The sequence below is a fragment of the Sciurus vulgaris genome (genome assembly GCF_902686455.1).
Source record: "Sciurus vulgaris genome assembly, chromosome: 5".
Classification (NCBI taxonomy): domain Eukaryota; kingdom Metazoa; phylum Chordata; class Mammalia; order Rodentia; family Sciuridae; genus Sciurus; species Sciurus vulgaris.
In genome coordinates this window covers 117,368,905-117,440,993 of record NC_136465.1, presented here as the reverse complement: position 1 = coordinate 117,440,993, position 72,089 = coordinate 117,368,905, and the positions used below count along the sequence as shown (strand labels likewise).

The 72,089-nt window shown below is 34.5% G+C and overlaps 4 protein-coding genes across 4 annotated transcripts; 1 reads left to right on the top strand and 3 right to left on the bottom strand.

The window, feature by feature from the left end:
* Window positions 1-8,595: 8,595 nt before the first annotated feature.
* LOC306662402 (olfactory receptor 6C6) lies at window positions 8,596-9,540 on the top strand (the record flags this gene model as incomplete). Its single annotated transcript, XM_079142054.1, has 1 exon — window positions 8,596-9,540. One exon carries the CDS (start codon window positions 8,596-8,598, stop codon window positions 9,538-9,540), a length of 945 nt encoding a protein of 314 aa, XP_078998180.1.
* Window positions 9,541-18,451: 8,911 nt separating this feature from the next.
* LOC306662397 (olfactory receptor 6C6-like) lies at window positions 18,452-19,411 on the bottom strand (the record flags this gene model as incomplete). Its single annotated transcript, XM_079142049.1, has 1 exon — window positions 18,452-19,411. One exon carries the CDS (start codon window positions 19,409-19,411, stop codon window positions 18,452-18,454), a length of 960 nt encoding a protein of 319 aa, XP_078998175.1.
* Window positions 19,412-38,071: 18,660 nt separating this feature from the next.
* Window positions 38,072-62,219, bottom strand: LOC306662276 (olfactory receptor 6C74-like). The gene is given in 10 exon segments (XM_079141786.1): window positions 38,072-38,659; window positions 38,662-38,745; window positions 38,748-38,897; window positions 38,900-38,993; window positions 38,995-39,230; window positions 39,233-39,426; window positions 57,263-58,206; window positions 58,901-59,021; window positions 60,361-60,501; window positions 62,148-62,219. Coding segments are annotated over 7 exon segments (1,845 nt in total). The 5' UTR covers window positions 58,198-58,206; window positions 58,901-59,021; window positions 60,361-60,501; window positions 62,148-62,219; the 3' UTR covers window positions 38,072-38,507.
* Window positions 62,220-69,873: 7,654 nt separating this feature from the next.
* Window positions 69,874-70,935, bottom strand: LOC306662395 (olfactory receptor 10C1-like; the record flags this gene model as incomplete). Its single annotated transcript, XM_079142047.1, has 1 exon — window positions 69,874-70,935. Exon 1 carries the CDS (start codon window positions 70,834-70,836, stop codon window positions 69,874-69,876), a length of 963 nt encoding a protein of 320 aa, XP_078998173.1. The 5' UTR covers window positions 70,837-70,935.
* Between the last annotated feature and the right edge of the window lie 1,154 nt (window positions 70,936-72,089).

The following is a 72,089-nucleotide window of genomic DNA, read 5'->3' as shown; positions in this document are numbered from 1 at the left end:
GAGCATGCACCTTCCAGAAGTTCTTAAGTAAAATCTATTCCTTGTCTCTTCCAGGTTCTGAGGACTGCTATTGTCACTTGACTTTTGATCACCTTATTAAATTTCTTACTCTGTCATTACATTTCTATCTTCTGTCCTTTTCAAATATCCCTCCCCCCACTTAAAGGACACGTATGATTACAGTAGGATTATACTCACCTAGTTAATCCAAGATTTTCCCCATAAAGATCCCCCAATACCTTTTCATAGTAAATATTCTCAAGTAATAGGAACAGATGGAATTTAACTCAACATAAAGGTCCATGTTTATAATTGCACAGATGATATCATACTCAGTGGTAAAAAACAAAAAAGTATTTTTCTCTAAGATCAGGAAAAAGGAATCACTGACCAATCTCACCACTTCTATTCAACATAGTACTGTAAATTCTAGTTGGAGTAACCCTATGCCAAGAAAAAGAAATAAAATCAGATATGAGAAAAAAATTGTGTGTGTGTGTGTGTTTTACCAATACTGGGTATTGGACCAAAGGGCATTCTACCACTGAGCTGCATTCCCAGCCCCTTTTATTTTTTATTTTGAATCAGAGTCTCAGTAAATTAACCATGGTTGCAATCCTCTTTCCTCAGTCTGTCAAGTAGATGGGATTACATGTATGTAACACCATTGCCAGCAAAATGATCTGTTTAATGATTCAGTGGTGGACGCCTGTAATCCCAGCAGCTTGGGAGGCTGAGGCCGGAGGCTCCTGAGTTCAAGCCAGTCTTAGAAAAAGCTAGGTGCTAAGCAACTCAGTGAGAACTCTTGTCTCTGAATAAAATACAAACTAGGGCTGGGGATGTGGCTCAGTGGTTGAGTGCCCCTGAGTTTAATCCCCTGTATCTGCACCCCCACAAAAAAAACTTATAGATAGAAAATCCTAAGCACTCTAAAATAAAAACAACAATGAAGAACAATTGTTATAACTGTTGCTAAATGTAAATTTGTAGGATACAAATCAACATGCAAAAAGCAGTTGATTTTCTATATTCTAAAATCTATCAGAGTCCCTCAGACAGCAGCAACTTGATGGAATATGTGGGCCCTGAGTCTCCCTGTCCTACAGTAACACTGAGCAAACACCTACACATAGATGAGTTCTGTTTAAGAAAAAGCCAGAATCCAGTTGAAAAACTCCTACAAACCAGACAACTGAGAAAATTCTTGAAGTTGACAGAGTTCAGAGTTTAGGTGAATTTAATATTTGCAAACTATCTCTCTTGCATGAAATTGTGAAAGCTGGAAGAGTGCAGGCATCTTCCTCATGTTAAATTCTTATCGAAATTTTCTTGTCATTTTTCACAGAAAGAGAACAACTAATTTTAAAATCCATATGGACCCAGAAAAGACTCCAACTGAAGAAACAAAACAAAGCTGGGGATCCAAACTTCCCTGGCTTCAAAATACATTATGAAGCTATTATAATCAAAGCAATATGGTACTGTAGAAACAGACACACAACAAGAAATGGAAGAGGATAAAATTCCCAGATATAAACCTCAAGTCAGTTCATTTTTAACAAAGTTGCCAAGAACACACAACAGAGAACTATTAATCCTTTTAATGAATAGTGTTGGAGAAACTGAATATCCACATAGAGAAGGACAAAGTTGACTTTCATCTCACACAGTAAAATTGGACTCCTAAACAAAAATCTACACAAAATGGATAGAAGACTTAAAGTGTTGAGTTGATAGAAGAGAACAAGGAATGAGCTCCAGGGTGTTGCTCTGGACCATGATTTGTTGGAAACGACTCCTGAATCACAGGCAACAAAAGCAAGAGTGAACAAAGGGGATGACATCAAAATAAAATTGTTCTCTGTGAAGAGACAACCATGGACCAGGAGGAAATATTTGCAGATCATACAGCTGACAAGGGGCCAATATCCAAAAGATACAAGGAACCAAAGCAACTCACGAGCAAGAAAACAAGTGATTAGCTTTAAAAATTAGCCAAGAATCAGAACAGACACAAGTGAGTTTGTGAACACAAGCACAGCATCCCTGATCACCAGGGGAATTCCAACTAAAACACAGTAAGATAGCACCTCACAAAATTTCAAATGCCTGTTAAAAGAAAGATGAAGCATAACAAGTGCTGGCAAGGATGTGGAGAAAAGGGAACCCTGTACACCATTGGTGAGCACGTGCATTATTAGGACAACAATTTGGGAAAACAGTACAGCAGTTCCTCAAAAAACTGAAAGTAGGTTACCTTACAGTGCAATTGTCACACTTCTTCACACTCCTGGTGATGTATTCACAGGAAATGAAATTGGCATGAGAAAGAGAAGGCACACTCTCGTGTTTATTGTGGCACTTCTCACAATAGCTAAGATACAGAATCAACTGAGTGCCCATCAGGGGATCAACAGATAAAGAGAATATAGTATATATACACAAAGGAATGTTGCTTGGCCATAAAAGGATGAAATCTTGTCTTTGGCAGAAAAATGGATGTCGTGGTTGGACATTCTGTTAAGAGATATAAGGCAGACACAGAAGGTAAGTACTACATGTTCTCTCTCAGATGCAGAAACCTAAGACTGTTAACTTGAATGTGGAACAGTGATTAGCTGAGGTGGCCGAGTATGGAGAGTGAGTAAAGGAGTCTGGATTTGATTAGCCAACACTGTATGCACGTGTTGAGATATGATTCTGAACCCTGCAATTAATACATGTTAATCAAAAATAAAGTGCTTTTGATAATTCAGAAAAATAAATCGATTGAGTGAAAATGCCCATATTTCGCAAGTAACAAAGTAAGATGTTTAACTTGGTGACTTATTCAACTCTACCTAAACAAAAACAACTGGAAGAAAAAGTTCCCTGTATATGAATGATTGATTAAGGGTTTGAAGACCACAAAAATTTAACCTTTATTTTGTATGTTTAATTTTTCATTCCAGGATTTCCATAGGAAAATTTCATCAGTTTTTTAATACTAAAGATTATTTTTATTCCCAGAATGAAAAGGTTATAAGTATATATACAACAATTTCCCAAAGAGAAGGGATCATAAATCACAAGCCCTTGGTTTCTCATTCTTTCCTCTAGCACACATAACCAAGAGATAGTTGTATATTTTGCAAATTATTCTGCACTAAGTACATTATTATTTATGCTCGTTAGATTACATGGTAATCATCCTTGACTTGAATCTACCTCCTGGTCAGTATAATCTATACATAATTGACAGGCATTAAGAACTGACATAGGAAATTCTCTCTCTTCTTGAAGGAACATTGTAGAACCACTTAATCATTGGTGCACTCTCAGGCACTGTCCTGGGGAGAATAGCATTTACTTGGTTGTAGGAGAACAGAGTCTAATAATAAGACCTAAGAAGTTTTTACAAAGCCATTTATTTGTGAAGTGTCTATTCATTTCCTTAGCCCATTTGTCAACTGGATTATTTGCCTTCTTGGTGTAGAGTTTTTTGAGTTCTTTATAGATTCTGGAGATTAGTGCTCTATCTGAAGTATGATTGGCAAAGATTTTCTCCCACTCTATAGGCTCTTTCTTCGCATTGCTGATAGTTTCCTTTGCTGAGAGAAAGCTTTTTAGTTTGAATCTATCCCAGTTATTGATTCTTGCTTTTATTTCTTGTGCTATGGGAGTCCTGTTGAGGAAGTCTAGTCCTAAGCTGACATGTTGAAGATCTAGACCTACTTTTTCTTCTATAATCTGCAGGGTCTCTGGTCTGATTCCGAGGTCCTTAATCCATTTTGAGTTTAGTTTCGTGCATGGTGAGAGATATGGGTTTAGTTTCATTCTGTTGCATGTGGATTTCCAATTCTCCCAGCACCATTTGTTGAAGAGGCTATCTTTTCTCCATTGCATATTTTTGGCCCCTTTGTCTAGTATGAGAAAATTGTATTTATTTGGGTTTGTGTCCGTGTCCTCTATTCTGTACCATTGATCTACTTTTCTATTTTGGTACCAATACCATGCCGCTTTTGTTACTTTGCTTTGTAGTAGAGTTGCAGATCTGGTATTGCGATACCCCCTGTTTCACTCTTCCTGTTAAGGATTGCTTTAGCTATTCTGGGTTTCTTATTCTTCTAGATGAATTTCATAATTGCTTGCTCTATTTCTGTAAGGTACGTCATTTGGATTTTCTTTGCATCTTAATTACTCCAGTGTTTAAGCAAAGCAAAACACTTTTTAAAAATTCATTCTAATAAGTTATACATGATGGTAGAATACATTTTGACACATCGTACATAAATGGAGTATAACTTCTCATTCTTCTGGTTGTACATGATATAGAATTTCACTGGTCATGCAATCATATATGCACATAGGGTTTTTAAAGGAAAATATTTACTATTCTAGTAATGTCTTTTCGATACTATTTTTTAAAAAATCAAAATTGTGATGTCATTATTAGTAGACCTAATACTTAAAAATATGTTTATCTTTGAATGGAAACATATAATAATGTCTTCTTAAGGTTGCACATAGGTCATCCAGTAATACATTAAAAGAAACATCAGATTCTCCAAAATTTGATTTTCTCAGTGAAAACATTTATAGCTAAAATGTTCAAAGAGCTCATTAATTATCTGTTATTTTAAAAGCCATAATTTCAAAATTTATTATTTAGATCTCCCCTAACATTGTTTTTATTTGGATATGAGGTGTCCCTCCAAATCTCCTGTGTTAATACTGGAAGTTTCAGAGGTGAAATGATTGGATTGTAAGAGCTGTAACCTAGTCAGTCCATCCTAGTCTGAATGGACTGGTTGGCAACTGTAGGCAGGTAGAGCACCACTGGAAGAGATGAGCACAGGCCCTGGGAGGGTGCATCTTCCCTATGCACCTGCCTCCTGCTTCCTAATCCTGCTGTGATCTGAGCATCTTTCCTACCCTGGGCCCTTCTGCTGTCATGCATTGCCTCACTTTGGACCCAGAGCAATGGAGTTGTCCATCTATATAGTATGCAGCCTCTGAAACCATGAGTCCCAAACAATTCCCTCCTGTAATTTGTTCTTGTATGGTACTTTGATCACAGAAATGAAACATGAACTAAAACAAACATGCATCCTTATCTTTTTTGGGGGGGAGTGGGTGTACCAGGGATTGAACTCAGGAGCACTAGACCATTGAGCAACATCCCCAACCCTATTTTGTATTTTATTTAGAGACAGGGTCTCACTGAGTTGCTTAGTGGCTCACTCTTGCTGAGGTTGACTTTGAGCTCACTATCATCCAGTTTCAGCCTCCCGACCTGCTCAGATTTCAGGCATGCACTACCGCACCCGGCTCATCCTTTCTTTCATAGTGAAACATCAAAAATGAATTAATTTGGACTGGGGCTATAGCTCACTGGCAGGGGCACTTGCCTAGCATGTGTCATGCACTGGATTCAATCCTCGGCACCACCACATAAAAATAAAATAAATAGTAAGTATCGTATCCATCTACAACTAAAAATATTTTATAAAAAATAAACAAATCTGATGACATTTATCATCATGTTATACAATCTAGTGGAAATAAAATTTCTCAAGAAAAATATCTAATGGCTGGTTTAAAATGCAAAAGATAAATATGAATAGCAAATTAAGAAAGAAATCCCTTTATAATAATAATAAAAGGAATAAACTAGGAAGACATTTAAGTAAGGAGTTGATAGCCTTGTGCACTAAAAACTATAAAACATTAATGAAAGAAATTTAGGAATATATAAGTACATTGAAGACATCCTATGTCCATGGATTAGTTAATTTTTTAATGTTAAAATGTCCATAATACCCCAAAATGATTTACAGAGTCATTGTAACCCTATAAAAATTCCAATTACATTTCATTAGTAAAATTACATTTTTATTGCCACTGTGTCTATTTAGTAGTTGAAATGTCATTAGTTTGACTTAGACACTGAATATTTCACTTGAATTAAAAAATACATATCCATCTCCCTGTGGCTAGTAGCTATTTTGGGGGGCAGTAATTGTCCTAAGTTCTCTTCTAAAGAGCTGGTTAAAAAAGAAGCATATTATATACAAATGAATTTGTTGGAAAGATGATTGAGTTTGAATTTAATGACAAGGATCATCTTTTATGGGTATATGGTTTGATTAACTTCAACAAACATATGTAATTATGCAACCACTACCAAAATAAAAATGCAAAATATTTTTGTAATCCAAAATTGTTCTCTCATGGTACTTCTCTAGCCAGTCCCTGTCTTCAGACCAAGAAACCACTCACTGATTATATTTCTGTCTCAATAATTCAGTCTTCTCCAGAGTCATATAACTGGAATTATACAGTATTATTATATGATTATGAAACCAATTTATATCAGCTTTTTCACTCAGCATACAGTTTTTAAGATTTATTCATGTTTCGTATATATGGGTAGTTCATTTAATTGTATCTGTAAATCAGTTTGGAATTTTCCTTATCTCCCCAGACAGTGAATTGTTGATGTTGCTGTTAAATATTTTGTTTACTTTTTCCCAATTATTTATGATACGCCTCAGGGATACTTTCTCTTCGATTTTGACTTAAACTATAGGAGGGCCTTCAATTGCCAATAATTAGTACTTTTGTAACGCTGGTCCCCAGAGATTTTGTTTTTGTTTTATTTCAACAGATTCCCTGGGGTTGGCAGTAAGTAGAAAATGATGTACCTGCAGCATTAATGAGTATACAGTTGGCCATGTGATATCTCTTTCTCAGAAGAGTTATTTATGTTTCAATAGTGATTTTATATTTTATTTCACAGCTTTTATTTCATTTTAAAGAACATGTATCCAATTGAGGTTTTGAAAAATAGCAATCTCAATTGTAAGAAGAAAATTTCAAAAGTTCAGCATATCTGGAATGGATGCTAAGCACTTATTAAAATTTTTGACATCCAAGTCCCAAGCTTCCAAATGCATGTGAATTTGAGGAAAGGTGGAAAGCCTTTTCTTTGCCTCTCTGCACAAAATTATTGGTAATAAATCTCCTCACTGGAAAATAAAATATTATTATACAAACAAGTGAAATTGTCACAGAAGTGAGTGAATTATAGCTCAAAATGAATCATAGCTCAAAAAAGGTAAGTCCACTATAATTGTACCTTAATTTTAAAATCAGAAATCAGGGAAAATGAATAAGAAGTAGCTCCTAACTCTATCTACTAACAAGTAACATAATCTATTTTATTCACATATGTTGATTCTGTTTTATTTTCTTTCTCTGACCCTTTTAATGAATTATTGGCATGGGTGAAGGTGATGTAGAAAAAAAATGCTGAGCAATTCTTCCCTAGAATTTGAGATAGCATGGTTTTAGAATAGGCTGTTAGACCCACGTTTCATAAATTGCTGGACTAACTCCTAGAAAAACTTGAAAAATCAGAACTGGGCAAACATGAGAGTCTTAGACATACCAATGACAGAAATATGCAGTTCTACAATCAACGTTTGTGACCACTTCATAGCTGAAGACTGCAGGAGTTCAGTTTTTATTAAAAAATATTAAAACTATTCACTAATATCTACTTTGGAAAATCATATTATACATGAAAAATGCTAGTGTTTTCTCCAAATTAGATGATAAAAGAAAAGAAATATTAATACATGGAAAGGAAAGCAATATTAGTAAAACAAAGGCAAAAGAATAAAGATAGTGCACAGGAGTTTAGTAACCCATTTTTTGAAAGTCCACAAATAATGCATGCAATGAAGCAGATGGACATGTTTAATCAAACAGAGAACTAATATAATATGGAACTAAATACAATTCCAATATGTAGAAAAGGTACTACTCTCCTGCATATTCAATATTTGTAAATAATGATAGAAGTAAAACAAGGTGCCCAAATTGCATAAATATGTAAAAGGACATATTTCAAAAAAATCATCTAAAAAGAAGACAACTTAGTGTTTATTAAAATATATAATTCATGTGATTTTATCATTCTGTTTTGTTTGTCCTATATGCTGATAAATGAATATTCACTTGATTAAAACAATATAAGAAATTGATAATACTGATAGTATACTGTTAGTGCAGATGACATTTCAAAACCCATTAAAAGTAAAATTTTTAACTATTAAAATCTACTGTACCTTACTCACTGACTAATACAGTAATTGTAATATAACCCTGACTTTGAAACATCACTGGTACTCATTCTAAAAAGACAAACAAACATAGAAGAATTTGTGCAGATATGATAAGAGAAAACTAAATTTCCAATAATTAACATGTAATTTATATTATATATTAACATGTTTAAATTTTGTACAGCTAAGAGGTCATTTGGAAGTAGTAACTGTATATTAACAAAAAATATATTTTATTAAATTCTGGGGAAAATTTGAATGTTAAAGAAAGCAAACTATAAGGAATTTTGAATTAACCTATAGCATATAATTATGTGTCATCTGATATTTTTGGCTAGAAAAAAACATTTCAAATGAATAAATTTGAGAATGTATATCCTTTTCTGCTTTTATTTGTATGTGTGTTTTGTGTGTATTCTAATGCACATATATTTAAATTTTTTCTTCTTTTCCTATACAGATTTGATAAGGTTCACAAAAAGAAATGAACAACCAATCAATGGAAATAGAATTCATTCTCTTAGGTTTGACAGATGATCCACAATTGCAAATTGTGATTTTTCTGTTTCTATTTCTCAACTATTCCTTGAGCCTAATGGGGAACTTAATCATTATCCTTCTCACTCTTCTGGATGCCCGCCTCAAGACTCCCATGTATTTCTTTCTCCGTAATTTCTCCTTTTTGGAAGTCGTATTTACCACTGTGTGTATTCCCAGATTCTTGATAACCATTGTGAATGGAGACAAAACCATTTCTTACAATAACTGTGTAGCTCAATTATTTTTTATCCTTTTACTGGGAGTTACAGAGTTTTACCTCCTGGCTGCCATGTCCTATGACCGCTATGTGGCCATCTGCAAACCTCTACATTACCCCATCATTATGAACGGCAGAGTGTGCTACCAACTGGTGCTCAGCTCCTGGGCAACTGGATTCCTAATTATCTTTCCCCCTTTGGTCCTGGGGCTCAAGCTGGATTTCTGTGCTTCCAGAATCATTGATCACTTTATGTGTGAAACGTCTCCTATCCTACAGATCTCTTGCACAGATACACATGTCCTTGAAATGATGTCATTAGTCTTAGCTGTGCTGACACTTGCGATCACACTGCTATTAGTGATTCTCTCTTACGCTTGCATTGTTAGGACCATTCTGAAATTCCCTTCTGCACAGCAAAGGACCAAAGCTTTCTCCACCTGTACTTCCCACATGATTGTTGTCTCCATGACATATGGTAGCTGTATCTTTATGTATATAAAACCATCTGCAAAAGAAAGAGTGACTGTATCCAAAGGTGTAGCTTTGCTGTACACATCAGTTGCCCCTTTACTAAATCCCTTCATTTATACTCTAAGGAACCAGCAAGTGAAAGAAGTCTTCTGGGATGTATTACAAAAGATTTTGTGCTTTTCAAAAAGCAAAATTTAAGAACATGATATGAATTACAAACTTACCTTAAAAACTGAAAATCAGTTTCATATATTTGTTATGATCATGTTTTCCACCTCATCAATTACCTCCTGAAGGAGATTCTCTAGAAAAGTCTTCTTACTCTATTCCTCCATTTTATGAAGCATCTTGCAATGCTCAAGAAGTATTTTGCTCTACTATGGTAACTTCCTTCAATTTTTCAATCCTAATTTTAACTAACATCTCCTTATAAAATACTGGATTCCCCAAACGTGACTGTGAAATTTGTATAACTTGATGGATATAATTTGTTATTTAATTTGGTGTGTATTTTTTGTATAGCTATCTTGTTACAGACATTGGGTGTAGTATAATCCTTAGTTTTGAGAAGTTTTCATTGCCCGAAGGACACAAACACATCAACCAAATATTGCTGTACAATAAAGATCTGCAAAAAATATTATGGTATAGATAACATGACTTCTGTGGAATTTTAAAGACTAAGAATACTTCCAGAAGAAAGTAATAACTCTGCTGAAGCTAAAAATATGTGTAAGGAAAAAAAATTGAGGTATAAGTATGTGCAAATAGCACATGGTGTTAGACAACTATATGTATTTGGAGACAGTAAGATTAATGGTTAGTATATGATTTGGAGATATTTAGCTTGGTTCATTTAATGTTTTACCACACTCTCTGTAGGACACTCCATAAATCATGCAAACTCATTCCCTTGGTTTCTCCATATGTATTGTAGGAAAAATGAAACCTATTCTTCTCATTTAGTAAATAAATGCTTTCGAAGCAGTTTAACACTCAGTAAAGGATAACACTTAACTTTATGAAGAAGTCAAGAATGTGCTCCTTGATATGTTGATATAGATACAGGCAACAATAATTAAAGAGGTAGAAAGATTAAAACATGAAGGGGCCTATTAGCCAGAATACTGTTTTGGAATTATACCTAATGAATCAGTAATTTTCAAATATCTTTATAGTGATTATTTAGATTTAAATTTTATTTTTTTTGTTTTTGATTATGCATAAAATTTATATATATTTATGGTGTGTGTCTGTGTGACATTCAGTATATGTAGACATACTGTAATACTTAAATCAACATATTTACTATATCCATGACCTCATACATTCATCAGTTCTTTATGGTGTATCAAGTTTTTATTCCCAGGGCTTCTTGTTAAAATATCAAACATAGTCAATACATCCTTTATTTAATAAGCACCTCATGTTATTTTAAGGTCATAGGCTTTTATGACACTTCTAATTAAAGTCATTATAAGAGTATGTAAGATGGATATTTTGATACTCACCTCTTATATTTTAGGGAGTATGCCCATGGAAATGAAATTGAGCTTGGGATGTCTTAGAATTAGGGGACAACTGAAGGACTATTGTTTCGACCTGTTTATAAATTTTGAGGCTCCTGTACACATGTGACAGTGGGGTCTAAAATACAGGTAACAGAGTGAGAAGCAAATAGACTTATTTGATTATTTGCACAAACTAAATGTTGGTCTTTAATTTTTTTTCCTAAAAAAACTTAATTAAACTTTAGTGAAAATAATCAAATGAATATAATTGGATTGAATTTACCATTTCTACTCCCTAAAAATATACATTGAATCATTTTAAGAGAGTTGTTCATAATCATTTAATAAATCTTTCAGGCACACAGAAATTACCTAAATGAGTAATTATCCAAAGAACCAGATCCCTTGACCAAATAAGCACTCAGGTGAACAAGGTGAAAAATGAACCAGGATGAAAAAAGATAAAGATATTTTATGATGTTTTATTATCATCTCAATTATGTGCTCCTGCATTTCTGACTTGACTGATGTTAGGTTATAACTTGGGTTCTAAGTATTCATTTCTTTCTATTTTTCAGACCTTTAACTCATCCAATGAACCCAAAGGACAATGTTGTCACATTATGTTTTCCCTTAACCTTTCACCTCCCTTTCCTTACAGGCTCTCCCAATCCCTATCTGAAGTCAAGGTTTCCTAGGGTCCTTGTTTACCATAATAAACAACCTTGGAAGCAAGACTTTAGAAATATTTGCCTAACTTTACACACACACACACACACACACACACACACGCACGCACGCACACACACGTACATGCATATATTTAAACTTTTTCACCTGTAAGTGAACTTCCCATAAAGCAAAATACAAAAATGAAAAAACAAGAATTTCAAGAATTTCAGCTGATCTTTAGGAATCACGCTACAAGTTTTTAATCACAACTAATTACAAAAGGTCTAGTTTATTCATTTGAAATATTTTATTAACTTATGTATACAATAAACTCATAGAGCTTCCTGTTCAAGTATCCCTAGACTTTGAAGTTTCTCTCCACAGGACAGAATCCTTACTCTGTTTAGAGAGAGTGAGAGGTGAATGAATGTGCAAATGTGCTCACATATCAGGCCCTGGGGCTTAACTCACATTCCCTGTAACTGTATCAAGGAATATTCCCAGCTCACTTGGTTAGGAGAATGATATTCCTGCATCCTTGGTAAACTTACTTCTTGTTGTACATTTTCAATTATATCTACCAGGAGTGCCTTCCAAGTATGAAAGTGGAAATGCCTGTGATCTCAGATCCATCATTACTGTGCCTCAGTCACTTTATTCCACAGTATATGGCAATTCTGACAACATCTGTTTCAGTTTTGAATAATGACAATTTTTTATGCCATCTAAAGAAGTGATTTGCCTCCAAATTCTGATTTTATATAAATACCATATCCACTTTCTAAAAACCCGGTTTACATCTATTTTAAATTGGGTCTTCAGAGTTACAAATGATAGTAGACTCTATCTTGATAAAATTATGTAAGAATGAAATATATTTTATTATAATTAAGACCCTGTTCTTGCATGTGTGCACAATGGTGGGATTCACTTAGTAATTTTAATATGTGTACTTAGAAAAATTATGTCTGGTGTCTTTTCTATTCCTATCCCCCCTCCATTCCTTTCGTTCCCCTTTGTCTAATCTATTGAACTTCTCTGCTTTCCCCCACCTTTATCAACAAAAACATTCAACCTTTTGATTTTGAGGGATTGGATTATTTCACTTAGCATGCTGGTCTCCACATCCATCCATTTACCAACAAAAATCACAGTCATTCTCTATGGCTGAGTAATATCCCATTGTATAAATATACTACAAATTCTTTATCAATTCACTTATTGATGGCCATCTAGGTTGGTTACATAGCTTAGCTATTTTGAATTGTGCCACTATAAACATTGATGTGGCTGTGTCACTGTAGTATACTAATTTTAAATATTTTGAATGTATGCCATGGAGTGGGTCAATGGTGGTTCCGTTCTTAGTTTTTGGAGGAATCTCCATATTGTTTTCCAGAGGAGTTGCACCAATTTGCTGTCTCACCAACATTGTATGACTGATCCCTTTCCCCCACATCCTTGCCAACATCTGTTGTTACTTTTATTCTTGATAATTGCCATTCTTACTACAGTGAGATGAAATCTGTGTAGTTTTCAATGACATTTCTCTAACTGATAGAGATGTTGAACATTTTTTTATATATTGTTGATCATTTACGTTGTTTTCTTTTGAGAAGAGTCTGTTCAGTTCATTTGTGCATTTATTGATTGGGTTATTTGGATTTGTTTCTGTTTTGGGGGATAATACTTTTTGAGTGCTTTGTATATCCTGGGAATTAACTCACTGTGTGGGGTGCAGAGAGCAAATATTTTCTCCTATTCTATAGGCTCTCTCTTCATGCTCTTGATCGTCTCTTTGCTGTTAAGAAGTTTTTTAGTTTAAAGTCATTCCATGTATGGATTTTTTTTATTTTTTGTCCTTTAGGAGTCTTGTTAAAGAAGTCAGTTTCTGTGCCAATATGTTGAAGTGTTGGGCCTACATTTTCTTCTAGTATATGCAGGTCTTCTGGTCTAATTCCTAGGTCCTTGATCCACTTAGAAATGATTTTTGTGCAGGGTGAGAGAAGGGGGTTAACTTTCATTCTATTACATAAGGATTTCCAGTTTCCCAGCATCATTTATTGAGGCTTTTTTTTCTTCAGTGTGTGTTTTTATGCTTTTGTCTGGTATGAGGTAACTTCCTCATTTAAATTCTAACATCATTTGATTTTCAGTATAAAAATATTCTTTCATGTATTCATCTTTTCTCTGAGGTAACTCATGTCCCATGATCTCATAACTTTCTTCAGCCCATGTAAGTGAGCTTGTATTATCAGGACCATCAACATATCTCCATTTTAATCATCATGTTTATCTTCTTCATTGTCATGATCACATTTCAAAGGCATGAGAAAGCATGAACAAAACTCATTTGAGTTTTTATTGACACATGAATGTTATCATCACCTCTCTTTATTTATTATCTAATTTTATGCATTATGGGCAATAGCAAAAAATCCTCTTCTTGTTTACCACAATATTTTATTAAGTATTATGCTCAATGTCTTCACTGCTCAGATTTCAGCTAAATTTTTAGCATATAAAGAAACTATGATAACAGTAGGTGAACATATGATGGCATTTGATAAATTAATTATTGTAATATTCTCACATTCATAAAATCAAATGTATACCTTGAAAATTAAAGAACATGAAACTTAGTAGTGCTTCTTCTTAAAAATTTTGAGTATAATTTTTGTTCTATAACCAAAGCTTGATTTTGAGAAGGAATGGTGCAATCTCAGAATTGCTGGTAAGAAAAAAGTTGGCAAAGTCTGTAGCTCTGCTTTTAGTGATGCCACAGGTAGTTTAGTTTTAAATCAGACAACTTGTGCTTATTCAGATGAAACCTACTAGTTGAAAGACTACCAAGAATAGAGGGGCTTTAGAGATTGTAATACTACATAGGTTTGAAAATGCTTTCCACAAGGAATAAAATCTAGTTTTTTATAGATTAATTTTTTTAATCTTGTAACTATTAATATTTCCAACTCAATAAATTTTCACTCTCTATGGCTCTCTTTCAACAAATGATTTCTGAAAAAGTTACTATCCACATGATCAATAACTCATATTGTATACAAAACAATTCAAATAAGTAAGCCATAGCTATAAAAATAAAGGTATAAAACCTCCAGATAAAAACAAAATAGAAAATACATGTATGTGATCTTGGGCTAGACAGAAGCATGAGACATAAAGAAAAATAATTGCTCTATTGAAGTCATCAATATTACACTCTTCAAAACACATAGTTTCATGAATGGAAATACAAGCCACAACATGGGAAATACATATCAAAATCAGATCTGAAAAAATACTTGTATCTACAATGCATAAAGAATATATGATACATAGAAAGTGCTAACATAATAATAGTGTTAAAAATTTAAATGGGCACATATTTAAGTAGTGCTTTTATCAAAGGAATTATGAAAATGTTTGATAAGTAGTATAAAAAGATGATCAGCATCTTTAGCCTTTGGAGAAATGAAATTATAATTACAATGAGATACAACTATATACCCTTTGGAATGGTAAAAGATAAAAGAATATATATATTTGCCAACACAAGTATTGGTAAGAATGTGGAGCCCCTAGAACCCTCACACATGGCTGATGGAATATAAAATTATAACACCAGTTTAGAAAATAGTTTGAAAGTCTCTTAAAAAATCAAATATTTACCTACCATATAACCAAGCCATTACAGTCCTGGATATTTACTCTGGAATAATGAAAGTTTATGACCTCATAAAATTTTGTAGTCAAATGTCCATTGCAGCTATATTTATTATAATCAACAAGAGGACACAAACCTAATGCCCCTGAACAGATGTTATGAATAAATAAGTTGTGGTACAGCCATGAAACAGAACACTGGTGAGCAATCAGAAATAAACTCATCTGTACATGGACAAATAGCCATCTATCCAAATGTCAAAATAATTGACTGTGTGAAAAAAACCTAGTTAAAATGAATACTGTAGTATAATTTCCTTCATAAAATATTCCAGAAATTGGAAAGCTATGTATAGAGACATAAAATGGATCAACCATCCCAAAAGAGTGCTAATAGAGACATGGTAAGAGGAATTACAGTGTTGCATTAGGAATCTATTGACAGCAATGGCTATCTTCATTATCTTGATGTGACAATGGTTCAACTTTATATAATTCTTAGAAAATAAGCAATATTTTACCATCACAGAGGTCCATATACTTTAAAGAAAAGCGCTTTAATGTGTAGTATACCTTGATAGATTTTTAAAAATCTATTGACCAAAATTACACCATCATCGTGAATAAGTAAGTGGTTTTTGTCTGTATAACCTATCCTGTTTTCTAAAATTGTACTTTTAAAAAATATAATGTTATTTCATATAAGGACAGCAGCAATTAAAACCATTACCAGATATAAAGTTTATTTCTCAAAAGACAGAAAATCTTCCTCTCAATCCCAGTTCCTTTTCTACCTAAAAAAAAAAAAAATGTTCAATAATTCTAACCTTGGGGTAAAACACAAGATGTTTTCAGGTAGCACCACTGTGGGTCTGTACAGTCAACATTTCAGCCAGCTTCCAGCCAGAAAAGATACAGGTATTTTATCCATTAACTTGGCTTAACTTGGTTTCAGGAAGCTGATAGAACCACATCATTTATCCCATCCACTTCCTTTATTTATTTGTTTATAAAGTTAATACTTCTACCTCGCTGATGACTATCTTTAGAATCTGATAAGCTATGCCCTGTATTTTGAACCCCTATAGCAATTTGTCAGAAACTGAAGTTCCCATTTAATATCCAAATTTGTAATTTTTTATTTATTACAAAAAGCATGATTACTATTATTATCATTGAATGATTCTGAGAATCTTCTCAGATGCTAAATTTGGGGTACCAGCCTCCTACTCCTAGAGTTCTATTTTTAATTTCTTTGGGTTCATCTTTGAGGGTTTTGATTCCCCAGAAAATAAGATTATTATGAAGCTCATTTAAAAATAACATTCAGTTGGTCCATTTCATTCATTTATAAACATCAACTATTTAAATCAGTGTCACTACAGAGAATATTACAGATGTCTATCTAGAGTTTATGGAGCCCTAGAGTACAGACAAGAAACATTTGCCAGAGTGCCAAGTTCACTTGGTCCTAATGTCATGGGAAGGCCAGGAATAAATATCACAGGAGGAAGTGGGTCTCTTGTTTCCTGTGTCCTGATCAGGAAAGATTAGTGACACCCTGATTGTTCTCTCTCACATGACTGCACATGTCAAAGGTTTATTGAAAGCAAAAGTGCACTCAGAGTAGACACGGAATGGTCCATCTCCAGAGAACAGCACCTGAGTTCCCTGGGAGTCCTGTCCACCCACATACCCCTTAAGTTCCTGGTGTTGTCAGGCCTGCAGACCTAATTGAGAACAAACATGGTGTTATATTGATAGGTCCCTTTTAAGTGCTCACTTTGCATGGGGATATTTACCGACTGGTTTGTGTTTTAAGGTCTGAATTCCATAGGAAGGGGGCAGTCCTTGTTCTGCCCTTTTGGTGTGTACATCCCCCTTGTGATCGGGGCTGAGACACCCTGTACTCTAGAAAGAGCTGACTGCATATACTGCCTGCCTGAGAAAGCTGATTCTATCTCCCTCTGTGAATGTGTCCCTGTGACTTCCCAATATTGCTGCTTATCCCTTTCCATCTGACCCACCACTCACAATGCCCTACTGGGCTAGAGAGGATCTTTAACTCTCTAGTAGTTGAAACTGAAATTCCTCATGTTAGTGGACTTTGGCTTCCTTAAGTAAGAAGTGAGCATAAGAAACTTTATTAAAAAAAACAAAACCAAAACCAAAAAAACCTCCTGACCCTCTAAATAGTTACAATTCTCCATCATATATTTTAGTATCCAAATATATTTCTTGTACTATGACATTTTCTTTTTCAGACCCCACTCTACAGAGATTTGCACTTTATGATGCCATGATTTTGGTTTTGTAGAAACTGCATTGAATTATATGTTGCTGAGTTAACATCACACATGACCTTCAGAGTTGTTCTCTAGGAGCAGAAGACCAACTACAAGGTCATTTCCCAGAGTTTCCTTCTCAGTATGGTAAATTCAAACCATGAGAGGACTTTGTGCAAAACTTGGGGTTAGGTAAAGAAGCAAAGGTTATTGTTCTTCAGCGATGTTTGTCGTCAGTCTGCTGAGCTAACATGACATCAGAGTATCTTCTCAGTATGTGTTTAAGAATTACCGACTTTATTGCTCAGGCTTTTTGAATGCACTCTCTCAGAAATTACTGGAATTCACTGCCATTTCCAATTTACTTTTCCTGCACCTTATCTGCAGCTCCCCTGGGAAGAAACATTTTCAGTGGAATAGCCTTTCCTTTTCATGTGTTATAGCCCTCACTGCAACATCCTTGAATTTTATTTTTTTTAATTTATCTTCCAAAGTTCATCATAAATGATGATTCTTATTGGAAGTTTTCTTTGAACCTTAAAATTACATAGAATTTCTACTTCTTTTCTATCTCAACATTAACGACACTATTAATAAATTGTCATGTTGTGTGTCTCTGACAATTTTAGCATACAAACTACTTAGGGGCAGATGCAATGCTTAGCAATTAACACATATATCAAAGTATTTATCTAAGTATGCCTAGTAAGTTTTGCTTAAAAATGACATTTAGGATATAAAATGACCCTTTATAAAAATAGAATTTCTAGGTAAAGATAGAATTTCATATTCTGCATTGAAGAAGGCAGTTTATTCCTGGAGATTAGTAAGAGCCACTAAGAAAGAAGAGCAGAGAGGTACAGATCAGACATAGCAAACCTAATAAGATATAAATGGTCAAGGGAAGAAATGGCATAGATCCAAAGTAATGTAATAGATAATCATATTGAATTTTCTCATTCATCTTCCAACAGCATGTTATTTACACCTAAAATTTATCTTGTTGGTTTTAAAAGAACAAAACCTTTGGAGCATATGCTTCAGAGCTTCTTTCACCTGCTGGTTCCTCAGGGTGTAAATGAAAGGATTGAGTAAAGGCGCAACAGAGGTATTGAGCACAGATACACCTTTAGTTAAAGTCACCCTTTCTTTTGCTGATGGCTTCATGTACATAAAGATACAACTGCCATAAGTAATAGAGACAAATACCATGTGTGAGGAACAGGTGAAAAAGGCCTTCCTTCGTTGTTGAACAGAAGGGAATTTGAGAATGGTTTTGACGATGAAGGTGTAGGAGAGGACCACCAATAACAATGTGAGGACAAGTGTCATCACAGCTAAGACAAAAGCCATCAATTCTATGAAATGTGTATCTGTGCAAGAGATCTGCAGGACAGAGGAAGTGTCACACAGGAAGTGGTCAATCACTTTGGAAGCACAGAAATCCAACTTGAGTCCCAGGAGCAAAGGGGGGAAGATGATTAAGAACCCAGCTGCCCAGGAGCTGAGCACCAGCTGGCAGCACACTCTGCTGTTCATAATGACTGGGTAATGCAGAGGTTTGCAGATAGCCACATAGCGATCATAGGACATGGCAGCCAGGAGGTAAAACTCTGTAACCCCTAAGAGGAAAAAAAAGAATAATTGAGTTGCACAAGCATTGTAGGAAATTGTTTTGTCTCCAGTGAGAATGCTTATCAAGAACCGTGGAATGCAGACTGTTGTGAACGAAACTTCCAAGAAGGAAAAATTTCTGAGGAAGAAATACATTGGAGTCTTGAGGCGGGGATCCAGCAGGGTGAGGATGATGATGATGAAGTTCCCCATCAGGCTCAAGATATAATTGAAAAATAGAAACAAGAATATCACAATTTGTAGCAGAGGGTCATCTGTCAGTCCAAGCAAAATGAACTCTATTTCCACTGATTGATTCTCCATTTCTCTTTTGTCCTATAAAACTTACAGAAAATAAAAACTAGCATCACAAATAAGAAGTTATTTCTTCCTTTTCAGCTATATAAAGTTCCATTTTCAGAAATTCACAAATATTTCTCAAATCAGCTTAGAGCTCATAACAATGAACATATCCTCCACTTCATTTATCATATTATAAGAACACTGAGAGGTCCTTACCTTGTCCAGAGCTGAGTAGGTCCTACTGATCAGTTTATAGGACATTTAATAGACATTTGAAACATGATTTCTCAATGTCATTAGTGTTAATCTGTGACAAATCTTTCAAATGCCTTATCACAATAGGCTGTTGAAAAATTTGATACATACATATATTTATTTATTTACTTTTGGTATCAGTTATTGAACTCAGGGGCACTTAGCCAATGAGCCACAACCCTAACCCCTTTTTTTCTTTTATTTAGAGATAGAGTCTCACTGAGTTGCTTAGAGCCTCACTAAGTTGCTGAGGCTGGTTTTAAACTATGGTCCTCCTGCCTTAGCTTCCAAAGCTGCAGGAATTACAGGCATTTACCACCACACCCAACTTGATATATTTTTAATTTCTGAATTTAGCTAATATTTCAAGCAAATTGTCATTCAAGTGGCACAATGATTGTAGGAAATAGTTTTATTTCGAGTAGCCATAATAACTAACAATTAAGGAATACATGCAATAGTATTGAAATTTCTAAGAAGGAAAACATATATGAGGGTGTAGTGAGTATCCAGCAGGATAGATGCAGAAATGATCAGATCAAAGCAGTGCTTAGCAGATAAGTGAGAAGCAGGAAAACAAATAGCTCAATTTTCAAATGTGGGTCATCATTTGAACCCTCTATGATAAATGATGTCACTCCTGTATGGTTTCCCATTACCATCCCTGTCTTTCTATCAGGTCTGAATGGTGGGGAGTAGGAGGGAAGCTCTATCTAATAACAATGATTACTAGTGATTAAGTTACAGTTAGCAAAATTATGTTTCAGGTAGAGTTATATAATGCTAATTATGGTTTACAGATAGTATCCAGGTAAGAAAAAATTTTTTTCCAGAATACCTTGATAGAAAATTAAAACTATATATTATAGCAAGATTATAATTCTATAAATATAGTGATTATTTATTATTTATATGAATGTTTAGAAGACCCATAAATCTTGGAGAATGCACCTCTTTAAAACACCATATGTAAGAGTTGAAATGTCTTATCATTTCTTGACTAAGAAGTTGTAAAGTAGAACCACATATACAACAATCTATCTCTGCCATTAAAATACACATTCAGAGAAACAAATTTAATCTAAGTAAATAACTAGAATGTGTCCACCTCTGCTGTTTTATTCAGTGTATGAAAGCTTGCCAGGCCTAATTATCAAGTGATTTTCATGGCTAATGATACTGGTGGTCCTCAAATATTTCCAAACAAACAGGGAAGAATCTATTTACTCTTCTTGTGCAAATTTCCAACTCCTCTTCTCTGATGACACCTATTCCATATGCCACGTACTTCCCAATACATTTTCATTATGAACAATTTGGTAATGCTGTTATAGATAGCAAAAAATAACATTTTTTTTTCTAGTTATAGTTTTGAAAACCAATAAGATCCAGTGATGTGAAATGGGCAGTAAAGGTTTATAGAAGCAGATAAATATAAAAATATGTTTGGGGTGTGTCATGGGAAGGGAAATACTAGGCGAGAAGAAAGAAAGGGTTGTAGAAACCTAAATAAAAATGACATTTTTAAAAAAGTTAAGTGAATGAGTTTAAGGAAAAATTAAAAGATTAAAATTAAGAAAGATAATTTTATAAATATATATATATGTGTGTGTGTAAAAAAGTAATAAGGGAAGAACTTTTAAAACTGAATATGATTTTGTTACTAAAACATACCTTTTTGCCAGTTCCCTAAAGTGTAGACTACAATCATGAGTCTAAAGGAGGAAAAAAGTATGTGATCAATTTCAAACTTCACACTGGGTGGTTGTATTGCATTCAGGCAAATTTTGGAAAGCAAGTATAGGTTTCTCAAAATCATGATATTCAATAGTCAGGCAAATCAGCTACTACATCAATAACTATAATCTGTGCCAATTGAGAACTGTATATGCAACAATGCTATTCTTGATGCTCTGCATGTGTTATGTGGGACAAATGAGATTAAACATTAAAAAAGTGCCCAGACTTGCATTCAGAGCCAAGAGTCAGATTCATAGAGGTTATTGTCAGAAGTCCTGACTTTAAATTACACCATTTTCTAAAAGCTTTTATTCAAGTTTTTGTAAGTTGTAACTAGAATCTGATTTATGGAACGATACTTCTAAAAAGAATTAGTGGTACTCCTACAGAAAAATTCTTTCTTAGCTGTTTTTATGATCATAACAAAATATTTAAACCTATTTTAAATGGTTGCTATGTAAAATCTTGTGTTTTGCGTTGAGGATATTTTCAACATCCAAAGCATCACTAATTCTTAAGACAGCAGAATGCATATAAAAATAAACATAAAAGAATCAAGAGCTACCCAAAAAATGAGAGGTCTTCCCAGTGTTCTCCACAGGAATTTAAAGAAGGAGATATCTGAGTATGGCTCTTTAGATGGGCCTTAGAAGGAGATGAACAGATGAGACAAGATATGCTAGGCAGATATAAGCTGAAGAAAAGCAATGGCTCCAACACAATTTGGTTGGAAACAGTGTTTAGAGTTCCCCTAGTTAACAGTGTCTAATAAAAGCACAAATCATTGGAAAGAGCAGTGGCCCATGACCAGAGTTCTTTACCATATTCTGATGATTGTGAAATCATATATTATAAAATTATTTCATTTACACAAATCAGCACAATGGCAACACTGATATAAATGTTCAATTATGTAATAAACTAGAATTTATTCATATCAAACTATTGTGTCCTGATTCAACAATCACACTTACCACGTATCTGTACAACACACATCTGTGAGGGAAAATAATATAAGGTCATTGGACAAAGCACAATAAATTTAATTTTATGCAGTTTTGTTGAAAATAGTGAATATCATATAAAAATTAAAGCATAAAAGGCTTGTCAGTTTTAGATCATTATTTCATCTTTATCTTATTTATAATATTTCACCAGTATAGACAAGCTGAAGTATAGTTAGTAGTTAAAACACTAACCATTTAGTAGTTTAACACAGATTTGTACACACTTATTTGTGCAAACCTGTACTTTTATATTTAACTCCTCATCTTGGTGAGCAGAGAGCACTGATGATAGGTTTTTCTCCCTAAGCACTTAATTCTACATAAAACGTAAGATTGATTTAAATGTTATCTTAGAAACACTATTTTTGACTAATTTAATCAATGTTGTTAAGAAATTTATCAATTATCTTTTTTACTGAAATTTACTATAACCCACTTATCTGAAGTATTATACCCCTTGGTAAATGTGATATGCAATGAAATATGAAAATTAACATTCTCTTGGTACCGTGAAGGATTTATGTCTTCAGTCTTACAGGAAAATATCTAACAAAAACAAAGAATTCTCAGGGTAACTGAGATCCCAAAACATCATTTCCTAAGGGATTGCCAAACTGAATTACAGAAGTGTTTTCTACAAACACACACACACACACACACACACACACACACACACATGCACACACACACTCACTCTTAAATGTTCTAACTTTTCTTCCAAAGAATTCTGTATATGTCACTGTACTAGTTGATTGTTTATCACACACCAGTCCCAGATACATAGTTTGGAACCCTAAACTATAAAGAAGCAGAGAGAAAGATGAATATTTTTAAGCTGATATGAAAAGTGAAAATATAAGATGGAAAAATATAGCCTCTTATAGACCAATTAAACTATATGTTGTACTACAGATACTTGTTTCCTTTCGGTTTATTCACTAAACAACAATATTCTGTCAAACATACCACATCAACTCATGGAGATATTTCAAATTTGTTAATGGCTGCATAGTCCTTTTTTGTAATGATGGGTCACAGTTGATTTAATTGCTCTCATATTGTTTCCAATATTGACAATTACAGTGCACCAATGAATGAAATCATGGATATGTATATTCATAAAGGCTTATTAAATTTTCTTTATTTTTCTAAGTTGTAGATGGACACAATATCTTTATTTACTTATTTTTATGTGGTGCTGAGGATGGAACCCAGAGCCTCACATGTGCTAAGCACTTTACCACTGAGCCACAACCCCAGCCCTTATAAGGTTTTTAATAAAACATAAATTACATAATACTGGAGGTCATAATGTTAAACCCTTAGTTAAATTCCTAAAATTGGAATTTCTGAGTCAAAAGCAAACCCATTCTCATTCTGTTAGCAATGTTAAACCATTTTCTGCACAGAGTATTTAAATTCACATTAATAGTACATTATTAGTGTTCTTGTTTCTTAACAACCTTAACAATGGAGTAGGGTTTTTTTTTGAAGGGTTATTTTTTAATTTATTTGTATTGTAAACAAATGGTATACATATTTTTTCTGTTTGTACATGGAGTAACAGCATACCATTTGCATAATGATACATTTACATAGGGTAATGATGTTTGATTCATTGTTATTTTTTCCTTCCCCCCCACCCCTCCCATCCCTCTTTTCCCTCTATACACTTCCCCCTTCCTCCATTATTGCCCCCCTCCCATCCCCCATTATGTGTCATCATCCGCTTATCAGTGAGATCATTCGCCCTCTGGATTTTTGAGATTGGCTTATCTCACTTAGTATGATATTCGCCAATTTCATCCATTTGCCTGCAAATGCCATCATTTTATTATTCTTTATAGCTGAGTAATACTCCATTGTATATATATACCACAGTTTCTTTGTCCATTAATCAACTGAAGGACATCTAGATTGGTTCCACTGTCTGGCTATAGTGAATTGAGCAGCTATGAACATTGATGTGGCTGTATTTCTGTAGTATGCTGATGTTAAGTCCTTTGGGTATAGGCCAAGGAGTAGGATAGCTGGGTCAAATGGTGGTTCCATTCCAAGCTTTCTGAGGAATCTTCATACTGCTTTCCAGAGTGGCTGCACTAGTTGGCAGCCCCACCAGCAATGTATGAGTGTACCTTTTTCCCCACATCCTCACCAACATCTATTGTTGCTTGTATTCTTGATAATCACCATTCTAATTGGGGTGAGATGGAATCTTAGGATAGTTTTGACTTGCATTTGTCTTCTTACTAGAGATGTTGAACATTTTTTCACATATCTGTTGATTGCTTGTAGATCTTCTGTGAAGTGTCTGTTCATTTCCTTAGCCCATTTGTTGATTGGGTTATTTGTATTCTTGGTGTAGAGTTTTTTGAGTTCTTTATATATTATGGAAACTAGTGCTCTATCTGAAGTATGAGTGGCAAAGATATTCTCCCACTCTGTAGGTTCTCACTTCTCATTGCTGATAGTTTCCTTTGCTGAGAGAAAGCTATTTAGTTTGAATCTATCCCAGTTATTGATTCTTGCTTTTATTTCTTGTGCTACGGGAGTCCTGTTAAGGAAGTCTGATCCTAAGCCAACAAGTTGAAGATTTGGACCTACTTTTTCTTCTATAAGATGCAGGGTCTCTGGTCTGATTTCAAGGTCCTTCATTCATTGTGAGTTGATTTTTGTGCAGGGTGAGAGATAGGGGTTTAGTTTCATGCTGCTGCATATGGATTTCCAGTTTTCCCAACACCATTTGTTGAAGAGGCTATGTTTTCTCCATTGCATATTTTTGGCCCCTTTGTCTAGTATGAGAAAATTGTATTTATTTCGGTTTGAGTCTGTGTCCTCTATTCTGTACCATTGATCTACCTGTCTATTTTGGTGCCAATGCCATGCCCTTTCTGTTACTATTGCTTTGTAGTATAGTTGAAGTTCTGGTATTGCGAAACCCCCTGTTTCATTCTTCCTGCTAAGAATTGCTTTAGCTGTTTGGGATTTCTTATTCTTCCAGATGAATTTCATGATTGCTTGCTCTATTTCTGTAAGGTATGTCATTGGGATTTTAATTGGAATTGCATTGAATCTGTATAGCACTTTTGGTAGTATGGCCATTTTGACAATATGAATTCTGCCTATCCAGGAACATGGGACATCTTTCCATTTTCTAAGGTCTTCCTCAATTTCTTTCTTCAATATTTTGTAGTTTTCATTGTAGAGATCTTTTTCCTCTTTGGTTAGATTGATTCCCGAGTATTTTTTGTTTTGTTTTTGAGGCTCTTCCCAAATGGAGTCGTTTTCTTCATTTCTCTTTCAGCTGTTTCGTTGTTTGAGTATAAAAATGCTTTAGATTTATGCATGTTGATTTTATAGCCTGCTATTTTGCTGAATTCATTGATGACATCCAGAAGTTTTCTGGAGGAGTTTTTTGGATCCTCTAAATATAGAATCATGTCGTCAGCAAATAGTGACAGCTTAAGTTCCTCTTTTCCTATGCGTATCCCTTTAATTTTTTTGGTCTGCCTAATTGCTCTGGCTAGAGTTTCGAGGACAATGTTGAATAGAAGTGGTGAAAGAGGACATCTCTGTCTTGTTCCCGTTTTTAAAGGGATTGGTTTCAGTTTTTCTCCATTAAGAATGATGTTGGCCATGGGCTTAGCATAAATAGCCTTTACAATGTTCTGGTATGTTGCTACTATCCCTATTTTTTCTAGTGTTTTGAGCAGGAAGGGGTGTTGTATTTTGTCAAACACTTTTTCTGTGTCAATTGAAATAACCATATGATTCTTATCCTTAGGCCTATTGACATGATGGATTATGTTTATTGATTTATGGATGTTAAACCATCCTTGCATTCCAGGGATGAACCCCACTTGATCGTGGTGCACAATTTTCTGTATATGTTTTTGGATCCGGTTTGCCAATATTTTGTTAAGGATCTTTGCATCTATATTCATCAGGGATATTGGTCTAAAATTTTTTTTCCTTGATGTGTCTTTTCCTGGTTTGGGTATGAGGGTGATACTAGCTTCATAGAATGAGTTTGGTAAGGTACCCTCCTTTTCTATTTCCTGGAATACTTTGAGAAGTATTGGAATGAGTTCTTCTTTGGAATGAGTTCTTCTTTGAAGGTCTTGTAGAACTCAGCTGAGAATCCGTCTGGTCCTGGGGTTTTCTTGGATGGTAGGTTTTTAATGGCTTCTTCTAATTCATTGCTTGATATTGATCTGTTTAAATTGTGTATGTCCTCCTGGTTCAGTTTGGGAGGAGCATATGTCTTTAGAAATTTGTCAATGTCTTCGGTAGTTTCTCTTTTGTTGGAATACAGATTTTCAAAGTAGCTTCTCATTATGTTCTGTCTCTCAGTGGTGTCTGTCATGATAATTCCTTTTTCATCACGAATTTTAGTAATTTGAGTTTTCTCTCTCCTCTTTGTTCTTGTGGCTAAGGGTTTGTCTATTTTGTTTACTTTCTCAAAGAACCAACTTTTTGTTTTGTCAATTTTTTGAATAGTTTCTTTTGTTTCAATTTCATTGATTTCAGCTCTGATTTTAATGATTTCCTGTCTTCTACTACTTTTGCTGTTATTCTGTTCTTCTTTTTCTAGGGCTTTGAGCTCTAATGTTAGATCATTTAGTTGGTGACTTTTCATTCTTTTCTGGAATGCACTCCATGCAATGAGCTTTCCTCTTAGTAACACTTTCATAGTGTCACAGAGATTTTGATACATTGTATCATCATTCTCATTGACCTCTAGGAATTTTTTTATCTCCTCCCTGATGTTTTCTGTTATCCTTGTTTCATTCAATAGCATATAATTTAGTCTCCAGGTGTTGGAGTAATTTCTGTTTTTTATTTTGTCATTGATTTCTACTCTCAGTCCATTATGATCTGATAGAATACAAGGCAGTATCTCTATTTTTTTTGCATTTCCTAAGGGCTGTTTTGTGGCATAACATATGGTCTATTTTCGAGAAGGTTCCATGTGCTGCTGAGAAGTAAGTGAATCTGCTCGTTGATGGATGGAATATTCTATATATGTCTAGTAAGTCTAGGTTATTGATTTTGTTATTGAGATCTATGGTTTCTTTGGTTGGATTTTGTTTGGAAGATCTATCTAGTGGTAATAGCGGTGCATTAAAGTCACCCAGAATTATTGTGCTGTGGACTATGTGATTCTTGAAATTGAGAAGGATTTATTTAATGTACAGGGATGCACCATTGTTTGGGGCATAAATATTTACTATCATTATGTCTTCCTGATTTATGGTTCCCTTAAGCAGTATGGAATGTCCTTCTTTATCCCTTCTGACTAACTTTGGCTTGAAGTCCACTTTATCTGATATAAGGATGGAAACCCCCGCTTTTTTACTGAGTCCATGTGTGTGGTAGGTTTTTTCCCATCCTTTCACCTTTAGTCTGTGGATGTCTTTTTCTATGAGATGAGTCTCTTGCAAGCAGCATATTGTTGGGTTTTTCTTTTTAATCCATTCTGCCAGTCTATGTCTTTTGATTGATGAGTTTAGGCCATTAACATTCAGGGTTATTATTGAGATATGATTTGTATACCCAGTCATTTGGCTTATTTTTGGTTTTTTAGTTGGCCTGGTTTCTCCTTTGAGTGATTTTTCTCTAAGGTAGTACCTCCCTTTGCTGACCTACATTGTTGTTTTTCATTTCCTCCTCATGGAATATTTTGCTGAGAACATTCTTTAATGCAGGCTATTTGTAAATTCTTTTAACTTTCGTTTATCATGGAAGGATTTTATTTCATCTTCAAATATGAAGGTTAGTTTTGCTGGGTATAGGATTCTTGGTTGGCAACTAAGTTCTTTCAGAGCTTGAAATACGTTCTTCCAGGCCCTTCTAGCTTTTAGAGTCTGGGTTAAAGAGTCAGCTGCTATCCTTATTGGTCTCCCCCTATAAGGCTTTTCTCTCACAGCCTTCAAAATCCTATCTTTATTTTGAATGTTAGACATTTTCACTATAATGTGCCTTGGTGTAGACCTGATGTGATTTTGTGCATTTGGTGTTCTGCAAGCCTCTTGTATTTGATTTTCCATTTCATTCTTCAGGTTTGAGAAATTTTCTGATATTATTTCATTGAATAGGTTGTTCATTCCTTTGGTTTGTATCTCTGTGCCTTCCTCAATCCCAATAACTCTTAAATTTGGTCTTTTCATGATGTCCCACAGTTCTTGGAGATTCTGTTCATGATTTCTTACCATCTTCTCTGTTTGGGCAACTTTATTTTCAAGACTAAATATTTTGTCTTCATTGTCTGAGGTTCTGTCTTCCAAGTGGTTTAGTGTTTTGGTGATGCTTTTCATTGCGTTTTTTTATTTGGTTTATTGTTTCCTTCATTTCAAGGATTTCCATCTTTTTTTGTTTGTTTGTTTGTTTGTTTGTTTGTTTGTTTGTTTGTTTGTTTTTTGAGAATCTCTATCTCTTTGTTGAAATGATCTTTTGCTTCCTGCAGGTTCTCTTTCAGCTCATTGGTATTATCATTCATTGCCTGCATTTGCTCTCTTATCTCATCCTTTGCTTCGTGAATCATCTTAATCATGTATAATCTGAAGTCCTTTTCTGACATTTCTTCTAACATACTGTCATTGGATTCTATTACTATAGAATCTAGATTTGTTTGGATCATTTTCTTCCCTTGTTTTTTCATTTTGTTCATGTATCTTCCCCTCTAGTAGTGCAGATCGGGGGTATTGCAGATTTCCCCGGATATAGGCTTATAGTGGCCCTATAGGTTTCCAAAACCCTTTCTTTAAGGGGAGATCAATATTAACAGTGCCCAAATCAGACACTATGCAATCCTAGTCCAAATAGCTCCTATGCGGACAATAACAAAATTGTCGTAATAAACAGAATGAGTTTAAACATTATCTTCAGTAAAACAAACAGATTTGCAATAAGGACTGCAGTTTCTAATGCAGGACAACAGGATGCAGAGGGATGTAGAATGTGGCTGTTAATGGGATAAAAAAAGAATATACAGAAGTTCTAGATAATAGAAAGGTGAGAGTGTAATCAAAAGAAATTGGATGTTAGCATGCAAAAAAGGGAGAAAGAGACTGAGGGAACAGGTAAACAAAAGGAAAAGAGAGCAAGAAAAGTAAAGAAAAACTTAAATTTTTTCAATAAGGAGAAAAAAGAATATCTACAGGATAACAACAGTCATATAGTAATGAAACTTCCCAGTCTTCGGTAGCCTGATGCATGAGAGGTACCTGACAATGAGTTTCAAGCCTCCAGCAGGTGTCTCAGGATGGGTTTTGCCCCACCTAAAGATCAGAACTATGGCTTCCAGGATTATTCAAGATGGCTGCTCTGGCTTCGAAATGTGTGGCAAATGGGCAGCTGGAGCTCAGGGTGTGGCCGTAGTCAACTGGAGGTCCTGGAGGTGGGATGCGGTTGGTCAGGCAGGGGTCCTGGAGGTCCAGTATATTTGGTGTGGTTGTGGGATCCTGGAGGCCGGGTGCAATCAGTCAGTCTGGGGTTCAGGTGATAGGGTGCAGTTGGTCTGGGTGTCCTGGTGATAAGTCACAGTCAGTTGGTCTGGGTGTCCTGGTGGCAGGGAGCAGTCAGTGGATGTGATGGCCCCAGAGGCAGGGAGTGATGGGTCGGGCTGAGGGATCCTGGAGACAGGGCTCAGTCAGTCCGGTCAGGGGTCCTACAAGTCCTGGCTGTTGTCTCAAAATGGCGGCAGCCATGTGCAGTCAAACCTGCAGGTACTGTAACAGTGAATTTCCAGGCAACAGCAGGCAGCTGGTGCTCCACTGGCAGTAGGTGATCAGTTTGCTGACTGTTGTCGGACGATTGGGAGGTGAACCTTGTGCATTGGGTGATGGATAGGATTAAAGCAGGCAATGGACAGGCGAGAGGCAGGCAAATGGCGGATGATAGATGCCTCACAGTGAGCAATCTGCACTCAAAAAAGGTGTTGATATGCTGGCGATATGCTGGCAGACTGCAGGTCATCACAGCAGACAAATGGGGTAAACACCAGGGCATTGATAAGCAGCAAAAACTGCCTTACCAAGAAACAGATATCCAGATATCCTCTGCTTTAAACTGGAGTTACGGAGTGACAAGGAATGCAGCCTCCCTCTAGTCCGCCATCTTGGATCTCCCCACCAATGTCTTTCTAAAAGACATACAGGTACAAGTAGTATCAAAAGTATGAGGAAATCTAATAAATGAGGGTTTCGAGAATACGTAGAAACAGTGATGTGGTAGGCAGACACAAGCGCGTAGAGAGAGAGAAGAGGGAGAAGCTGCAGCTCCTACTGGCCCAGGGCAAGTTCCGTTCCCTTCCGGAGATTCCCAAAAATACCTGGAGTAGGTTTTTATCCTTACACAATCTATCTTATAGATTAGACATGGTAACTGAGGATCATCTTACTTTGCATTTCTCTAAATATATGTGGAATTGAATATCATTTCACAAATAAAACAGCCATTTCTTATATAATTATGAATTGTCTATATACATCTTTAGCTAATTTTATCTATCAAATTTTATTTCCTTAACACCTTTTAAGAGTTGTTTATATATCATTAATATGATTTTTACATCTTTGAAATGTTACAAGTATTTTCTCCTAGTTGGACCATGACTTGATTTTTTTTATGAGGTTGTGTCTATGTAGGTGTACTAAGAGAAAACTTTATTTGACAGGTGCCATGGAGTATTCCTGTAATCCCAGCAGCGAGGCAGGAGGATCGTGTGTTCAAATCCAGCATCAACAGCAGCAAGGCGCAAAGCAACTCAGTGAGACACTGTCTCTAAATACAAATACAAAAGAGGACTGGGGATGTGGATCAGTGGTCATGTGCCCCTGAATTTAATTCCCAGCACCCCCGTCCAAAAGAAAACTTTATTTTTGGTCCTTCAAATGGATCAATCATTTCATTTTATTGTGCTTAAATTTTATTAACAGGTAGAAACGCTTTCCTTATAACAAAACAGAAACCCACCATATTGACTGTTTCCTTTGTTGACTAACTTTTCATCTACTATAATTCCATTAATGCTTTTTGTTTGTTTGTTTTGGGGTCCTATGCTTTTGGGGTCTTGTCCTAAAATCCTTACCATTCCAATGACTTAAAAACTCCCCCTATATTTTCTTCTAGTAGTTTCATAGTTTCAGATTTCTCATTTAAGTCTTTCCTTCTCTTTGAGTTAGATTTTAGAATGGGTGAGAGATGGAAATCTAGCCTCATTCTCAGCATTTGAATATTGAATTTTTCCAGAATCATTTATTGAAAAGACTATCTTTTCTTAGCCTCTGTCATAAATTAGTCACTGTAGGTGTATGGGTTTGCTTCTGGAATTACTATTCTGTTCCACTGGCCCATGTGCCTGTCTTTATCCCAATGCCATGACTGCATTTTGATTCGTTGTACACAAATGGAGAAATTGGGTACACTGTTTCATTTCTATAGTTGTACACAATGTAGACTCACACCATTCGTGTAATCATACATGTACATAGGGTAATGATGTCTGTCTCATTCCATGATTTTTCATACCCCTCCTCCCTCTCATTTCCTTCTACATAATCTAAAGTTCCTCCATTCTTCTCTCACTCCCCACCCTCTCACCCCCATTATATATCATCATCCACTTATCGGGAAAACATCCAGCCTTTGAAAGGATAAAGAAACTGTGGTATATATACACAATGGAATATTATTCAGTCATAAAGAAGAATAATATTATGGCATTTGCAAGTAAATGTATGGAATATCATGCTAAGTGAAATAAGCCAATCTCAAAAAACCAATGCCATGCTCTTTTGATTACTATAGCTTTGTAGTATATTTTGAAGTCAGGCAATAAAATGCCTCCTGCTTTATTCCTTTTGCTCAAGAATGTTTTGGTTATTTATGGTCTTCTGTGGTTGAATGTGAGTTTTAGAATTTTTTTCTAGTTCTGTGAAAAATGACACTGCTATTTGGAAAGAGATTGCATTGAGTCTGTAGATTACTTTGGATAATATGGATATCTTAACTTTTGATTCTTGTAATTCAAAAGTATGAACTGTCCTCTTATGTTTTTGTCTTTCAAATTTGATTCTTTCATTACTGTTTTGTAGTTTTTATTGATATTATTTGTATGTACTTTATATTTTCCTATTGTAAATGGGATGTCTCTCTTGAGTTTTAGATAATTCACCAATGACTTACAAGCTTAACAAAATGAAACTGATATTATATATTGATTTTGTATAGTGCAATTTTGCTGAACTCATTAATTCTAATTGTTTTTCTGAAGGAATCTTTATTAAGATTATGTCATCTGCAAACAAAGACAGTTTTATTTCCTCCTTCTTAATTTGGGTGCACTTTACTTCTTCTATTGCAGAATGCCCCAGGTAGGCCTTCAAATACTATGTTGAATAAATTTGGTGAAGTAGGCATCTTCATTTTTTTCCAGATCTTAGAAAGTTTTCAGTATGATGTTAACTCTTAGCTCGTGGCTTGTTGTACACAACCTTTATTATGTTGGGGTTACTTTCCTTCTAAACCTAATTTGTTCGGTTTTCATCATAAAGGGATAATAAATTTTATCAAATGACTCTTCTGTATGTATTTAAAAGATCTTGTTTTTGTCCTTTAATATGATGACATAGTGTATCACACTCATTAATTCACATGTTGAACAATCCGTGTACCTTTAGGATGAATAACATTTGATGATACTGGACAATTTTTCACTGCAATATTGGATTCAGTTTTTTAGTATTTTTTCAAGAATCTATAATGTATATGATTTGAGGACATTAGCATATAGCTTTCTGTGCATGTTCTGTGTGTGTGTGTGTGTGTGTGTGTGTGTGTGTGTGTTCTTGTCTGGTTTAGGTACTACAGTAATAGTGACAACATAGAATCAGTTTGTGAGAATTCCTTCTATTTAACTTTTTGGAATAATTTAAGAATAATTAGTATTAGTTCTTCTTTACAAATTTGTTGTAATAGAGCAATGAAACCATCTGGTCCTTAGCTTTTCTTTAATGGGAGTTTTTGTAAAGCACACATGTGACAAGGGATTAATATTTAATCATATAAGAAATTCAAAGAACTAAATGGCAAAAAAATGAAAGAATAAATAAAATTAAAACTAGCAAACAACAAATAACCCAATTTAAATATGGGCAAGGAACCTAAATAGATACTTCTGAAAGGAAAACAAACAAATGACCAGCACAAAGAGAAGAAAGTCCTCAGCATGACAAGTTATCAGGGAATTACAAATCAAAACCACAATATTACCTCACTCCAATAAAAATGACTATCATCAAAGAACGAAAGATAGCAAGTGCTAGTGAAATTGTGGAGAGAACAGAACTCTTGCACATATTGGTGGGAATGTGAATTAGTTCCAAAATGGAAAACAGAATGTAGGTTCCTCAAAAATTAGAAATAGAGCTCTCATACATTTCAGCAATCCCACTGCTGGACACATATTCAGAGGAAATCAAATCAGTATGTCAAAAGAACATGTGTACTCCTGTGTTTATTGTAGATTATTCAAATTAGCCAGCAAATAAAAACAACCTAAGTCTTCATCAACTGATAAATGATAAGAAATTATGGTCCATACATACACTAGAATCCTATTCAACCACAGGGTTGGGGAATAAAATCTTGTCATTTGAAAAACATGGATGGAATTGGAGATCATTACGGTAAGTGGAAAAAGCTAGGCACAGAAAGACAAGGACTACATGATATCACTCATATGGAATCTTAAAATGTTTGTTTATTTAAAACCAAGAGTAGACTGAGAGTTAACAGAACTGGGCAGAATAAGGAAGAAGGAGAGAGGAGGCCTAAGACACACTTAGATAGGGGTAAGATGTTCTTTATGTTGCACAGCAGGGTGAAGACAGATGACAACAATGCACTGTATTTTTCAAAAAACTGAAAGGTATTTGAATGTTTTCATCATGAACATATGAAAAATACCTGAAGAGATATATGTGTTTACCCTCACTTAAACACTTCATAATGTACACATTATAACTTCATATCATATTCCATACAAATATATAATTTATGTTCTTTGTATTAGTTAAAAATTCAAAAAGAAATTCACCCCCTTTTTCTTTTAATACTGTCTATTTTTATTTTTCACATTTAGATCCCTAAATCATTTGGAGTCAAATTTCATGTATGGTGTAAGAAATGAGCTAACTTTATATCTTTCCAAATTACCTATCAATTTGCCCACTGATATGTATCTAAAAGTTCATATTGTTCCTCTGATCTTCTATATTTATTACATGAAAAATTTCCTATAATACAGTCTATATCAATATTTTCAATCTATTCCATTTTATCTAATTATTAATACTCCTACAACTTGATATTTTCATTAAACATTTAATGCCTGATAATTGTAGACCTTGTAGATTTATTTTTATTTTCTTAACTAATTCTTTAGGCAATAGTTGCTTTTTTGTTTTTTCATGTATAATGTATTTTATATATACCCTTTAGGAAAAATCCTGTTGGTATTTTTATTGTTTTTATTAAATTTTTAGTAAAATAAGTGAGAAGTTTCATGATTTTATAAAGAATAATTCTATTGAATCATAAATAAAGATTTGTTTGTTTCTACCTTCAGGGTGTGTGTATGATTTTTTTACTTTATCCACACAAGGATTGTTTCATCCCAAATAGAAAACCAACAAATGTTAGGCCAGTCTTATTAAGAATAAAAGGAGAAAAAACTAAAATAAATAAAATCAGAAATCAAAGAGGAAACATTATGACAGATGCCTCAGAAATAAAAGAATTGCTGGGTATATAACTAAGTTGGTAGAATGCTTGCCTTGCATGCACAAGGTCCTGGGTTCAATTTCTAGCACCATGAAAGAGAGAAGAAAGAAAGAGAAAGAAAGAAAGAGAGAGAGAGAGAGAGAGAGAGAGAGAGAGAGAGAGAGAGAGAGAGAGAGAGAAAGAAAAAAAGAAAGAAAGAAAGAAAGAAAGAAAGAAAGAAAGAAAGAAAGAAAGAAAGAAAGAAAGAAAGAAAGAAAGAAAGAAAGAAGAGAGGAAAGGGAGGGAGGAAGGAAGGAAGGAAGAATCATATGGATTATGATGAAAAATTCCATGCCAAAAAATTGAATAACCTAGAGGAACTGAACAGATTCCTACAAATATATAACCTTATCAAGAAGGAATCAAGAAAAACCTGAACAGACTAATAGCAAATAAAGAAATGGAAGTAGTAATCAAAATTTCCCCCAAAAAGAAAAGCCCAAGATAAGATGGTTTTGAAGATGAATTCTACAAAAACTCAATGAAGAATTAATACCAATTGTTCAACTCTTTGAAAAAAAAAAAAATAGAAGTACACGGAATACTTGCAAATTCACTTCCTGAGATACACAAGCCAGAATATCTGAAGTATTTTTACCACAATAGAAATCCCAATTCAGGGCTGGGGTTGTGGCTTAGTGGTAGAGCACTTGCCTAGCAAGTGTGAGGCACTGGGTTCAATTCTCAGCACCACATATAAGTAAATGAATAAAATAAAGGTCTATCAACATCTAAAAAATTTAAAAAAAAGAGAAATCCCAATTCAGCTTTGAATAAATGATATTATGACTGGAATGTAAAATTAGCTCAATAAATAATTTAGGGAAGAGAAAAATCTGTTAATAAAAATTTTATGTTATGACTAACTTTAGAAAATGACTATAAATTTGTAAGAATATTTGAATAAAAGAATTATGACATGTTTGGGAAAAGAGAGCAATGAGGATAAGTAATATAAAATTTAGAAAAATATATTTTGAAATATTCAAAGACTTCAACATTCTGTTTAGAACTTATTTTATGTATAAATGATATAGAGTTTTTAAAGAGTCTAATCATAGACTAATGCTAACATATTGATAAATTACTTATTGACTTAGTAAAATTATTGAAGAAATATTTCCATTAAAATATCCAAATAAAAAAATTATTTATTTAGGGGATAAGGGATGTTGTATTACTATTTAACTGACCAAAATTTTGAGATATTTATTTTGAGATAGTAATGAACATTCTGAGAGTTTTCTTTTGAATAATGAATAAAGGTCTTTCACTTTTAAATGTTTTATTCCAATTCAGGAAGATTTATTTAATGAGTGAACAATAAATGGCTGTATGCATAATCAGGATGGAAGTATATAACTATTAGGATCTGTTTTGAAAGGAGTTAATTCAAATAGTTAATTGAATGGGTAAATCAACTGGCAAATAAGAATGACTTTTGTGGAATAGTTTCCAGTGAGTTACTAATAAAACAAACAAACAAAAAACAAAAGTGTTATGAAAGAAGTAGCACAGAGAACTGAGTGATAACGCTACCTTGAAATGACAAATCAGGTACTCAAGAAAAGTGATATTTGAACTGGATACTTAGAGGGCTCAGAAAAGATAACACATGAAGTATTTAAGAATAAATGACAGCTAACCAAATAGTTAAACTTGAAGGGCATTATTTTAAGCAAACTGATCCTCACTGATATGTAACAGAATCAAACAGAATCAAAATTAATGAGTCTATTAAGAGTGACTTAGGCCTCACTTTTATTACATTACCACCAAATATTTATATATACCTGTGTGTATATATGTACATATATATGTGTACATATATAATTTGTGTGCTTTTAAAATTTCTAAATGTTAGAAAATGTTCTAGGATCATTAGGTATAAGTTGATAATTTGACAAGTGAGAAAAGCGTGTACATAAATGAAAAGGAGAACTATAATCAATTTGTAGTCAATTCTTTAACATTTTTCCTAAAATAATATTTATAGCCTAAATATCATCTAAGATCCAATTAATTCTACAAATTCTACAGAAACTTGTAGAATTATATATTGTATAATTGTCTAATTATATACTATGTTTATTTTCTCCCTGGTTATATTTTATTTTGTTCCTTAGATGCTATTTTCAAATATATATTTTTTCATACCTAAGTTTCAAAGTTTTAAAAAATGAAATTAAAAAATCTGATCTAATATGCAGACAATTATGGAAAAAAATTCATGAAATTGGATGCATACATTTAAAAAGATTGTCTATTATATTTAATTTTTAAAAACCTCTGGTTATTGCAGAAAATTTATATTTCAGAGTCCCCTGACTGATTCAGCCCTAAGCTAGGAATTCTCTAAACTAGAACTGGAATCTTCTACTATGTGGTTTCATTGGTAGGAGGTGTGTTTATACTTGTATCAATGCAAATACTGAATTAAATACACCCAGATCTGACATATGTGTCAGACAAATAGTATTTGAAAACAAAACAGAATTAACTTTGTTTTCACTTCACAGTGATTCCCAAATCATTTAGAATGTGCTTTAGAAATATCGTAAGCTATTCACAGGAAGTTTGGGGAATTTGAAAATATCAAATAAATATTATATTTCCTTATTAATTTTCTAAACAAACCAGTAGCAATACCACATCTTCTTTTAATCATGATAAAAGTCATTTACAAGTGTAACTTTATGCATCTAAAAATTAAATGATTTGTTATTTTAGAGCATATGCACATATATATGTGTATATGTAGGTGTGAATATACACACACAGACACACATATAAAACATTTAAATATACAATTCAAAGATAAATAGTGCTCAAAGGTGAGCATCAAGTGCTCTGTTACAATTTTCTTTTAATTACTTAAATACAATACACATCAATCGATTGGAAGCATAAAAATAAATACTAATTCTAAATTGATTTAACTGGTAATATATCCAAGGCAATTTTAAATGGGATAAAATTTAAGTCTTACCTAATTGTAATTCTTAAGAGACATATTGAAAGTGGAAGCTCAATATTTTCATATATCCATAGGAAGAAGCTTGAGAAGGGAGAAAACAAAGTCAAAACTCAAAGGTAGCTTTAACTGAGATTAAAAGGAAAATTAGCATCTTAGACCAAAGTTTTGGAGAAACCATATTTTTCAGAAGACATAAAAATGAATTTCAGAGCAATGAAATGCAAAGTAAAAGGGGAAACTATCACTTGGAAGCTGCTGCTGATGCTACCTGAGCCTCTTTTATTCATATCCTATGGATAAGGAAGTAGAATACTCATTTCTTTGAGAAGGAGACAATCCCGTGCATCAGATTGACAAAGGCTTTTTTCACTTGTTGATTCCGTAAGGTATAGATGAATGGGTTCAGAAGTGGAGCAACTGAGGTATTGAGCACTGCAATTCCCTTGGAAAAAGATGTTCTTTGATTGAAGGTTTAAGATACATGAAGATGCAGCTGCCATAGGAAAGAGATATCACGATCTTGTGAGAAGAACATGTGGAAAAGCCTTTATCCTCTGACTGGTTGAAGGGCTTCTTAGAATGGTCAGGGCGATATAGGTGTAGGATATGATCACCATGACCAATGTGACCAGGAGTGTCACCAAAGCTGAGATGAATCCCATCATCTCCAGGAGCCCTGTGTCTGTGCAGGAGTTCTGCATGAGGGTGTAGTGTCACAGTAGAAATGGTCAACAACGTTGGAGGTACAGAGGTCAATATTTAGACCTAAGACCAGTGGTGGGAAAATGACAAAAGAGCCAAGCAAGCCAACAACTGAAGACCAGCTGAATGCAGATTTTGCTGTTCATGATGGTCATGTGATGCAGGGGCTTACAAATGACCACGTAGCAGTCACAGGACATAGCTGCCAGAAAGCAAAATTCTGATGCTCCAAGGAGGAAGGCAAAAAACACTTGGGTAGCACAACTGGCATAGGAAATAGTCTTGTCCCCAGATGCCATAGTAGCCCGTAATTTAGGGATGCAGGTAGTAGTTTAGGAAATTTCAAGAGGGAGAAATTCCGAAGGAAAAAGTACATGGGGGTCTTCAGGTCCGTATGCACCAGGGTGAGTGCGATGATGATCAGATTGCCAGTGATGCTCAGCAAGTAGGTAAGAAGCAGGAAGACAAATAACAAGACTTTCAATTCTGGGTCATCAGTCAAACCTGCTAGGATGCATGCTGTCAATCTTCTGTGGTTTCACATTGTGGTGCTCTTTCACCAAGTCTGAATGCAAAAACAATCACCATTACAACCACCACCACCCTCATCATCATCATCATCATCATCCTTATCTCTTTCAAAAAAAAAAGAAGAGTGGTAACTAGTGTTGAGCTAACATTAACAAAGCAATATACCAAATAAAACTATGAAATGCTCATTTATACTTTAAAAATGTTAATGTCAGCAATAATAAGCACTCCTTTTTTCATAGTATTTGGTCCAGAGAGCTAATATATTAATTTGCAATTCTACTAGAGCATAATCTACATTAAGCTAGTCATTGTTTATCCTCTTTATGTGAATAAATTAGAGGGAAATTAAAAGAGTTAAAGACTGAAAATTAATTTTTCTTTCTTGATAATACACAAGTGTTGGTATGTCATTTCACTAGTCACTTAAAATTTAATTAAATAAAATCCCATTACTTTGTGTAAACCATGTGATTCCTGCCATTTTCAATACATCAGTTTTATTTTGTATTTTTGCATACACACACACACGCAAGCGCACACACAAGCACACACACGCATGCACACACAGGCACATGCACACACACACACACACACACACACACACACACACACACACACCTGGCTATCCTCAATGTTGAAGGCTTTACATTGTACTCAAAATCCTTATTCCTTTCTCATTTACTTTCATGGCTGAAACCCAATTTCAAATAAGTGAAAATGATACATAGGAAATAATTCCATTTACTCTTCTTCTTACTATTCTAGTGTCTCTTGCCACCCCCATTCTTCCTACCCTGTACCTCAAAGCAAATCAATAGGTACACTCTGGTAATGTCAGTGTGAGGTAAGTCAAGTGAATAGTAAGACACATGAATGTAGTGACAAAGAGAAATAAATAAATTGGAAGTAGGAAGCTGTAAGCAGTAACAGACATAAAAACAAACCTGCATGGAAACCAAGAGAGATCGGGATTTTTAGGGATGAGATATGGATAGAAGAAAAAGTTTTATCCATATTTTCTGTATGTTTTGTTAATAATAGCATACATTTTAGAACTAGAAAATAATTACCACAATATCATCACACAGAAAACACTGTCATATAATGCTACATGGAAGAAAAAAATTAAAAGAAGATTTAATATATAAAAATTAAAATTAAGTAAATACAAGTGGGGAAATGTTCAGTAATAGAATTATTCTCCATCTGCCTCTAGTTTTATTAATAACATTTTTGTTCTTCATTTAAATTAGAGATTAAGAGCATTAAGAGTTTTGAGTTCAGTGTGACCAAAAAAAGCAATCTTTGATAAATTTCAAAAACATAATGAATCACAGAACAGCATTGACACAAAAACATTATTGGCATGTATTTCCCTATCGTAAGAACATTCAAATGTCCAATTAATATTCAATTAAAGAAATATTAATAAATAGATAATTCTTTTCTGCATCCAGTATATATTGTGATACAATGAAATTAAGAAACAAAATCATTTAGATTTGCACAGCTATTAAGTTGGAGATCTAGTATTAAACTTAATTTCTCTGGGAAAAATTTCCTTCCTCAGTGCCTTCACCATCAAACTCATATGATATTCACATTTTCATGATGGGGATAGCATCGAATGGTAGTGTTTTTCCATCTTGGGGATATCATAATAATTATTCACTAATTCTAAAATATATGCTATTATTTTAAAAAGCTTACAGAAATAAAAGTGGACATATGAATAGGAGAAAAGAAAAATTTGTTCCCAATACTATTTGATACATTTTCAGGAAAGTGTTGGATTCTAAAATAGATCTTGGAGAAAAAGAAATGAGACAAGATAGTCTAAGGAAAAAGAGCAGCCTGTACAGAAAAAAAGGAAAAGGTCAAAGACACACAAAGGACTACTTTAGAAATGAGTAGAGTTCTGTCAAAAACATGTATAAGTGAAGAGAAATAACTGTTATTTTTATTATTCCTTTCACATTCAGATTATTGTGAAGCAATTGATCTCTTATAAAATTTTTCTCATTTATACAAACTACCTGAATGTCAACTATTGTGGAAATCCTTCTGTAAGCCACACAAACTACAATTTCATCATGTCACATCATGCTTTTATCTAACTTCAATAATCACAAAAGCCAACTATCCCCCAACACGCACTCTAAATAACGTGAACTTCATATTGGAATTCAGTCCTCTGAATGCAATTTTCTTTATTTGTTTCATTTGTTACGAATATCAGATAAACGTCAACAATTCCAAATTGAAAAGTTTATTTTATCCTATAGTCTTCTTTCACATGTTTCCCCTAAATCAATATTTAAACCTTGGAGAGAAAAAAAGGTTAATGCTTCAATGGTTAAAAAAAAAAAAAAAAGTAGAACAAATGTAAGTTGCAATATATCTAACAGGAAATATTTTTTTAACTTTTACAAATTTTAATTATTTTTATCTTTACAAACACTAAAGCATTCTGCCATAAAAATTTTAAATGCAGACATTTATCTGAAATATAAAAATATATTAAGAAACGAAAATAATCGAGAAAATAATCTGAGGTCAATAACTCTTAGAATCTCATTGAAATGAGCACACAAAGTCTCACCCTCCACGCCATCTACAATAGGGTTATTTTCACCTGTAAGTTATACTCTTGGAAATGATTTGATTATATCATTTACTGCAGGCAGACTAGCATATTAGATCACTTTTTTATAGTAATTATTAATTCATTGAATTCTCCTTGCATGTTTCCCAAAAATACTGTATGAAGTCAATCAATCCTGGTCCTACATGTGTGTACTTTGTGTTCCCAGAATGAAAATTCCCAAAGATGATGAAGAATTCTCAGGAGCATATGATCTGCAAGATCAGTTTCCCAAAGGTCTACCAATTTGAATGTAATACTAATATTCACCCCAGACTCCCTCTGTTTTTAGAAATATAAATCACAAAGAAATTGTATTTAACTAGGTCACCAGAGAATTAAGTATAGATGACCCTAATGTATTTGTTCCTCTCTTTGTGGAGAGAAAACATCTAAATTTTTCAGGGAAATCATCTAAGATAAACCTTATAATACAGATTTTAGATTAGCCTTACCTCCAATATCACTGTCCTGATGATTAGTATAACTTGAAGGTCCTGATTCATTAACTTGAATTTGGAGGAGGGGCTGAGTGAATGCAGTTGATGGAATCTATTTCTTCAAGTCATCGGTCATGTGCCATGGTCTTCTCCAGTGACTGAGAATAGTGTTGGGGAGGATATCTGTGCTGTTTGGCCTGGAGGGCGAGTGTGTTGGGGAAACATGTAGATGCTGGAATAGCCCCCTATTGTATCTGTTATCCTAAAAGAGCCATCAGACCCAACAGTTAAATTTAAGTCTGACATTAGGATGCCTAACACAACAATTAAAGTTTCTTGAAATAGTTTGATAGGACTGCATGGGAAGTTTTCTTCCAGAGGAAAGCTGTGGAGAGTTTTTTTTTTTTTTTTTTAGTAATTTATTTATTTTGATTAATTGTAAACAAATGGGGTAAAACTTATTTCTCTGGTTGTACATGAAGTAGAGTTAAACCATTGATGTTTGTCTCAATCTTTTATTTTTCCTTCCCCCACCCCTCCCACCCATCTTTCCTCTATACAATCCATTCTTCCTCCATTCTTCCCTCCCTCCCATCCCCCATTACGTATTCGCTATCAAAGAGATCATTTGTCCCTTGGATTTTTGAGATTGGCTTATCTCACTTAGTATGATATTCTCCAATTTCATCCATTTGCCTGCAAATGCCATACTTTATTATTCTTTGTGGCTGAGTTTCTTCATCCAATCATCAATTTAAGGGCATCTAGGTTGGTTCCACAATCTGGCAATTGTGAATTGAGCAGCTATGAACATTGATGTGGCTATACCACTATAGTATGCCGATTTTAAGTCCTTTGGATATAGGCCTAGGAGTGGGATAGTTGGGTCAAATGGTGGTTCCATTCCAAGTTTTCTAAGGAATCTCCACACTGCTTTCCAGAGTGGCTTCCCTAATTTGCATCCCCACCAGCAATGTATGAGTGTACCTTTTTCCCCACATCCTCTCCAACACCTATTGTTGCTTGTATTCTTGATAATCACCATTCTAATTAGGGTGAGATGGAATCTTAGGGTAGTTTTGATTTGCATTTCTCTTATTACTAGAGATTTTGAACATTTTTTCACATATCTGTTGATTGCTTGTAGATCTTCTGTGAAGTGTCTGTTCATTTCCTTAGCCCATTTGTTGACTGGGTTATTTGTATTCTTGGTGTAAATTTTTTAATAGAGCAAGCAATCTTGAAATTCATTTGGAAAAATAAGAGACCCAGAATAGCTAAAGCAATCCTTAGCAGGAAGAGTGAAGCAGGAGGTATTGCAATACCAGAACTTCAACTATACTACAAAGCAATAGTAACAAAAATGACATGGTATTGGCACCAAAATAGACAGGTAGATCAATAGTATAGAATAGAGGACACAGACTCAAACCCAAATAAATACAATTTTCTCATCCTAGACAAAGGTGTCAAAAATATGCAATGGAGAAAAGATAGCCTCTTCAACAAATGGTGCTGGGGACACTGGAAATTCATATGCAGAACAATGAAACTAAACCCCTATCTCTCACCCTGCACAAAACTCAACTCAAAATGGATCAAGGACCTCGGAATCAGACCAGAGACCCTTCATCTTATAGAAGAAAAAGTAGGTCCAAATCTTCAACTTGTTGGTTTAGGATCAGACTTCCTTAACATGTCTTCCAAAGCACAAGAAATAAAAGCAGGAATCAATAATTGGGATATATTCAAACTAAATAGCTTCTCAGCAAAGGAAACTACCAGCAATGTGAAGGGAGAGCCTACAAAGTGAGAGAAAACCTTTGCCACACATACTTCAGATAGAGCACTAATCTCCAGAAACAGTTCTGAAAGAAAAATCACAAGTACTTCTCCCCAGGACTTCTGAAATCTGAAATATTTACTCTTCCGGTGACAGTGATACCTGTCTTGGAGATGAGGGAGATGAGGAACTGGTCCTTGTTGCCAAGTGTTGAAGATTAAACACCCCAGAAGTGCTGAAGCAAGTATAGAAAGCAAGTTCTATGAAAAAAGTGATAGAGACAGACATCTTTAAGGAGAAGGGGCCCCAAAGCTGGATGTCGGGGGGAGGGGTGTGTCTTGCTCTTTATTATAAACTCCAGAACCAGCTTTTAAATTATTGCCTTCTCTTTTTTCTCCCTGTATGTGCCTAAGGGAAGGAAGGAGCAGGAGCATGGAGGTCAATGGTTAGCAACCCAGAGTGCCCAGGAGCACCACCACAGGATGACCCTTTGTCCTGTTTGATAACAGGTCCTCATTCTCTCTTGACCCCCATCATTCATTGACTACACTGACTGCCTGGTCTTCCCCCTTGACTAGGCCAGGTGGGGCTGCAGGCAGATTGTATTTTTGGCAAAGGAAGCATGTGGGGGGGTCAGTACAGTGAGCCCATTTTATAGAATTATCCTCTTAACCTCATGTTCCCACTGTCCTCATCTATCTGTCCCCTTAAAACAGGTTTTACTCTATTTCCACTTCCACAAAATCCAGGAGGTTAATTTCAGGTGAGAAAGTTATATATTTTATTTTTGTTTGTTTGGTTTTTCCTGTCATACCCTTGGTAAATAAGACCTTTCATTTGGAAGGTAAATAAATGACAAGGCCATTTTGATCAAAGTTAGCTAAAATAAAATTTGAGCCCCTTAGACACCTCGCTCAGTCCATTTTCTGATGCTATAACAGAGCATCTGAAGACTGGGTAATTTTTAAAGGAATGAGGGTTATTGTAGGTCATGATTCTGGAGTGTGGGAAGTCCAAGATCAAATAGCTGCCTGAGGGGAGGAACTCATGCTCATTAAACTCATGACAGAAAGCAGAAAAACAAGTGTACCTGTGCAGAAGAGAGGATAGAAAATTAAGCTCCCACAATAAGAAGCCCATTCCTGTGATAAAGGGATTCAGCTCTTCATAAGGACTTTGACCATATGGCCCAAACTCCTTCCACTAGACCCCACCTTTCAACACTGCTCATTTGAGGAATTAAGGTTCCAACACATGCGCTTTGGGGGAATACACTTAAACAATAGTATCTACCTTGTGTCCAGATTACAACCCTGAGGCTATGCCAACCAAATCCAACTGGGTTTGCTGTTAAAGGAAAGAAAAATACTTCATTCCCAGGAGTGATTAAAATGGAATCTTAACTTTTCAAACTCAGTGGATTTAACTTCCTATCTCCATTTCTTGACAGGGAGTACTTGAGTGGAGAGAATGCCTTTCTGGAGAAAGCATTGCCTTACCTGAGTACATGGGTCAGGAAGAGATGAGTGAGGTGGAGGCTAGTAGTCCTTTGCTGAGCAGCTTGTATACTAAAAGTTGTCAAACTGTGGATGTTCTGGATACATGACTCTCCTAAATGCATGACTCAGGTGACTTTCGTTGACCACAAGTGTGCAACTCCCTTCACCAAGGCCTGGCAAACACTGATCTGTTTTCTTTCACTATTACTTAGTCTTCTGGCTCTGGGATTCTGTCTTCAGAATGGTCTACTCTATTACAGAGACTTTCAAATGAACCTTTTATTTGATTTATTGTGTCTTTCTTTTCCAAAATTTCTATTTGGTTCTTTTATAATCTCCTTTTTGAATTTCTCATTCATATCCTATACTGACTTCCTTAATTTATTCAGTTGTTTTTCTGTGCTCTCTTGGAATTCATTGTTCATTTTTATAATCTTTCTTTTGAATCATTTATCTGATATTGAATTCACTTTAGCATCTTTGGAGTTAGTTGCTAGTGAATTATGAACCTTAGAAGGTGTTTGCTTTACTTTTCCATATTCTTGTATTCTTGTGTTGGGTTTTATACATTTGCATGGATTTCTCTTCCTTTCTTATGCTTGACCTTTTTAGAACACAGCCTTCTCTTGCCAAAGGCTGCTAGAGTGATCTAGATTGAGATTCCCTTTATGTGTGGCATCCACAGGCTTTGTGTTAATTCTGTCCATTTTTGCTGTAGGAGTGGACGTCCATATGTGGGACATGAAGGTTCACCCTTACCCATTTCTATTTGGGGTATGGTCACTAATGTGTTTTGTTTTGTTGTGTTTTTGTTTTCACCTCTTCTATGTTTTGTATTAAAATATAGCTGAAGTTTGAGTGTGATTAATTTGTGTGTGAAACAGGGTCTGCTATCTTTTGGCTGGGGTTAGTTCAGGAGCAGAATCTCTACCCTGCAAAATTGCAGCATCCCGGTAGATTCACTGGGGAAACACTGAGAGCTTAAAAAGAGTCTCTGTTTTGTTATTGAGCAGATCTAGTACCTCAGAGGTCAGGGGGAATCTAGGCTTCGACTCTCACCACTCCAGACATATCTGGAGTCAAAATTGGTGGGAAAATAGGTTTCATCCAAAACAACCAGGAAGGAAGATAGAAAAAACATAATTGTTTCGAAAGTTCCATCTTTGAAATTCCTAAGATTGAGCAACACTTTTATTTATTTTTTATTTTTAAAATAATTTTGTTTTTAGGATTGAACCCAAGGGTGCTTTACCACTGATTTAGATTCACAGACTTTTCTATCTTTTAATTGTGAGACAGGGTATTGGTAAATTGGTGGGGCTAACCTCATACTTATGATCCTCCTACTTAGCCTCCCCTGTCACTGAGATTAGAGAATTTGTAAAGAAGAAGCAATGAGATGCATAGTAGGGTTGCAGAGATAATTAGTAATAACTTGAATAGCATGTTGATATATGCTTCACTCCTAAATTTTCAGTTGTTGGCAGCTACTCTTTCTTTCAAATTGGTACTGGTGATTGAAATAAATACCTTGACTATGCTAATCAGATGTGTTGAAGCTAAGATATATGGCCAGAGCAGGTCTTATTTTAAAGATAAAAATACTGGGCTGGGGAGATAGCTCAGCTGGTAGAATGCTTGCCACACAAACATAAGACCCTGAGTTCGATCCCCAGTACTGCAAAAAAAAAAAAAAAAAAAAAAATACTGAAGAATCCCCACCTAAAAAGGGAAGAGGAATCCTTCCAAAGATGTGCAAATAAAGGACCTCAGAAAACATGAGGAAACAGACCAACAAGATGCTTCCAAAAGTCCATACACCCCCACAACTGAATATACAGATAGAGATATGGATGAAATCCCAGAAAGGGATTTGAAAACTTGATGGTTAAGATGATCAATGAACTAAAACAAATCTAAAAAATGAAGAGAGAGAAAGTAGCATGTGAAGGCGTATTTCAATACAGTTAAATATTCTCAAAAAGAATCAAACAGTAATCCTGGAAATGAGACTCAATAAGTTGAATAAAAATTCCGTTGAACATCACACCAATGGATTACACCAGGTAGAAGACAGAATTCAGAACTGGAAGATAAGGAATTTAAAATTGAACAATCAGAAATTAAAGAAAGAAGGAAGGAGGGAAGGAAGTGAGGTAGGGAAGGAAGGAAGGAAGGAAGGAAGGAAGGAAGGAAGGAAGGAAGGAAGGAAGGAACCATGATCAGAATATACAACCCTGGAACATTAACAGACCAAAGTTAAGAACTGTTGAAATCAAAGAGGAACCTGAGTTATGGGATAATGCCATTGATAACATTTTCAGGGAATTAATAGTAGGAAGAAGTCCAATTCATAATAATTAAATGGACATCTAGATACAGAATGTATTTAGAACCTCAAATAGACCAGGTCATAAAAGAACCTCTCCACCACACATTCAAATTAAAACGCCAAATACACAGAACAAATATAGAATTCTAAAAGACTCACAAGAGAAAGGCTGGTCATATTTAAAAGGAAACCAATCAATAACTTATGATTTCTCAACAGAAACTCTAAAATCCAGGAAAGTTTGGAACAATGTGTGTTAGAACGTGAAAGAAAATAACTGCACCCAAGATTGTGACATATAGCAGAGCCATCCATCAGAATCAATAGATAAAGCTTTGCCAGATAAGTATAAAGAATTCATGACATCTAAGCCAGCATCACAGAATATATAGTTGTTAAAATCTATGCACAGAAAAACTTAAGAAAAAACTCCAGAGCTCAAAGAAGGATGAATCCCACTAGAAGGATACTTGAGCACATGAAACAAATTAAATTGGAAATAAATCACAATAGCAGGAAACAACATACATCTCTCTATAATAAAAGTGAGTAAAAGCAACATCAATTTTAATGTCCCATTAAAAGTTATAGAATGAAAGAGTGGATTAAAAAATAAGACACAACCATATGTTGTCTGTAAGAGACTCATCCTACAGGCGTTGGCTGAAAGTGAAAGAATAAAAAATGACATTACATTCTCAGAAAACACGAGGAAACAGGTCAACAAGATGTACGTGAAACACAGGCAAGTATGAGTACTCTCATATCTGATAAAGCAGACATAAAGCCAAAATTAATCAGAAGGGACAAACAAGGGAACTTCAAACTGGTAAAGGGAACAATCGAACACGAGGATATAATGATAGTAGATATGTATGCCCCTAATATCAGTTCATAATACTGTTACATGAAACAAAAGGCTTAGATAGATACCAATCATATTGAGTGATTTTTAACATACCTCTCTCCCAATAGATATGTTATACAGGCATATACTAATAAGGACACTTGAGTTCTAAAAAATACTACAAGTCAAATGAATTTAACAGACATTTTATCCAAAACAGTGGAATATACTTTCTTCTCAGCTGCTAATGGCACATTCTCCAAAATAGATCAGCATTTAGGATACAGAGCAAGTCTTAGCAAATACAAAATAAATTATATATACTTGCATTTGTCAGACCACAATGGAATGAAATTGGAAATAAACAGCAAGAAAATTATAGAAACTGCATTAACATGGAGATTGAATAATACACTTTCTTTTGGTGGGGTGGGGTACTAGGGATTGAACTCAGGGTCACTCAACCACTGAGCCACATCCTCAGCCCTATTTTGTATTTTATTTAGCGACAGAGTCTCACTGAGTTACTTAGTGCCTTGCTTTTACTGAGGTTGTCTTTGAACTCTTAACCCCCCTGCCTCAACATCCCAAGCAGCTGGGATTACAAGCATGCACCACCACACTTGGCTTAAACAATAAGCTTTTGATCAATGAATGGGTCATAGAAGAAATAAGGGAAGAAATTTAAAGATTTTGACAGTGAGAAAAGAGATATATATCAGAATCCTTTGGACTCAAAGCAGTTCTGAGGAAAGTTTATAGCTATTATTACCTACACTAAAAAAATCAGAAAGATTCCAAATATACAACCTAATAATTCATCTCATTGTCCTACAAAACAAGAACGAACCAATTCCAAAACCAGTAGAAAGAAGTAAATATTTAAGATTAGGGGTGGAATTAATGAAAGAGAATAAAAAACAATACAAAAACTAGTGTAACAAAGAGTTTCTCCCTTAAAACGTTAAAAATTTGATAAACCCTTCACCAAACTAATTAAAAGATAGAGATAGAAGTCCCAGATTTATAAAATTAGAGATGAATCAGGAAACATCACCATAGATATCACTGAAGTCCACAGGCTCTTTAGGAACTACTTTGAAGACATATTCCAATAAATTATAAAATCAAGAAGAAATGGACAAATTTCTAGACATATTTGCCCTACCAGTATTGAACCACAAGGAGAAAGAAAACCTAAGCATATCAGTAACAAGGAATGGGATAAAAGCAGTAAAAAGCTTCCAAGAAAGAAAAGCCCATAACCAGATGGATTCACATCTAAATCCTACCAGTCCGGTAAAGAACTAATGCCAATGTTCCTCAAATTATTCCATGAAATAGACAGGTGGGAAGCAGTTCCAAATGGATTATTTTAAATCAGCATCACCTTGATGCCAAAATCATATAAGGAAATAAAAAGGAAAGAAAACTACTAATCCGCATCCCTGATTAACTTACATGCAACAATCCTTAATAAAATATTAGCAATTCACATTCAAAAACACAATAAGATTCTATATAATGATCAAGTTTGTTCATTCCAGAGATATAAAAGTAGTTCAACATATACAAATCAATAAATGTAACTCATCACATAATAGAATTAATGGCAAAAATTAGATAATAATCTCAATACATGTAGGAAAACCTTTGACAAAATTCAGTGTTCATTTGTGATAAAAACACTGAAGAAACTAAGGACAGAGTGAACTTGCCTCATCATAAAGGCTGTATACAAAAAAAAAAAAAAAAAAAAAAAACCAACTTCATACAAACAGGAGAAAATGAAAGCAAGTCCTCCAAAATCAGGAAAAAGTTGAGAATGTTCACTTTCAACAATTCTGTTTAATGTAGTACTTGAAAAGAAGAAACCAAATTATCAATTTGCAGTGATACAATCCTATCTTTAGAAGACCTCCACCCCCACTCAAAAAAAAAAAAACTCCCCCGGAATAATTCTAGACCTGACAAATTCAGCAAAGTAGTAAGATACAAAATCAAAATACCATATTAATAGTTTTTATATAGGTGAATGGATCAGCTACAGAAGAAATCAGGAAAACAGTTCCATTCACAATAGCCTCAAAAAAATCTTCGTACACTTAGTAATGAATCTAACCAAGGAGGTGAAAAACCTCTACATTGAAAATTATAGAACATGAAGAAATTGAAGAAGATATCAGAAGATGGAAAGTTCTCTCATGTTCTTGGCAGAATTAATATTATTAAAATGACCATACTACCAAAAGCAATCCCCATGAAAACAATGATAATATTCTTCACAGAACTAGAAAAAAAAAAAAGTCTTAAAATTCATATGGAATAAGAGGGTTCAAGAGATATTTAAAAATAATAAAACAAGAAAAAGAGAGAGAAGGGAAGAAAACAAGGGAATTTCATCAAAACAGAAGACAAATCAGTGGAGTAGACTAAGGGGGTTGAGGAGGAAAAAGAAGGGATGGGAAAAGAAAAGAACAGTGTAAAGAATCTGAAAGAACTTTCTTATTTGTATGTGTGGATGCAGCACAGTGGGTCCCTGCATCAGGTATATCCACAGGACACTAATTTTATAGATAAATAAATATAAACAGTAAATGGATTGATGAGGAATTAGTGGAGTGGAGCAGGTTGGCTTCCATGCCTTTGTAATTATGTTGAAGTGTATCCTGCTGTTTTATTGTAACTAAAAAGAAGATTAAAAATTTAAAAATTCATATGGAAATATAAAAGATCCAGAATAGCCAAACAATTAAAAGCAATAAGAGCAATGCTTGAGAGCATTATGACACCCAATTTCAAATACCACTACAGAACCATAGCAAGAAAATAGCATGGCACTAGCACAAAAATAGACAGGTAAAACAATAATGGATAGAAGAGAAGACACAGAGACAAATCCTCATAGATACAGTTATCTAAACCCTGACAAAGGCACCAAAAACATACGTGGAGAAAAGGTAGTCTTTTAACAAGTAATGCTGGGAAAACTGTATCATCAATATGTAAAAGAAGAAAACTAGTCCCCACCCCTCGTCCTGCATAAAAGTCAATGCAAGTGGATCAAAGAGCTAGAAATTAGACCAGAAACTTAGCAACTGGTAGAAGAAAACAGAAAACAGAAGATCAACACTACAACATTAAGGTGCAGGCAATGACTTAGCCAATAGGTCAGGAAATAATAACAAAAATTAATAAATGATATTGCATCAAATTAAAAATCTTCTGCACAGCAAAGGAAACAAGAGCATGAAGTGAGAGCCTAAAAAAACGGAAGAAAATATTTTCCAGATATTCTTCTGACAGAGGATTAATATTCAAAATATACACTGAAATGAAGAAAACTTAACACCATGATAATAACAACTCCAGCAGTAAATCCACAAATGAGTTAAACAGACATTTCTCAAAAGGAGAAATGCAAATGACTGAGAAATATATAAAAAATATTCAATATTTTTAACCATCAGGGAATTGCAAACCAAAACTGCACTGATTCGTCTCACTCAAGTTAGAATGGCAATCATCAAGAATGAAAATAATAATAAATGCTGATGAGGATGCAGGGGAAAAGAACACTTATACTCTGTTGATGGGATTGTAAATTACTACAATCATTATGAAAATCAGTATGGAGTTTCCTCAAAAAATTAGATATGGAATCATTTTATGACACAGGTCTACCAGTTCCTAGTATTGCTCCAAAAAAGTTAAAGATAGCAATATTTGCACACCCACCTTTGTAGCAACCTAATTAATAATTGCCTAATTAATAATTGCAAAGTTATGGAAGTGTGATGGGCTGACAGATCTGGGTCCATGAGAACGTTTTAGGCCACAGGCTGCATTTTGTTCTGAGACTCCATGTTTTATAGGTAATAAGCTTCTCCCATGGGAACATACCACCTCTGTCCCCATCATCAGTTACTTAGTGTGACATGTTTAGCAATATAAAATGACAAATCTTAAGTAATGAAAAATTGTTCTCTTTTGATTCCTATTGCTCCTAAACAATGTACCATGTGAACAGTGATTGTGTGGATGTTAGTAACCATGCTTTAGTTTATACCTAGGTAAGGGTCGTTTTGACCCACGTCCCCCTCTGTTGATGATTTCATGATATTAGTTCATAATTTTAAATCATAGCAACAGACACTTATGATCGATGTGATTTTTGGTATAAGAACCCCTACAATCCTATGGTCAGGGCTGTTCTCCCAATAGCCATTTTTTTGGGCATTGTGTGAGACAGTCAGCCGGCTGACTTATTAAAGCCTCTCAAATTTGAACTTCTCAGTGGTGATGGGTCTGCTCTTAAGTTGAACCCCATAACAGAAGCAAGTGTCAATCAATGGAAGAATGTATAAGTAAAATGTATATGTAAACAATGCAGTTTTAGTTCACCATAAGGAAGAACAAAATTATGTCATTTGTAGGTAATTGAGTGAAACTGGAGAACATAATGTTAAGTGAAAAATACTAAGTTAAAAAATCAAGGGTCATATGTTTTCTCTCATATGCAGAAACCATACAGAGAAAAAGGAAAAGCAAAAGGCAATATCATAAAAATAAAAGTGTGCCCAACATAAAAGAAGAGGAAGAAATGGAAAGGGAAGGTACTGGGGAATAAAACTGACTGAATTGTGTTATGTGCACTATGAATATATCACAATGAATTCCCCTATTATGCCTAATTATAATGTATCAATAAAATGTTTTAAATAAAGAGTTGCAGTAGCTATTTGCATTTCTACCAGCGATGAATAAGAATTCCAGTAGCTGTACTATTTTGTCTTTTCATTGGTGAGAGAGGAATTATTTACCCACTCAACAGCTTTAAACATTATTGGAGTCTTCATAGTATTTACATATCTCCCCCTGTGTATGTTTTTCAATCAATTTTTCAAGAAATTTATCCTTTTCATTCAAGTAATTAAATGCATGGATATATTTTACTTGATGGTATTTCTTTATTACCTTTAAAACCATGGGTTGCTAGCAATGACTATTTCATTTCTTTCTTTTCCACATATTTTATTGGTGCATTATAGTCGTACATAGTGATTTAAATTTGTTGTTACATATTCAGACATGCACACAATATAACAATATAATTTGGTCGATTACACTCCCCAGCACTTCTCTTTCCTCCATACCACCCACCCCTTGTTCCTTTTCTTCTACTGATTTCCCTTTGATTTTCATGAGATCTGCCCTCAACTTTCATTTCCTCTTTTCCTTCTATCTTCTGCATATGAGAGAAAGCATAAGATCCCTGGCCTCTGAGTTTGATTTATTTTGCTTAACATGATGGTCTCTAGTTCCATCCATTTTCCTACAAATGTCATGATTTCATTTTTCTTTAAGGCCGAATAAAACTCCATTGTGTATATGTACCACATTGTTTTTATCATTCGTCCACTGATGGACACTTAGGTTGGTTCCATAGTTTGGGCTTATGAATTGTGCATGTATCACTTCAGTATGATGACTTTAATTCAGGGAAATGCAAATAAAAACCATGAGAGTTTACATCACCTCAGTTAGAATGGCATCCATCAATAATATAAATAATAATAAACACTGGTTGAGGATATGAAGACAAAGGAACTGCTTTAGTCATCTTTTCCACAGCTGTGACCAAGAGACGTGACAAGAAGAATTTTAGAGGAGGAAAAGTTTATTTTGCTCATAGTTTCAGGTCTCAGTCTATAGATGGCCAGCTTTACTGCCCTGTGCCCAAAGTGAGGCAGATCATAATAGAAGGGTGTGGTAGAGGAAAGCATCTCAGGACACAATCGTCAGGAAATAGAGTGTGTCACTCAACAAAGGCATGCCCCCAAAGACCCACCTCCTCTAGCCACACCTTAGCTGCCTAGGGCCACCACCCAGTTAATCCATTTAAGTGAATTAATGCACTGATTAAGTTAAGGCTCTCATAACCCAGTCATTTCACCTCAAAACTTTCTAGCCTGGTCTCATTCATGAGCTTTTGGGGGACACCTCATATCTAAACCATAACAGGAACTTTTATACATTGTTGGTGGGATTGCAAATTAGAAAGTTTTCTTAGAGCAATGAGAGTTAGAGATCAAAGGCAGACAGGCTATTTAAGAGACAATTGGTATACTTTGAGTAGAGCTCTTGTGAACACTTATTCAGTATGTACAACTGGAAAATAAATGTTAGTTATACTTTTCTCTTTCAGTTCCAGAGAGGAAGGAATTTTAGAAATGGGACACATTGATGAAGAATAAAGATTTCAATATTTTTTAAATATTAAATAATTGGTGATCTTACAGAAAATTTCTTAATGGTAGGCAAGAGTGTTCACAGGAAAATCTGAGATATTCTAGCATCAGAATTTTTGTCAGATATCAAATATTCTAAGTCAATTTTCTTTTGAATATAGATAATGTCTATAAGGTCAAAATTATTGTGCATTAAAAATGCAGTTCCTGATTGAAAACTAAACCAAATAGTGATAACTGAAGGATATTTCTTTGATAATTCTTCTTCTATTTCAAATATAATATTCTTATAGCACTATAGTCTTATGAAAACTGCTTGCACAAGCATACCCTCCATTGGAAGAGTATATTTGAATATTCTCAATGCTCCTATGAATATTTATCTAGATACATAAATTTAAAATTTGTCACTGTTGCTTTTAACCTTGGGTTCATTTATTTTCATGGAGATCTGACAAATCACATTTCCTTTGAAATATTTTGGAACAAAATCTATGTAGCAATTCGGTAAGTCAAAAAAATCCTACCATTAAGAAATTTTCTGTAAGATCACCAATTATTTCCTGTGGAAACTAAGTCATAGACAAATATTGATAGAGCAAGTTTACAAAAATCTTTTAGGGAAAGTTCTTTTGGTCACATTGACATAAGATACCACTCAAAGGAAAAAGAGTCAAAACATTCTGTTTTACATGCATGTCTCTAGTCATTGTATGTGATTTTAATCACATTGTATGTGATTTTAAGATTCAATTCGCTTAGTTTGAAAAATAATATACCCTATTAGAGTCATATGGACTTAATTTTATGTATGACATTCCTTAAATCTATGGAGTACTCTAAAAGGATCTTACTGTTATTTTGCATGCTAACTGACATAGAGCCAGAGAGATTTCAACTTTATTTTGCTAACAATGCATAAGGTTTGTGAATAGTAAGGGATCTTTTTTACTTGTGTGTTTATATACATACATATTTTTATTTTTTGTCATTTGCAGATTATCTAAATCCTATATGCTGTATATATTGTATGGATACACACGCACAACAACATCTGTCATATAGTCTTGAAGATGAAACTACTACATTTCACAAAACATGGAAGACTATAAGTAATCCACAAGTGTTAGCTATAATTTTTATCAGAGAACTGCCATATTAATAATGTTTTAATCTTTCTGACATTCCTTTAATCTGTTTTTGAAAATACATAATCTCTCTAAGGCTCGTTAAAAATTTGAAACTGTCAAACAGAGTAATTTTTTTTTTAAATCTTGTGCATCACTTTTTTTTATTAAAAATCATAAATTTACCTAGGACAATGTTGTTTGATTCATTCTGTTATTTTTTCCCTTCCCCCCACCCTTCCCACCCCTCTTTTCCCTCTATACAGTCCTTCCTTCCTCCATTCTTACCACCCTCCTTATCCCTAACCCTAAACCTAACCCTAACCCTAACGCTAACCCCTCCCACCCCCATTATATGTCCTCATCCGCTTATCAGCGAGATCATTCGTCCTTTAGTTTTTTGAGATTGGCTTATCAAACAGAGTAATTAATGAAATATTATTAAATTGATTTGCTTCAAGTTTTCACTAAACACCAATTTTTTTAAAATTAGATTTCACTTTCTGCATACACTAGTAATAAGCTCATTGGGTGATCAAATCTAGGAAGTGTTTTAGACTATAAAATATATGACTAATTGAATCCCTGAATATGAGAAGAATATTGAAAAGAAACATGGAAATCCCACTGTATCCCTCTGACAGAATTTTGAAAGGAAATAAATGCAGGAACAAAATAAATAAAGGCAAATTATTTTAACCAAAATCAAAAATTATCTTTTTTATGTGCTCTCAGCATGAAGAGAAATAGGGATAAGTGTTAGACTTTGGAGATTAGCCAGACCACAACAAAAATTATCAGTCAAGAAAAAGTTCATGAGATTTTGAATATAGATATGAAACAGTTCTGTGACACACTCCACTCCTCTTATTTCACTCATAACCTTAGTAAATCATTAAAATGATTCACTTCATTGAGAAAACTTTAATATTTTTAGCCATGTGCTTAAAAGCATCTTTCACTTGTTTGTTTCTCAGTGTATAAATGAAGGGATTCAACATGGGGGCAACAGAAGTACTGAGCAGAGCTATCCCTTTATTTAAAGACACTCTTTCCTTCGCAGAGGGTTTCACGTACATGAAGATGCAACTGCCATAAGAAATGGACACAACAACCATATGAGAAGAACATGTAGAAAAGGCTTTCTTCCTCTGTTGAGAAGAAGGTATTCTCAGAATAGTCCTGATGATGTTTATGTAGGAGAGAATTACCAACACCAGAGTAACCAGGAGTGTCAGAATGGCTGAGAAAAGCATCATTAATTCTATTAGATCTGTGTCTGTGCAAGAGAGCTGAAGTATAGGGGAGACATCACAGAAGAAATGATCTACAGTATTGGTTGCACAGAAATCAAGCTGGAGACCCATAATGAGTGGTGGAAAAATGATCAGGAAACCAGCCACCCACGAAGCAAAGACCAGCAAGTTGCACACCGTGCCTCTCATGATGGTCATGTAGTGCAAAGGCTTGCAGATAGCCACATAGCGATCATAGGACATGGCAGCCAGAAGAAAAAATTCAGTTGCCCCCAAGAGAATAGTAAAAAACAGCTGTGCTGCACAATCATTGTAAGAAATGGTCTTATCACCTGTTGCCATAGTAACAAGAAATTTGGGGATACAGACGGTTGTGAACAAAATTTCTAAAAATGAGAAATTCCGGAGGAAGAAGTACATGGGTGTCTTGAGATGAGAATCCAGCAGGGTGAGGGCAATGATGGTTAGGTTCCCGGTAACACTCAACATATAGGTGAAAAAAAGGAGAAGAAAAATCACCACCTGTAATTGTGGATCGTCTGTTAGTCCAAGAAGAACAAAGGCTGTTACCATGGTGTGGTTTCTCATAGCTGATTTCTATCAATAAATATATAAGGAAAAAATTATAAATGAAGAGGCGAGTTCTTCATGAGATACATTTACTTCTTGAGATCTTTCAAAAATATGCTACCCACGCTCTCCTTTGATATTGCATTCAGCAGTAATAGCCTAGAATATTTTGCTCATATAATTTTACTCAAAATTTCACTAAATAATTGCAAGTCTCTGATCTACTTTATTTCTCAAAGTCCATAAATACAAGCCTTCCAAAAGGATGACATATTGCATTGATAAAGTCATTTAAGAATAAACACAAAGGCATATAAAAAGTATCATATTATTTTAGCTTTTATCCTCTTTATTTTGAATATTTTCTTCAAGATATTTACTTTATTATTATTATTGTATATCATCTGGTATCTTATTCTTCTTTACTAAATGTCCTATAAGCAACATAGAGTTGTCTTCAACATCTCTAGCTCATAAACCATTCTGATTTAATATCCTAGCCAAATTTGTGGACACTCTCCATCCTCATGAATACTTTTAGGTCTGCTTTCCTGTTTTTCCTGAATACTCAAATTTATTTCCTTTATCTTTCTGAGTCTTCCTTCCGTTTTCTCCCTTATTTTATCTTATAAATATTATCGTTTGTTGGTTTACTTTGATATTATTTTAGATTGACAAATCATAATTGTCTATGTGCCACTTACCCATGCATCTCACTTACCCTGGTTGTTCTCTTTCCTCGGATACACACCTAAGCAGATATGAAGCATATCCTCATGTACGATGCTTGTCTTAGTTATGTAAGATATTTCACTGAATATTTGCAGTGACAGAGGAGGGGTCTACAAAACAAAATAAAATGTTAAATATAAACTGTTCACTAGGCATCCCTGATAGATTTATTAGCGTCACTGCTCTGTAGCCTTCTCCCTGTTGCCACTGTACCCTCTTTTCTTCTGAGTCTTATGCGTCTTCTTAATTTTCTTTCTGATTGAGCATATAACAATTAAAAATTATGCTAACATTTTAATTTTTTTCTTCCTGTTCTTTGTTGTTTTGTTTTGTTTTGTTTTGTTTTTGGTGGGGGGGGGGATGGGGAGGCTCTTCTAGATCATGTGTAGGATCTCGTGTTTGTCACCTGAAAAATCTAACACCAATTTTAACAAAAAATAACAATATCTGCCCTAAGAGGAATATTGGATCATAAATTTAAACCTTATTTAAGCCTTATTGTATTTTATATATTCCAGTTCTGATGTTAAAAATGTACAAAAATTTTTAGCAATTATATGATTATAAGAAAATTAAGTTTTTGTCATAATTTCTCTTCTCTTTCACTTTTCCCTTTCCTCTCTCACTGTCTTCAATTGGTGATTTTTCTGAAATTTTCTATATGTCTATGTTCTGGTTATTTAACCACAATTCACATTCAGTATGATTTTTTTCAAATTCAAGCTTATCATATATAGTAAAGGTTAAAAGGCATAAGTAAATCTCAATCAACAAAAGATGAGGGTGCCAAAGTATGAAGTCAGAAGTAGATTCAGACATGGATACAGTTTTTAAATTACAGATCATATAAAACTATTTTAAAAACTTCTTGAAGTCATTAGATTGTTTCTTAATCATATAATAAAATTCTTGCTAGACAACAGTAAAATAGTCTTGTGTTTCTATTCTTGTAATCCCAGAGGTATCTGTGACTGATTAATTTATCAGTAAGATAAGAGATTCCTTCAGGATATGAAAACAGGATCTTATGGAAAATTTTTAAATTGTATTGAATTAATAATAAAAGTCTCTCAAGTGCAGGACAAATTCACCTTTTCAGTTTCATGTTTCACAATATTCATGACTTCCATATGTATAAGAGGCAAATGCAATTACAAATATCAGAAGGAAAAATGCATTTATCTAATCAAGGTTCTATTGCAACTGTGAAGAATACCTGTTCAAAACTGGATTGTTGCAAAATGAAAAGTTCCAAGTTTTCTTATAGCACAATCAACTCCTTTAGTCTAACTTCCAAAGCAGTCCACTTCATGCATGCATGACAAAAAATTAGTTCTAACTCCATGCCATACTATTTCATGATTTCACAAAAGAAGCAGTTTTTTTTTTTCCTTTAGGTTCATACTATAAAGTTTATAAGGTTAAAATAAAGATATAATTTTTCCAAACCTTAATTTCTTTAGAAATTTCATTCTCAATTACCTTCTTTTGATGTCAGTCCCAGAACCGAGGCAATTTCTGAACGTTTCATAGTCAACGTGTTTTTATGTTACTTTAATGCATATTTCTGTCTTGATTTTGTAACCAAAACTACATGAGCACAAACAATATACACTCAGGATGTGTAAGCTCAAAGATTTTATCACAACAAGAATTTAATATCACTTCATTTTTCATTTTTATTAAAAGAGACAATATTCTCCAACTTGTGTTATATTAATTCTGAAATATATTTTCTTTGGTTGCACATAAAGTATTTTTTTTTTTTAAGTTCAGAAAGGAGGAGAACAGAGGAGATTTGGGGCTTGTTAACTTTGAGATGTTTCTAGCCCATATGAGGCATACAAAAGCTTGTTCTGTAGTTGTTAGGATTGCAAAAACTACAATCCTTTTGTACACTGTGCCACATCTCTCAGGAGGACTGACTTAAAACAATTTTTTTAAAGAAGAAAGCAATTCTCTAGAGACTACAGTACTGGGATGTTAAGAACAGACTGCAGTGATTTTATTGACTAGAGAAAATGCTATAACCTAAATTAGCTCAAGTTTAAAAACAAGACAAAAAGCACATTTTTGTGGTGGCTATATGCTATTAATCATACAAGGGGTGGGTAAAAGAAACCTAATTCAGCTTATATGTGCATAGCAAATGCTCATTTCAAACAAGAATAAAACAAATTACCTTATATATAATGTGAAAATACTTAAGGGCATTATCCAAAATTTTGAATTCTGATTGATTCTGATTGACTTATATTGTGTTTCCCTAGTTCAACCTCTAAGGCCATCCTCTTGGTCAGACAATTTAACAGATTTAATCAGGTTTAGAATCTAGAAAGGAAATAATTAGTGGAATTACATTAACATTTAAAGTTCAGAACCATAAAGATCTGTATTCAAGGAAAATTAGGACAATATGGTTTCTTAGACACATGAAAGTCACATGCATTTGCTCTCTTCTTTGCTTGTCTACACCCAATCGGTAGACAAATTTGACAAATTTTGTTGATTGTACATAATAATTATATTTCAAACACATTATCTGCATTTCCACTGACAGTAAACACTGGGTGCTAGAATATATAAGTTTTTAAAATCATTGTGGCAATACACAAGAGACACTTAAAATGAGTTTAATAAGGTATAATACACAACAGAAAATGCAATTATCATAATTATACAGTTTGGTCTCTTCACAAACTGAATATACCTGCATGATCAGCAAATGAAAAAAAAAAAAAAAAAAAAAAAAAAACAAAAATTTGCTGGTAATCCAGAATCTTATTCCCATTAGCCCTTCAAGATTGACTACTATCCTTAAGTTCAATGGAACAAATTATTTTTGCCAATTTTAATAAAATTGAATATATAAATCCACATTGGCAAATAAAAGAGTGGAGAATCACATGGGAAGTTTTTATTGATAGGCCTGGATATAATTCTCAAACTTTCCTTTGACAAGAACTCAGTTTTATAGGCTACCTATGCAAAGGAGTCAGCATAATTTTTCTAGATGGGTCCAGTAGGAAAGTTTCTGGGAATAAATGGCCACGTCGGCTACAATCCCCTTCATTAGAATCCAATGGACCTTTATCTACAACTTCGATTTAATAACCTGTGGTGACCTTACTTTACTTTCTTCCCTTATCCAATCCATTGTCTATAGAGAATTTAAAATTGTGTTTTCTAAAGTGTTATTCATACTAGGCCACTTCTTTACCAGTCATGAAACCTACCTGAGATGCAGGTTATATTTGGTCTGCAAAACATTCCGACTGTTCTACTTGTCTGCATGTCTTTCAGCTCTTTACTTATTAACTGTGCTATCCACGGTAGCCATGTCTTTTCACTGCTCCAGTTCTTGATTAACTCTCTCTTCCTATCTTCATCCTCACTCTACCTCCAAATATCAGGCCTCAGTTTAAATATCATTTCCACACAAAAAGAAATGTTTTAGGGGGGAGAATACATTTGAGAAGACACTTTTCTTCCTTATGTCTTTTATCTCAGTCTTGACTTTCTCTTTACCCAACCAACATTCATTTTACACGTCATTTTTTCACACTAAAACAAAAATCTTCTGAATCTCCTACAACATTTTCAGGGCAGAAGCTGTGCCTACTGCATTATTCATCCCTTAAGATATGGAATAACCTCTGCATCAAGTGGGAAGTGAATACTTATGTGTTTAAAGACAAAAACAGTAGAATTATTTGGATATGAGAACAGTAGAAGATAATTCTGAAATTCTGAATAAGATGGAATATGAATTAAAATAATGCTATTGACTAAGAAAGCATAACTAGAAGAATCCTGGGAGTAATCACAGATAACACTTGGAGGAGGTAGAAATGATGACTAATTTTTAAATATCCAATTCAGCAAGTCATCTATATAACAATGTCTCCCAATACAGCTCTTCCAAAATTTCAAATAAAATAGCAAACACAACAGGATGGTAGAGTGCTTTCCTGGTATGCTTGAAGTCCTGGGTTTGATTCTCAGAAATGCAAAACAAAATACAAAAACTCACCAACACTAAAAATCAATAAATCAAAAAGGCAGCTCTGGAAGCATTTGAAAATAATGCTAAGGTGAAGTGTTTTAAAATAAGAAAAATGCATCGAGTTTTATGTGAGAAATGCACTAATCACTTCACCATTGAACAGAATGATCCTCAATTGCTCCCTAGCTTCTTTCCCTATCTTAGAGAAACTGAGTGTATATTAATCAGAAGATTCCTCATTATAACTCTAAAGAATTGTGTGTGAGGAAAGTGACTTAATTGGTATTTCCTAAATTATGAGTTCACTAAATTTACTATTATGTCATTCAGGCTTATTGCCATGTTATGTTATGAAGATAGGTGGAGAGTTAACCAAGAGCTGAAGCAATGAACAGTCATGTCTACAGTGGATAACGTAGTAAATAAATAAGGAGTTGAAAGATGAGCAGACATGTAGTTAGAACAGTTGGAATGTTTTGCTGACCAAATATTACCTGCATCTCAGATAGGTTTCATGACCTAATACTGGTAAAGTATGAATTACATTTTAGAAAACACAATTTTAAATTCTCTATAGACATGGATTGAATAAGTGAAGGAAGTAAAGTAAGCCACAAAAGGTTATTAAATTGAGGTTGTTGTTAAAGGAAGACTGGATTATAAATTTTTAAAAAATTAAAATTTAAAAAATGTTATTAAAACTATAATGTACTCCAAGTTCAGTAAGTCAAAAATGCCTGAACTATTAATGAAAATTAGTCACTTTCTGCCCTGGATCTTCCCCATCATAAGTTCTGCCACTCAGAGAATTTCAACTGTTAATGGGATTTTCCCCCTCATAAGTTTTCCACTTACAGGTTAGTTATTGGCTTTTGAATATGGAAGATGAGCATTTGATTTTCTTATGTCTCCAAGCTCTCCTATATCCACTTTTCTCTGTATTTTATTTTCAACTGGGGAAGAACTGACACTCTAAAAATATCCAGTGTGCTGTATGTGTATGTGGAATACCTCTCCATTTATTTGGTTCTGTGATTTTGTTCACCAGAATTTTATAGTTGTCCTCACATAGTTCTTGATAATTTTATCACTTATACCTAAGTTGGTAGTTTTAAAAAAAAAATACTTCTACTTTATTCCTCCCCAACCCTGCTTTTCAAGAATTCTCTGGTGAATCTCAAATTTACACTTATTTAGATGGTAAATGGTCCTCATTGTTAAGTTTACATATTTCCCCAAACACCAAGTTATACAAGGTGGGCTCTGCTTGAAATGCCATTTGAAACTTCACTCCCACGGGAGCCTGTGCGGTGGTCACAGGTTTCTCCTCTCAGAAGGCATCCAACTGGAGAACTATAGTTCAGTTCCACCTACTTACAACCATGAAGATCTTCAAAAATGATTCTCCTCCATGTCCTCTCAGTAGTTTGATGCATTTGCAACATCCTCTTCTCATCTCCTTGTGGAAATGGGACATCCTCAAGTGCCACAGTTCTACCTGCTTTGTGCCCTCCATAAAGTATAGAAGTGGTTACATGTAGGTGACTGGGATTTTTTTCTACCTTTTTGGTAAATTTTATCATTAGTGGTTCATTTTCAGACTTATTTATAAGTTTTTCCTTCTTAAACATATTCTAAACCAATACATAACATTTTTAAACCAGTACATACTTATGGGGTACCATGTGACATTTTGATACATGAATACATTGTGCAATGTTTCAATCAGTTTGAACATGTCTCCTCAAATACTTTTAATTTCTATATGGTAAAAATATTCAAAATATTTTCTCATTTTTTAAATACACAGCACATTATTGTTATCTATGGTCACTCTACTGTGCAATAACACACCAGAACTTCATTCCCTTATCTGACTATAACAGTACCCACTGACCATCCTCTCCCTGACTATCTCCTTGATTCTGTCTAGCCTCTGCTAATCATCACTGAAATGCTTCTTTTCTTAACCTTTTCCCCAGGTGAATTTGCTTAATAAGTGAAAAGTTTCACTCCACACTTATCACACATTTTAAACAATAGTTCCAGTAAATATAACATGAATTTCTATGATTTTTAAAATAATGATTTAATAGCTTAAGAAAATGTATAAAATTATAATAGGTTTTTATAATTTTGGAGATTTGTGGAAGTTCTAACTATAAGAGATTTCTGTACTTAAAAATCAATTTGGTTGTGGAAATGGTTATGTCAAGTCATCTTAACTTGGAGGAGCTGAGTTCTGGGCACCTCTCAAAGAAGTAGGTAAATGTTAGGAAAACATCATTGGTGTCCATAACATTTTTGTTATTTAAATTCCAGATATGCATACATCTTTTTCCTTCCATATATTGCCAAATAGGATATTTTTTGAGGTTATTTTTTGGAACTTCCTTACATTCTTATAAGCCAATAAACAATATTGATTTACTTCTCATAAGATGTGTGGAAATTATTCTTTTAACAAGTAAGTTGGAGTAAAACTGATTTGAAATGAAAAAAATAAAATGTAACTCAAGTTTGGCAAAGGATCTCTTTCAATTCTGTTCCTGGGAATTCAGTACCATTCTGGAATGTCAAAGGATTAAAGTTTGAGAAAATCCAGAAACTACTTCTGGTCTGAATATTGACTTCTTAATAATTTAATGGGTAATCAGCAAAGGTTCCATAAATGGTTTTGCAGAGCAGTTAGTATTTAAAAGTGAAAGCAAAACAATATAAGATATCAGATGCCCCATAATGATGACTGGCAGTTGTTGGCTGGTTGTGTGTGTGTGTGTGTGTGTGTGTGTGTGTGTGCACCTGTATGGTACTCACTATGTGTCTCAATAGCAACTAGGAAACAGCTTGGAGAAGATGAGGTTTTGCTATTATACAGCAAGTGCCTATGGGGCCTTCAGTCATTTCACTTCTCTGAACTTTCCCTCACCGGAGGTACAGGACAATCCCATGTATAATCATAAAAACTCACACCTTCCCAGTAGAAGAGAGAACACATTCAAATTGTTTAGTCAATCACAGAAAAAAGAATATATTTGTCAGCTTCTCACTCAAGGGATGTTTGGTCTCTGAGTTTAAAATCTATGGGTGTATACTTTCTAATTGTAATTCTATTTATAAAATCTCCCTATTATGATTTTCACTATCCTGAAACTTAGGACCCAAGTGATAATTTGATTGGAATAATTTTAACAAAGCAATATATTCTGTGTTTGGTACAGAAGAAAAAATAATATGGAGGAAAAATCTATCATAGTTTAAAAATAGATTAGTAGGAAAAATTTATAAATAGTAGTATATTTTATCATAGGCCTAAAAATATGTTTGTATACACACACACACACACACACACACACACATACTTATGTCATTTTTTTTCTTGAGGACCAGTGAATGTCTACCAAGGAAAGCAGCATGAAGCAAGCAGAGTCATACAAAAAGAGGCCATGGGGGCTGAAACCAACAAGACCATAGGAATGGGGATGGCCAAGCCCTTTGGAGATATCTCACCAAGGCATGCCCTGAATGCCAGGCACAGAACTACTGAACATGTTTGCCCAGCTGGGTTTCAGTTTTATTTTGGTCCCATCCCTTCTTTCCCTGCCCCTGTTCTCCCCTTTGTAATGAGAATAATTAGTCTGTGTCAATGTCTATTGGATATATTTAACTCACTTTTGATCTCTACAGGTCTCACAGCAATGTGTGTTCCTTGAGTGGCAGATGAGACTTTGGATTTGGACTTCTGCACAATGATGGAACAATTAAGACTATTGGACTCTTGGAGATGGTCTAAATGTATTTTGCTTTGTGAGATAGACATGAGCTTTGGGAGGACAGGACAAAATGCTATGGTTTGCAAATGAGGTGGCTCCTGAAAAGCTTACTTGTTAGGTAATGGAGGGATATGCAGCAGTAAAATTATTAGATTATGAGAGCTGTAACCTCATCAGTGTATTAATTTATTTGATGGATTAATAATTTGAATGGACTACTGGATGGCAATCAGGCAGGTAGGCCATGACTGTAGGAAGTAGGTCACTGGGAGTGTGCCTTTGGGAATCATATAATGGTCCTAGCTCCTCACTCTCTTTCTGCTTCCCAGCTATCATGAGCTGAGCAGCTTTCCTCTACCATGCCCTTTCACCATGATGTTCTGCCTCACCTCAGACCCAGAGCCATGGAGTTAGCCAACCATGGACAGAGTCTCTGAAACCATATGCTCAAAATATAAACTTGTTCTCATCTACATTGTTCTTCTCAGGCATATTGGTCACGGCAACAAACTGTTGATTAACACACTACTCAAGTGCTTCTAGTCAATGAAACTACACAGCCAAAAATAGCAGCAGTAGAAAAAACAAGAGGGACTCATATATACACTGCTATATTATATATATATATATATATATATATATAAAATATGTAGAGAGATACTGCTTACTGCTATATTATATATAATTATATAATATATATTATATAATTATATATAATATAATATATATATAGAGAGAGAGATTTTTATTTTTAAGACAATTAGAATATTTAATCCTAAAACAAAAACATGTAGTCCCTATAGAAAACCAAAATATTTATAGTGGTGACTTTTCTAATTAACAAATATTTTAAAATATGATTATATATTTCATTGTTCAGTCATAGCACTAAGGAGATACAATAGAGAAATAAATGAGTGACTGGACTGACTAATTCTATTCAGGTTAATTAATGGATCATAAGGGATGTTTCACTCATAAGTTTGAAAAATAAGCCACATTTAAACATGTTTTATGTGAATATGTTCTTAAAACTTTCACTAACAGTCTTTCATCCATTGGTTAATTTTAAAATATTATGTTTGCATTTGTGAAGTCCACTCTGAGCAAAATTATGGTTTTAGGCCTCTAAAATAATTATCAAAGATAAACCTGGAGTATAGTAAGATGGAATGGATACAAAATGATTTATAATTTTCTCCTATAAAATGTCTGTGTACTATATAGCACTATGTCTTAACTATTGGAATTAAAATTCTATCCCCACTGGCAGGAAAAGAACTACAGAGATATAATTCTTATCCTATCCAATTCTTCATCATATACACCTATACTTCATCCTCTTTCAATCTCACACATACATGTAGACCAAATACTTGTATAAACTTGCAGCATTTATTGAATAATCTCTTATATTCCTCAAACATTCTTATGAATTCAAGGTCCAATACTAGATCTTTTCCAGCTTTCACATATCTGAATCCACACATGAGGACATTGCAAGATATTTGGGGCAGTCAGCAGCAGAGCATTAGTGTCAGGGTCAACACTCCTCAGGAGCAAAGTTTCAGCAAAGATTCATGAGAACAGGTATATATATATTCCTCACCCATCTAAACTTAGAAGTCAGTAAGATGTAGGATTCTGTTGTATATTATTTCTCCCATGAGACTAAATTGTAGTGGCCATTTATGATACCTGACACCTTTAGTGGAGCACTTATCAGCTGTCTTCCCATTCTGATATCATTTTCCCACTTCTGAACCCTTTCCAATGAAATTAATTGCACTTCCATTAGGATTTTCATCTAGTGTATCAAGTCTAAGGTAATGTCAAAGGTTAGCTCTTATGTTTATGTCACTGAACATTTAATTTTTTTGTCACTTCACTTCTCTAAAGTTACCATAAGATACACTTGTTTAAACATTATTTATTTTAATCTTTTCTGAAAGTCTCCTTCTTCATTATTCTAAGAGTCAAAAAATAGGGTAGTAAATGTGCTGGAATAAATGGACACTGCGAAAATAAAATTATATTCAAACCAATACACCTAAACAGGTTCACAATAAGGTACCATGAGTGAATGTCACACAGATTGAAATTTATCTAAGCCATCATTGATATGAACAACAAAAATAGATGGATAAGTGCAAAGAGAGAACCTAGGTTTGGATAAATAATCAATATCTCTTTCTGGATATACAAGTTAAATATTTAAAGTCATGTATACTCCATATCACTCACTAGCACTTACCAACAACAGGTGATCATTTCAGATGCATTATTGTTAACATATATGGAAAGCAGAGTAGTTAAGGGAGCATACTCCATTTAAGAACGTAAATTCTATCAGCCTATTGTTTTGGTCAGTTTTTTAATTGCTGTGACCAAAAGACATGCCAAAAATAATTTTTAGTGAAGAAAAAGTTTGTTTGGGATTCACAGTTTCAGAAGTCTCAGTCCATAGATGGCTAACTCCATTGCTCTGTGCCTGAGGTATGGCAAAACATCAAGGTAGAAAAGTGTGGTACATGAAAGTGGCTCAGAACATGGCCACCAGGAAGCAGAGAAAGACTCCACTCACCAGGTAGAAAATGTACCCAAAGGCATGCCCCCATCGACCCACCTCCTCCAGACACATCCTGCCTACCTATAGTTACCATGCAGTTAATCCCTATCAGAGGATTAATGCACTGATTACATCAAAACTCTCATAACACAATCATTTCACCTCTAAAACTTCTTGCATTTTCTCATATATGAGCCTTTTGGGGACACCTCATATCTAAACCATAACACCTACATTCAATACCAAAAATACACTAATTTATATTCATTTTTTAAAGTTTTTTTCCTTGAAAACATTTTATTTTCCTCGGTAAATACTGTGAAACATACTGACCTTCATCCCATACCCCCAGAGAAGGAAAGAATGATAGCTACTACCTAGGAGATGCCCAGTAAATATAGTTGGATAAAGGCATGATGAAATAATTGAAAGATTGCACTACATTGAAAAGTGAAAAACAAATTCAGGCATTCTCTGGATGGTAGATTAACAATCCCAGGGTGTCAATATACGATGTTAGAGGAGTCACAAAGTGTTGGGTAACTTCTCTGCCCAGTAGTGAAAGATCCAACCATGAAAGCTGGATTAGTCCACTTGTCTAGGAGGGTTCTGGATTAGTCCACTTGTCTAGGAGGGTTCCTGTGTGTCGCCCTTTGAAAGGCTTCCTTCACTTCCTTGTTTCTCAAAGTGTAGATAACAGGATTCAGAGCAGGTGTGACCACCGTGTACATGAGGGCAGTTGTCTTGTCTGTGTCTGGAGTGTGTGCACTCTTGGGTTGGAGATAAGTGAACAAGGCAGTGCCATAAAACAGAGAAACAACCAGGATGTGAGAGGAACACGTGGAGAAAGCTTTGCGTCTGCCAGTTGCTGAAGGGATTCTCAAGATGGTCCCAAGAATGCGCAGATAGGAGCACAGAATGAGGAGACAGGGACTCATGATGAAGAGCACAGAAATGGCAAATAGCACAATCTCATTGTGGGAGGTATCAACACAAGCCAGCTTCACGACAGGCATGATGTCACAAAAAAAGTGCTGAATCTCTCCTTTTCCACAGAAGGGCAGAGTGAAGATCCAGGTGATCTGAGCTGACTCCACCACCAATCCAGTGATCCAAGACACTGCAGCCAATTTTAAACAGACAGGAGGGCTCATCAGGAGAGTGTAATGCAATGGGTGACAAATAGCCACAAAGCGGTCATAAGCCATGGCTGCTAGCAGACAGCATTCTGTCAGTCCCAAGATGGCAAATACGTACATCTGGGCTGCACAGCCTCCCACACTTATGGTCTTGGTCTCCACCAGCAGGTGCACTAGCATCTGAGGCACCACGCTGGTGATATAGCACATCTCCAAAATGGAGAGGTTTACAAGGAAGAAATACATGGGGGTGTGTAGAAAAGGGGTGACCCAGATCAGGCAGATGATGATGAGGTTTCCACCCATGGTAAATAAGTAGACAATTAGGAACACAACGAAGAGGACAGGTTGTAACTCTGCTAGAGAGGAAAAAGCCACAAATGTGAATTTCGTGCAGAGGGACTGGTTTCCACTCACTGTGGCCTCAGAGCCAGACATCTGTGAAAACAAAGAAGGCAGATAGTACCTAGAAATCCAATCATGTAACAGTCACCCACCAAACTACAGCAAAAGGCACTGTAGAATCAGTGGTCTGAGATTAGAACACACACCTGGATTTCCTTTGTGAAATCTTTCTAAATTACTGCCCTGTTAAAAGGGATGCATATTCCCCCTCATTTGAATTGCGAACCTATATTATTTTCACAGAAATTTAGAAGGAAAAAAATCTTTAAGTTATATATATTTTTCTTTTTATCTTATCAATATCTTAATTACATACATAAACTTACACAATTAAACAGGAAGCTATAATGGTAAAAGAGTAGAATAAAACATACAAGTGAAAGTAAAATATGAAAGTGTTATATTCTCATCTGAATTCTACAACCTTTCTCAAAACTATCCTTAAAAGCCTCAAAGTAAGTACATTTTAGCCATTTATCTACATATTCACATTCCTATTTTTACTTATATTGTTTTGAATTGAATAAGCCCATGACTAGGAATCTATGGTCAAAAGAAAATCAAAATCACAGAATCTATTTTCTACAACCTTAATGTTATTTTGCAAGAATTTTGAGTAGAAGGATATACCCACAACCACGGACAATTTTTCCTTCCCTTGTTGGATTTCTAGACCCTGTGATTCCAAGTCATAACATGATAATGACATAGGCAGTATTTTTATTCTTACTAGAGACCACAGGGATTATATCTACTGAATGACTTAATTATGTTAGTCTCAAGTGGAATGTGTTCAAAAAACAACAATTGATGTTTAATGTGCAATTTGGTTTTCACTTTTAGAATATACATTTATTACTGTCAGCTGTATAAGTTGCTTTGGTTTTTTGGCTGTTGTTTGCTAATCAACAATTTTTACTTTTTTCATACTTTTTGGTATTTTTATTGGTGCATTATAGATATACATAATGGTGGAATTGTTGTTACATATTCATATAATATCATTTGGTCAATATAAAATCCCAGTGTTTCTCATTTTCCTCCCCTTTTCTTTCTCCCTGGTCCATTTTCTCTAATTTACTGACCTCCCTTTGATTTTCATAAGACCCCTCCCACCTTTCTTTTCCTTTTTTTCCCCTCTAGCTTCCACACGAGACAAAAAAATCTGACTCTTGACCTTCTGATTTTGGTTTAGTTTGCTTAACATAATGGACTCAAATTCAATTCATTTTCCTGCAAATGACATAGTTTCATTTTCTTTATGATGGAATGAAACACCATTGTAT